General features: G+C 36.8%; 1 protein-coding gene across 1 annotated transcript; it reads left to right on the plus strand.

The window, feature by feature from the left end:
- The first annotated feature begins 5,322 nt into the window (after positions 1–5,322).
- Positions 5,323–42,895, plus strand: Col3a1 (collagen type III alpha 1 chain). Its single transcript, XM_021152668.2, has 51 exons — positions 5,323–5,541; positions 15,170–15,369; positions 15,615–15,665; positions 16,078–16,191; positions 17,389–17,463; positions 19,024–19,077; positions 19,469–19,522; positions 20,230–20,283; positions 21,245–21,298; positions 21,471–21,524; positions 22,106–22,159; positions 22,548–22,592; positions 22,724–22,777; positions 23,451–23,495; positions 23,897–23,950; positions 24,436–24,534; positions 24,912–24,956; positions 25,073–25,171; positions 25,368–25,421; positions 25,530–25,637; positions 26,335–26,388; positions 26,931–27,029; positions 27,361–27,414; positions 27,563–27,661; positions 27,944–27,997; positions 28,108–28,161; positions 28,479–28,532; positions 29,078–29,131; positions 30,007–30,051; positions 30,571–30,669; positions 30,756–30,863; positions 31,096–31,149; positions 31,714–31,767; positions 31,850–31,903; positions 32,504–32,557; positions 33,006–33,113; positions 33,386–33,439; positions 33,757–33,810; positions 33,991–34,152; positions 34,263–34,370; positions 35,234–35,341; positions 36,363–36,416; positions 36,501–36,608; positions 37,074–37,127; positions 37,560–37,667; positions 37,904–37,957; positions 38,059–38,166; positions 38,990–39,284; positions 40,287–40,474; positions 40,808–41,050; positions 41,791–42,895. The coding sequence occupies exons 1-51, from the start codon at positions 5,457–5,459 to the stop codon at positions 41,935–41,937; spliced, it is 4,395 nt and encodes a 1,464-aa protein (XP_021008327.1). The 5' UTR covers positions 5,323–5,456; the 3' UTR covers positions 41,938–42,895.
- Positions 42,896–60,948: the final 18,053 nt, after the last annotated feature.

A 60,948-nucleotide genomic window follows, 5' to 3' on the forward strand; every position in this document is an offset into this window, starting at 1 on the left:
CTTGTTTTCTGATTCCCTAACTAATGCAGTTTCAGGTCCCGCGCGCAATTGGATTGGAGCAGAAGCTGTGTTCCACTCACCAGAAGTCTTAAGATCCTGTAGCAGCGGGTGTTGTGGGTAGCTGGCAAGTGTCAGCCGTACCTGGGCCCTAGCTACCCCGGCGCTTTTCTGACAGGAGAGGCTTGTGGCCCTACTGAGGCCGGATTTCTGCCTCCCCAACCAAAGCAGTCTCAGGTCCCGAGTGATTGGACTGGAGCAGAAGCTGTGTTCCACTCACCAGCAGTCTCAAAATCCTGTGGCGGGGGTCGTGGGTAGCTGGCGGGTGTCAGCCGACCCTGTGCTCTAGCTACCCCGGTGCTGGTCCGGCCGGAAGAGTAGGCCATCTTTTGATACATATGCAGCTAGAGTCAAGAGCTCCGGGGTACTGGTTAGTTCATAATGTTGTACCACCTATAGGGTTGCAGGTCCCTTTAGCTCCTTGGGTACTTTCTCCAGCTCCTCCATTGGGAGCCCTGTGTTTCCATCCACTAGCTGACTGTGAGCATCCACTTCTGTGTTTGAGATATTTTCTTTATTTACATTTCAAATGCTAACCCCAAAAGTCCCCTATACACTCCAGCTGCCCTGCTCCTCAGCCCACCCACTCCCACCTCCTGGCCCTGGAATTCCCCTGTACTGGGGTATATGATCTTTGCAAGACCAAGGGCCTCTCCTCTCAACTAGGCCATCTTCTGCTACATATGCAGCTAAAGACATGAGCTCAGGGGGTACTAGTTAGTTCATATTGTTGTTCCTTCTATAGGGTTGCAGACCCCTTCAGCTCCTTGGGAACCTCCATTTGGGGCCCTGTGTTCCATCGTATAGATGACTGTGAGCATCCACTTCTGTATTTTCCAGGCACTGTCATAGCCTCACAAGAAAGACCTGTATTAGGGTCCTGTCAGCAAAATCTTTCTGGCAGATGCAATAGTGTCTGGGTTTGATGGTTGTATATGGGATGGATCCCCGGGTGGGCAGTCTCTGGATGGTCTTTCCTTCTGTCTCAGCTCAGAAGTTTGTCTCTATAACTCCTTCCATGGTATTTTGTTCCCCATTCTAAGAAAGAGCAAATTATCCACATTTTGCTTTAAGTTAAGTATAAATTACTAGGTTTTTAATTCATTTAATGTTTACTCAAGAGTTGGTGAGTTCTTAACACTTGGTAAATAAAGGGGCTTACTACCAAGCCTGATGACCTGGGTTCTAGCCCTGGATCTCATGAGATTAGGAGAGAAATTTGTCCTCCAACTTACCTGTGTATATAAACTACAACACACGCATGCACACATATACACACACAACCACAGAAATAAAACTAAAATAAAATTTACTTAAATGCAATACTAACAATCATTAACTCAAACATTAATATGATCAAATCAGAAATCCAAATAATGATTTCTTAAACAAAACTGATCACTTACTCTGACTTTATTCCTTTCTTTCCATCTCTTTTAGTGTCTTCAAAGAGAAACACAAAATTACGTGCCAGATTTGTATTCACACAATTTCTACATTACAAAAAAAATATACTTGCCATAATCAGTGACTAATTCAAGTGGAAAACATTTTGAAAACTGTGGAAAGTATGTAATTAATTCCAATTCCAGTGAGTAACTTGGAGAGGCACACATCCTATTTGAACTTTCTTTTCAAAATGAAGTAAATTTCATCAAACTCAAAGTTAGATATTTAGAATCATGGCTATAATAACAATTATTCGAATAATAGAGCACCATAGAGTTACTTAATATTTCCAAACTATTTGACCAATGTCAAAGCAATGTAAAATTTGTGCAAAAGTGAGAATCACAGAGAAGAGACAACTAACATAGAGTTATAGTCACAAAATAAGAGGACAATATTCTGTACCATGGGGACATCACAGTAACCAAACTATTGGTTGTCATGTCCAGAATTATTTATTTGCTGACTTTTGAAACTGTTGTTTAATTTTGGAAACTTTATGATCAGGTATATTCAAGTCTTTCAGTCATGTTTTTTACTTGTTTGTTTGTTTTTAGAGACAGGTTTTCTCTCTATAGCCCCGGCTGTTCTGGACTCATTCTGTAGACCAGGCTGGCCTTGAACTCAGAAATCAGCCTGCCTCTGCCTCCCAAGTGCTGCGATTAAAGGTGTGTGCACCACCTCCCGGCCAAGTCTTTCAGTTATAATATGAGTTTTTTCAAGACTATCTCTGGATTTAATATAAACACATTATTATTAAAATTATTTTTAAATTTCCCTAAGATAGTATCAACCATAAACACTGAATAGACAGTTCCATCTTCTTAGGAAAAGCAAAACCTTACAATTTACTCCATAGTTGTGTAGGTAATTAGCAGTTCATTCTAGCCATTCTGCCAAAGATTCTGCATATTTCATGACTGACATCTCAGGTGCATTTTAAAGGGTCTTATGGTGATTCAAAATTTCCAAACTGACTATAAAATTAAATAATTAAAGTGTACAAGGTCATGAAACTAAAAAGGAGTGACAAGGCACAGGAGGCATTTAGGGGCAGGAGTTTTGGAGTAGAAGTGATATAAATATAGTATGTATATGATCTACATATAGTTTGCCTCACAAAGATAATATATGATTAAAATATTTACTCATTTAATGTCACAAATGAAACTTTAGACAAAAGAGGTGGAAGAAAAGGAGAGAAGAGAAAGTCATGGGCAGAGGAAAAGAGAATGAGACAAAGAGTGGAGGGAGAACAGAGGGTGAGAGACAGAGAAGAAGGGACAGGAACTTGAGTTTCATGTGTTTTGAAGGATGGAAACAATTGATTTTCTTATTGCAATTCGTTGCTGAGAACACTGCTGACATTCCTTAGCGTGCAAAGTTCATCACAGCTGGGCTTACAGCATCTCCCCCAAGCTCAGCTTTCCACTGAAGACTTGAATTCTTGGTTGATAACCTGCCACACCCTTGCTTTGAGTCATCTTTCCAGCCATTCTTGCCCAGAGACAGATTGAGCACTGACTTAGCTGGTGTAGAAACTTTTATTTTTGACATATTTCCAGATGTAAATAAGAAACTAACTTTTTAAATGCATCTTGTTCATATCAGAAAAGTTACAAGTATATAGGAAGAAATTTGTGTAGATCACAACAGTGCTGGCTTTGTCTGATATGGTTTTCCAGGACACATGTTCAGCCATTGTAACAACAGCTCAGATCCACACCCATCTGGACACTGCACTATGAAGCATTTGGATATGAGGAGACCAAAGCTCTAGGACATAGAACACAAAGGCTTGTGAAGCAGAACTTCCAAACACACTCAAAGTAGAGAAGCATGATAAATCATGCAATCTGGAGGATTAGTTCTCCAGGTCTCCCCCAAAGCCTTAAAATGGAACAATGCCTAGATCTGCAAAATATCAGCCATATGTCTGTAGTGAGTATATCAATCAGGAATTTTTTTTCTTATGTAAAAAGTGCTACTTATAAGAAGTTTTAGAAACTTAAAGAATGTAACAGGAATTATGCATAGCATTGATGAAATAGTGCATACAAAATTTTTAATTAGTACAAAGTAGCATTACGGTTTTTCACTCAGAAAAATAATTCTACTGACAATTTTCAATAAATCTTAATGTTTGCATTTTCCACTTAGAGTAAAGAGAGATGTACTTGTATGTATTAGCACTGGTTTTTGTATACTGCAAATATATGAAAAACTTATGTTTCTAACATGGTTTGAACAGACAAAAACATTGAGGTAAAGGATGAAGACTGATAACAGAAAGACACATACATGTCTGTCTTCAACTTCTTCACTTTAACCCGAGCCCAGCCAATCTCAGAAGTTCTATTCCCTGCCTCTTCTGGCAGCTCTTCTCCAATCTGAAATCAGAAGATGCACAGGGGGTGGATTTTGTCCTATTTTATTGCTTCTTGTCACCAAAAGACATCACTTTTCTCCCTTGAAGATCTCAGTGTGGGCTCTCTGTGAGCAGGGACACATGGAGGAAGGCATAGCATTATCCATGCTTATAGCATTGACGTCTATAAAATCAAATTTTAAATAATAGTATTATATATTAGGAAAAAGAAAATTATATATAAAAATAATTCTAAATGAGATGGTTTTCCTAAAGAGGGAAGTTTTGAGCTGGAGCATTAAGAAATAACATTCATGAATTGATATAATGGGGTAAATTTTTAAGTGTGCATGCACAAAAAGGGAATATTTCTATGAGGTTAAGACTAAAGAAATAAATGTACATGGCCATGATTAGGATCAAAATGCCCACAATTGATTTTTAAAGATAAATGAAGGAATATGGAAGTGAAGGATAGGGTATCAAGATATAAGTTGGTCATCATAATAAGGGTAACAAATTCAATTTTTTCTACAGAGATTTATTCAGAGATATAGTGGTATTTATTCCTCAACTAGATCTAGAAATACATAGAAAACTCTTCAGATGAGGTCTTGGAGCAGAAACATAGAAAATACTGATGCAGACATATTTGTAGTAATTATTACATTAGAAATTAGAATTTCTATTCCACACTTTGAACTTTCTCTTTTGTAGTTTCTTACAAGGACAGGACTTGCAAAGTTTGATTTTTTTTCTCTTTAGTAATGCCTGTTCTGATTTCTTTAGTAACACATAAACTGGAAACTTTACAAGGAAGCAGTCAGGGTTGCTAAAGAAATTCGTGAGAAATAGAGCAAGGGGAACAGTAACAGATAAGAGTCTCAATATTTCGTCAAACATAGCTCAAAGACAGTTTTGTGACAATTGCCTCCAGTCTAACATTTGGAATGCAGAGTGGGTGGTGAGTTCGGGGCCTTCAGAGGATTTTCCTTTATAGTCTCTTACAGTTTCCTGTTAAAATTGAGTCAGGATGGACTCTGGCAAAACTCAAAGTATCAGAGTCCTCTAGAAAGATAAAATTTACAAAATGACCATGCCTGAGAATGGGAGTCAAAACACTTTTTCAAATTCAAACAGTTTTTACTGTTTCAGAGGGAAATTTAAAAACACACAAACAATTGTCGTAGACTATCACAAAGCACATTCCTAGGTGTTCCTGTCATGCAAATATGTATTTAAGACTAATGCATGGTATAAACATATGCATAGGCTGATGTACACATGCTCCAGATGTGCTGTTTCTCTGTCTGTGGGTTGTGTCCTCTATACACAGGGAAAAAAATATTAATCATTGCTTTTACTGCTGAGGGGATGGGTTCTGCTCTCATATTTCAGAAAGGGGCTGGAAAGTGAGGGAAGCCAAACTTTTTCCTATTTAAGGCCAGAGCAGAGAGAAGCGAGCGGCTGAGTTTTATGACGGGCCCGGTGCTGAAGGGCAGGGACAACTGATGGTGCTACTCTGAGCTGCTTCTTCCTCTCTCCTCTTTTGCACAAAGAGTCTCATGTCTGATATTTAGACATGATGAGCTTTGTGCAAAGTGGAACCTGGTTTCTTCTCACCCTTCTTCATCCCACTCTTATTTTGGCACAGCAGTCCAACGTAGGTAAGTAGGTACTGATTTGAACAGGCTTTCTGGGTTAATTTTTGCCTTAACTTCTTACAAAGGGTAAGATAGTGGGAAATCAGCCTCCTAAGAATTTCCTGTCTAGCCTCTGACTGTGGAATGTTTTGCTAACCTTAATTTTGTTTTCTATATTTGATTTTTTAAAGTTAATGTACATGTGTAATATTCTCTAGTTGTTTAAGGTAAAAACTGTTCTTAAATTAACTTGATTTCATGTTCACCTTTTTAAAAATGTTTTAAAGTACTCCCCTCCTGCATTGTGAACATCTTGGCATGCTCCCAGGCCATCTGGAATTTATTGGTCTCTTGTAATAATTTCATGTTCTCCTTTGTACACTGCTCTCTTTACAAAGATAGGATATTTAACCATGTTTTCCAAATTAAAAAAAATGCACTAGAAATACCTCTGAAATGAATATCCCTTAAGAAGATAATAGAAGATAAGTAGAATCCCTTATGTATTTCTGTAAAACTATAAATGTGGACTATCTATGGACCTTCCAGAAATGAGCCCAGGCTGCTAAAACATGTCATTGTTTCTGTTTTATTGCATTCCATGATTGCACACATTCGATGTGCTCAGAGTTTGCCAAAAGTTGTTTTATGTTCTGTTTAGCTGGATTTCCACTACTGAAGATAACATGATTTAACAGGAATATTTTTGCTTTCCTCCAAACAAGGTAAAGATACAAGTTTTGCTCAAAAAGGCAGACTTGAAATAGTTTTGGCAGCCAAGTATAGTGATCTTTATTTTCTTGTGCCCCAAATTAAAAGCAATTGCCTCATTATTTACTTAAATACTTTTAAAAATGCATATGTTCCTCATCATCATGAAAAATTGGTGTGCACACTTTCCTCAAAATAATTGTGTTGATGTAAATCTTATCTGTGGCTAAAAGAAGTTGCTAGCAGTTCTTTTCATACATAATCAAACACGTTGGTATTTAAAACTTTTACTTTTAGCAAATGCTTCATGAGTATTCATTTTTCCACTGTGTGCAATGTCTTTACTAGTTTCACAAATTATCTATGCAAGAGTAGGTGAAGGACATACTTTATATTTCTGTATGTTCAGTCCATAGATACACAGAGAAAGAGCTCCCAGATTGCTTGTTTCTTAATTCTGTTCCCCTTAACCCACCCTTCCATCCCCCTCCATCTTTTCCCCCTCCTTATCTCTCCACCCCTTTGGGCTCCTTAGGAACTCCCCTCCCAGTTTTCCTTCCTCACTCATCACCCCACCCCCATCCTAGGCTTATCCACCTCCCTCCCCCCCCACCCCAGTCCTCACCCCTCCCTGTTCTCAGTGAGTCACTCTCTGCTTCCCATCTTTATTTTCATCCTCTCTCCTTCCCAGCTCACCTCACATTTTCTTTTCTTTGGATAGTCAATTCCTTTTTAGCTTTCTTTTTTCACTTTCTCTTCACATCCTGCCCTCCTGGAAGACGTAACAACCCCAAGCCTTCCCTATTAATATGAGACATGATTCAAAGGAATGTTAATTCCTTAGCAGCCCAAACTTTTATTCTGAAATCTAGGCGAAGAATCATAGAATCTTATTTTTTTAAGAAAGAAAGAAAGAAAGAAAGAGAGAGAGAGAGAGAGAGAAAGAAAGAAAGAAAGAAAGAAAGAAAGAAAGAAAGAAAGAAAGAAAGAAAGAAAGAAAGAAAGAAAGAAAGAGGAAGAAAGCTATGTCTTTGGGACATTAACTAAAATATTAACATAGTATCTGTAGTTTCTTAACAGTTATAGTAATATGAGAAATACTATAGGCACAGTAGGTGTGTTTCTTCCCAATCTAACTCCAGTAGGAAAAGAAACATGTTTGGTTCTCACCATCTTAACATCATCCTAAGCTCATTTGTTTCCACCTTTGGGCTATGGTCTTTAAAAATCCAAGAAGGATAAAGAGGATTTAAGATCATATATTTCACATTCCTTGCAGGTTTTTAGTGAAAATCCTACTGAATGATTAACTTTGAGGAGATTTCAGTAAGTAGCAGATATTCAGCACACTGGGAACACTCAGAGAACTCTAAAGGGGTTATCTCCTATGTTCTCCAGAAATCCTAGAAGTCGTACAGAATTGCTGGACATTAACGTCTGGGAGTTTTCTGGAATATGAAACATGTCTCCACAAAGAATTCTTGTCTCTTTACAAATCTGTGCAAGTCTTACTTTATTCATGCCTTTTATTTCAGCTACGGAAAAAACGTGGTCTGTTTTATATTTCCTGTGGTTTTTAAGCATGCTGGATTTTTAAGTGCTAAACCATGCCACCTAGTGGCTAACAAAGACACCATTTCCATAACCAGCGCCAACATGACTCTTGCACCACAGGATCCTCTGTGTGTGAGTGTGTGTGTGTGTGTGTGTGTGTGTGTGTGTGTGTGTGTGTGTGTGTGTGTGAGAGAGAGAGAGAGAGAGAGAGACAGAGACAGAGAGAGAGACAGAGACAGAGAGAGAGATTCAAAAATTATACATTCCTTTTATAAGTAAAATAATTAGATAATGAAATGTTACCAGACATAAGAATACACAAACAAACTGGTAATATATTGTAAGACTTTTTGGAAATGAATGTCAAAATAATAGTTTCCAGCCAGGCATGGTGACACAGACCTTCATTCCCAGCTACTTGGGAGGCTGAGCGTACATGAATACAAGTCCAAAATCTTCCTGAGTTCAAAGTGTCTGAATGGGAGTGAGACTCTTGTCTCAAAATGAAAAGTTTATAGAAGTCTGGAGATGCAGGTCAGTGGTAGAGAGCTTTTCCAGAGCATATGATGCCCTAGCTTCAATCTCCAATACTGTCAAAGAAAAGATAGAAACTTATCTAAATTCATTGCATCATTTTTAAATGTATTTTTTCCTACTCATAGGCTAATATCATCCTCGCTTAATATTTGCATTCTGCTGACTATAGGTCCATAAATAGATGTTAGTAATATTGCTTCCTTAGAACAGGGACACAAGCTAAATGTCTTCTAAGGTTTAAGCTTCTGCATTTTGTTATGTTGATAATTTCACAAAAATTAACTGTGAACCATGAACTGATTTGTGATTTCAAAACTGTAAATGAACTGAGAGAATGAACTCTTGTTTCATATTTTTGAGTTTATTTCTCATTATGTTTAAAAAGGAAAATTATAGCTAAGATTAGCATTTACATTTTCTCTTGTTTGTGTTGTCCGAATTACTAATCACATAGAACCAATGGAATAAAATGTATTATAAAGTCACGGTAGTAACCTTACTTCTAACAGAAGAAAATACACAATTATGTACATATTTAAATATCATCAGTCATGTAACAGACAGTGTGTTTGTAAAGCTTAAAAACAGGAATGGATGGGTTAGTACTGAAACTAAAATTTAATGAAATACTACATGATTTGAGAACAAAAGCATAAACCTTGAACATCTGCATTTTTTTTACTTTTGTAAGTATTTGTAAATAAAAGAGAGATTCCAAGTTCCATACTATTTTAGAAATTTATTTATAAAGTTTTTTTTTAAAAAAAAATGGTAGTCCTTTTTTCTATTCCGTATTCAATTTTTAACAAATTAATCTGGTTTATTAAGCAAAAGGCTCAGAAGCTAATGACTTAACCAGAAATTATCATCCTTTCTGTAAAAATGTACATTGTAAGTAAATAAAGTATTACCAATACAAGATTTTGTTGTTTCTATTCATGACCCCCTTTATTTCCTCAGCATCTCAACAGTACTCAGAATGAAGGGCCTATAACAAACCCTGCATCACATTTAGATCTAGGATGGACCAGTTGAGCATTGTAGAAGAGAGCAAGTCTTCGGAAACCATGCTGTGAGAGAGAAGTGGAGAGGAAAGGCCCATTAATGAATGCAGATTCTTTGGTGACTTGCCTTTGGATTTCTTTTTAAAAAGATTTGTCCAGAACTATAGGAGATGCTAAAAGAAAGCAAGGCCTCTTTAGAAAGGCCTGTTTCATACCTACAGTCTCAGACCAGGCCTGGAGTGGTAACTCAGAAAAGACTGCCAACCACTGAAGCTCTGTGGTGACCATTGAGGATGACAGTCCCTAGTGCCGGGTTCCTATGTGTACTTTGTGACAGGCAATCACTGATAACTCCACCTTGAAGCCATTAAAGTGGATTGCTTGTAAGTCAGAGCTGGGAAGATCAAAGATGAGCTTGCCTTTGCTGGACCTGGCAGACACTAAAGCTTCGGGTACACTGTGACTTTCTGGCAATATGTGTGAGCTAATTCTCATAAAATGTTTCATTCTGTTTCTTAGAGCTAAAAGCTTAGTGTCATTATTTTCCATGCTTAGAAAAAAATCCACATTGTTTTTTTTTTTTTTAATCCAAAAGTTTTAAAGGAGGAAACTTTGCCTGTCAGGAAAGCAGTGGAAACTCTGAGCTAGTTCTGCACAGCAGTCGTTTGTTAGCTGCACTTTGGAGAGTTACATTAACCACTAGAAGTTCTGTCTGTGCCTAACAAAAACATAGCCCAAGTGGATTCCTTTCAGATTAACTAATCAAAGCCTTGCTTTTTCCATGGCTGAGGTCAAGCCCTGCCATTTCAAATGTAATCTCAATGAACAAAACGGAAAGTTCAAATGGAAGAAATACTAAAATTGCCCCAAAGAAGTAAGGTAAAACCACAACTAATCCAAAACGTATTAATAGTTAAATTAGCTTTGATAATGAGCATTGAAAGATGACTTTCTCAGTTAACATAGTTGTGAGACTTTTTTGTTCTTGTGTTTGTTGTTGTAGAGGCCAACAAACGACATTTCTCACAGAAACACTTTATGATGTTGCACAGAATTTATAGTGCCCAAGTAGCATTCAAAGGAGACTTGTGCTCAAGTTAGAAGTTAACAAATGCAAATCAAGCAAAAACTATAGTTTTTGAAAAGTAGTGCCTTAGTCATCCTAAATACATCTATGTATCTGATGCAGAAAGTTTATGTTTGTTTTTTTCAGTCTTAGTGCCTGGCTTCCAAGTCACACATTCATCTTGCTGGTGGTCTGGATCCCATCAGGGTGGCCTTGGAAATACAAACCTTTTTCATAAGGTCAAGAGAAATAAACAGTAGGATTCCACTCCAGATGGTATCTTCCCATTTTAAGATAGAGAAAAAAAAAAGACATTTTAGAGATCACTGTTATTCCTTTAAAAAGGATACAGAGTTTACAAACCATCTGTGACAGGGTACTGAAACAGGTCTTTTTCATTCTATAGAATCCTTGAAAGCAGTAAAAACATAATGAAGTTAGGAATATCAGATTTTAGAAAAACATGCTAGATTCAAATCTGAATTCCTTTAAGTATTTTACCTGGATAGTTACTTAGTTTGTCCCAGGTTCTTTGTGTGCATTGAGGACTGTGATAGCATTCAGCTCAAAACATGCATGAAGGAAATCATAAAATTGATATAAAGCATCAGGAATAGTGATGAACACCTGCATTCCCAGCAGTCTAATGCAGTGATACACAACGGCATTTCCAGCAATTTGATATTAGTGATGCATGCCTGCATTCCTAGCAGTCTGCACCTATGTTCCCAGCAATCTGAAAACTCACAGCAAGGATTGTGGTTTCAAGGCTAACCTAGTGGCATTTATAATTTGAAAGAAAAGAAAAAGATGTCAGCCACTCAAGAGTAGTTCCTAGAACAGAGGCTTGATCTATCATTCGTTTGCCAAGTACTGTCAACTACCATGACACTGTGAAAGGAATTAAAGTATCATGTAATGATAGGAAAGATTACATGAACATCTGCATTCTCAAAGTATAAAACTAAAGTTGCTATACAATAAATTAAATATATTAAATATTTTCATAATTTGGTAGGATCCATTATAGATGTATTTTGATGATTATACATACTTTAATTTTCCATTTATCTATTTTTATTTTGGCAAAATAAATATCAATCAAGTTGTAGGAAAAGTTTAGGGACATAAAAAGCATGTGCCTATACAGAATAAAATAAAGAAACACCTAAGCATCATTCATTTAGTTTTCTTGGTGGAAAGTAGAATAACCAGAATCTCCCTAGCCATGTAAAACAACACTTAAAAATGAACTTCATTTCCATTTTAAAAGACTGTCTCTTCAGCATCTCTGTGCTGTTGCTAGAAAGGTGACTCAGGAGTGCAGAGTGCATCCTGCACTTGCAGAGATCCCAAGGTCAGCTTTGAGCATCTTACTTTATTACCTTGTCCAGAATTGAAAATGCAATTATCTTTTATTTAATATTTCTTACAAAAGTGTTCAGCTTCCTCTTTATCAAAGTTTCTGTGAACACAGCACCCTAATAAGTGAAAGGGACATTGTGAGGTAACTTAGTCCTACATGTCAGGTGTTATCTTATCTTTAAGTGCTGCAAAGCATAGAGCATTCCAGGAAATGTCCTCTTTTCCTGCTTTACAATAACTTCCCAAGTTGGCTCCCTAAGCTGGAGTCATGAGGTACATATATCATAGGCTCAGCTTCTGGTATCCTACATTGGTAACAGTAGATTGCCTTGTATGAGGTGATGAATCAGAAGAAGTTGTGCAACACCCCCTTTTTAGGCAAAGATGATAAGATAAATAGGAAGGGCTAGTTTTCAGATGCAAGATCTACTTGTGACTTTTCAGAATCTGATGTTTCAAGCATGCCATCTTTGTTTCAAGGGGATATGAAGTAACTTTGGGCAACAAATTAGATTCATTACTTCTTATTTTTTTAGACATTCCAAATTTATTTATGTAGAACAACACAACTTTCTAAAGCAAAAGACCATATACAATATCATTTTAAATATTCTGAGCAGATTAAAAGAAAGAACTCACCCCAAAAATTGAGGTCACATTAGGATTAGAATGGTGGTCTCTAGAGGCAAAGGGCAGGATGCAGAATGGGTGTCAATGAGACCTGACCATTAGATAACACCAAAAATATTCTGGTGTAGAATTGCACAGTAGGACAACTACTAGCAATAAAAGTGTGTAGTGTATTTTAAAGGATAGGTGGAAGTATTTTGAAAGGTTTTACCATAAATTACAAATTTTTGTGTAGATAAATATGCTTAATGTGGATTAAACATAATATTGGTTTATATGTGTCAATATAATACATGAAACTCCATTAAGGTGTAGGGTGTTTACAACTTGGTATATTAATTAAAGTGAAGTAAAAATGTTTTTAAAATATAAGAAGTAAAGATGTACTAAGATCCACTGATCATTATGTTGAAATCTCTACACTTTAAAAACCACTCAATAAGATTTCTAAAAAAAAAAAACTTAGAAACAGGAAGCTAAATAACAGTTTTCTATCATGTAACCCTGGGTTAAAATATTCACTTAAGCTTTTAATGAGTCGGCGTCAACATTCCAAACAAATAACAAACACTGTTTTTCTTCTGATGTGAGAATACCTTCAATGAGGTATACACTTGTGAAGAAGAATGGATGAGAAAAACGTTTCATGGTATTTCTAAGGGCATATAAAATATATGATGTTTTTTAAAATATGAGGAATTTAAATCTATTTTAATTATATTTTTAAATAAAATAATAATTTTAATAATTATTATAATGAAATAATAAAATGATTTTAAATTCATTCTAATGTATTTTATTGTATCTTTACTTTTTAAAGTATCCAATAGTTCCTTTTAATAACCTGCACACTTTATTAAATGTGGCAAAATATTCCTCATGCAAAATTAAATTATTGAAAGAATCATTAGCTCAATTTACTAGTATTTTAAGAGTTGAGATCAGGCAGTTTGATGTCCACATGTTCATGCAGAATATCCCAAATTGAAGCTAATCAAATGAGTATGTGTCAGTCTAATACAAAGCATCATTTTTTATTCACATTAAAGGAGGAGGACCCATGAGAAGATTTTAGTGATTTCACTGATAATCTTTTATTTCAGCACTTTAATTTCATTTTTTTCTTAAGTACAAAATATCAGTTCTAGGTAAATATAAATGGGTTAGGACTTAGCTTTTTTCTTCAAAACAGCACCCCAGACAGCATTGCATCAATTACTCTGAGGTATTCAGTTTGGTATTTAGCTTTTACAATCATTGAGATTGAAGTTGTGGTCTTTAAAGCCTTAGGAATATCTGTCCTGTTCTCACAGTCTGTTACAGACATCAGAGGAGGATCTAAGACAACTTTGCTATCTAACACAGTTTGGTTAGTTTGTCTTGGTTTGGTTTGGTTTGGTTTGGTTTGGTTTGGTTTGGTTTGGTTTGGTTTGGTTTGGTTTGGTTTGGTTTGGTTTGACTGCATTATCTTTGTTACCTATGGAAAATGTCAGAACTGTCTTTGATTGGCTGTTAAATCAGTACATTGTTAAGATAAAAAAATAAATCTTAATTCATACAAGAAGCTTGAGTTATTTCATGACATGATTAAAGTAGTATTGACATAAATGAGAATTAGAAGCAACTCTGTTGTCTATACAGACTGGATGTTCTGAAATTTGTCTTAATGGATTTAAGATTTAGATTATTAATGGTTTTAGATTATTCAAATTATCTAAATATGAAGATAGGGAATCAGAAAATTTAAATTACAATTGGGCTTATGAGAAAATAAAGTTTTACTGTCTGAGAAAATGTAAAAGAACTCAGCAAGACATTGTTTATATTCAAAATTATTTGCAGATGTTTGAAAACTTATTATTTATTCATTCATTATTGGCAAACTCTCATAGTAATTTTCAAGCTGCATTTAACCATACTACACAGTTAACATTTCAAGAATTCAGGCCAGGTTTTATTTTGGCATGACTTAAGTTGATTCACTGTAAATGATTGCTGAAATTTCAATTTCTTATATATAATTAACAACCAAGTCTAAAATTTTGGTTGAAGGTATTTCTCTTGCCATAGTAAGCCACAAATACACAAACCATCATTCGTGCTTCCCCTATTATTTTTACTTATTCATTGTCAATATTTGTTTTAAAGTATCACTTTATTTTGGGGCATTTGGAAAACTCTTTTGTTCTTGTATGATATACAACACATTATGTGATATAATACTGACCCACTAATGGCCAACAGAGTGAGCAGTGACATTCAACACAAAATAAGCTTTGTTAGTTCTCCCAGGACAATATGGAAGAGGTTTATACTGCCAAGATTAGCTCAAATTTTCCATGGATTTTTGAAGTGGGTTAATAAAATCCAGAAGGCCCCAGAATTAGTAACAAAAGGCATCCTTCTAGTTGAATGTTCCCATCTGTTATTAGAACATAGAAGAGCAATTGGGTAAAACTGTTCATTTCCAGCTGCATAAGTAATAGACAAGAGTTTGAATGTTATCTACTGGTGTTAAGCTTTTTAATGTAAATGAAATAAAAACAATTGATTTTATGAAAAATTGCACTTTGCCAATTTTATGATAACAAGTAGTTCCTTGGTACATAGAAATTATAGAGGGGAAACATTATCTATTCTTAATGAAAGAAGAGCATTTCTTGTTCCAAACTTTCTTCACTTTAACTCTTTTTGTAAATAGTCATTACTGCACAACCAAAAACAAATGTACATTTTGTCAAAACATTTTTTAAATTGCCATATCTTCTAATTTATCTTCCCACAGATGAATTGGGATGCAGCCACCTTGGTCAGTCCTATGAGTCTAGAGATGTCTGGAAGCCAGAACCATGTCAAATATGTGTCTGTGACTCAGGATCTGTCCTTTGCGATGACATAATCTGTGATGAGGAGCCACTAGACTGCCCCAACCCAGAGATCCCATTTGGAGAATGTTGTGCAATATGTCCACAACCATCTACACCTGTGAGTCTGTAGAATATATAAACTCTTCAAAATCTACATCTTCAAGAACCATATTTAAACATGTAAATAGGATCTATTGCATAGAGGTCTGAAAGAAATGCAAGCCATGTCTGTTGCCATGACAATTGAATGGTGTCACTTTTAACAGAAAGCAGGAGATTGGATATAATCAGATTTAAGAAATAAAGATGTAAATTGTGCTACAGTTTATATATATTAATCTCTATATTCTTTATATGTTATAGGCTCCTGTGCCTCCTGATGGTCATGGACCTCAAGGCCCCAAGGGAGATCCAGTAAGTAACATCTCCCCATGGACAATAGTTGCTAACGACATTTCTAGAAAAGGCTGGTTTTCCTTGTTCCAAATGAATTTTCATCATTCTGAATTTTCTTCTGTCCTACATATATGAAAATGATGCCAAACTCATACTGAAAGTCTATAACTGATCACATATGTAAAGGTTCAGTTTTCCCAAGTTTGAAAGTCTTCAACCCTTTTCAATTTTAAAAAGAAAATGTAGGTCATGATATAAAGGAAAATAATAAACAATTATTCATAAGACTTAGTTTGAAATATACTTATGCCTAAGGACAGATTATTGTACTGATAACTAGTTTGATAAAGAATAGAAAAATTCCTAATGATGATTCTGAACTACTTCATATTTTCTCTGTTTTGTTGTTTTGTTTGCCTTGTTTTGTTAGGGTCCTCCTGGCATTCCTGGGAGAAATGGTGACCCTGGCCTTCCAGGACAACCAGGTCTCCCTGGTCCTCCTGGCTCCCCTGGAATCTGTGAATCATGTCCAACTGGTGGCCAGGTAAGAAATTACAGAATTAAATTCTCTTCTATATAAGTGCCTTCGTTTGTCATTGTTTGGTCTATATTTTTATCTCATAATGGCAACTTCTGTCCTCTAGTTTTCTATATTCATAAAACCCTTAGTGTTTCTATGTGCTAAGAGCCTTAAAAGTATTCAACTGTCACCATATAATACGATTGCTACTATGTCCTTCTAAAGTTTCCCAATTTCTCAACATGTCCACGTTACACTCACTATGTTTGATAAACAGACTATTAGCTCCTAAAACAGTTAGAGTATTTAGGAAGTGCGGTAATTACAAGCAATTCCCTAATCTTATCCAAGCACAAATGGCAAAGACTTACAAGGCTGGGCACTAAACAGCAGCTCCAAAAACTGCCTATTGAATTCGTATAAACAGAGTTGCCTTTAATGCACATCTTTTTCCCTTCTGAGTTAGGGCAACCAATCAGTCTGGGAATAAAATAAATAACTAAGTATATAAACATTGTAAAGTTCTGCTGTATGGGTTTAGATGAACTTATGAATCTATATAAACCAATATGTATGGTTTATAAAAGGTATTTTCCAAAACAATTCAGCAGCAAGGAGCATCCTAGAAATCAAATAGAGCCAAGCTAGCCCTAGAACTCAAAGCAAGCTCTGAGCCTTTCTGATTTGTTTTATTGTTTACAATGATTCATGACTGAAGTTTCAGCTTTTATTAAATCATATGGCATGGCATATATAATATATGTTTACATATATATATGTATATATATATATAATTTTATTGACTTCTTGAAAAATAATTTTAATACTCATGTTTTGTCAGATATTCAAAACTTGGATGTTGTTACTTCAAAGTTATTTTGTCCTCAAATATTCGAGAGTTCTGTGTATAATGCTATAACAATTGTGTAGAAATAATGGTTTCAGTAATAACATTTGAGACCAAATTGAAGAGGACAGTTTTTGTTTAATATCTAAAGTTAAAATCTCCTCCATACATTGCACAAGCAAGCATTTCTGTAGTGTGTCTAATATTTAAAGCCATAAAATGACACAATAAGCAAGATATACATATCATATATGGCATGCAGAAATGTCAGCGAACAGTACATGTTACACACACTAACTACAAATGCTTTGGAAAATAACTATGATCTTTGTATTAATGTGATCTGATCTATGTACTTGACCCTTTTGCTACAGAATTATTCTCCCCAATTCGACTCATATGATGTCAAGTCTGGAGTGGGAGGAATGGGTGGCTATCCGGGACCAGCTGTAAGTACAAATGTTTCTGAGCGTTTTCAAGTATCACACTGCCTTTGTTTCTTCTAGAAACACAATGTTATCATGCAATCGTACAAAAAGATTCATTGACTACCAAGGTTGGAAGAGAAAACAGCAACCTGTTCATGATTTTTCTATCCTAACTCATTCCCTCCCTGTGGCGTTTTATGTCATTCCATATTGCTGTTTCCTCGTGCCCACCTGTACAAGGGCTTTTCCCACCACCATGCTCTGGTCCGTTCTTTTTTCATCTATTGTGTAACTAAATGTAGTTTTGTTAAGGATTGCTTTTACTTTGCATCTTCTCACCCAAGTTGCATCTTTTTTTCATCTTGTTCACTGATTTTTACATTCTAAATGAACTTTAAGTCACGAATGTCCTATACCACAGTCTGTTTTTCATTCGGGTTTTAAATCCAGCATTAGTAATTTTAGAATGCATTGATCTTTTATGTTCCACTACCATAAACAATACCTCAACCTAGACAGTAATGGGCTTTCAAAACTTTCTAAATGACCGAGAATTTTAGTAACAGAAAAGAGCAAAAAGATTGAAAACTGGATTTGAAGTCACCTATGTTGGTGACTTTTGCTTTGGAATAGTTCTCAGGAAGTACAACAATATTGAACCCAATAATTCAGAGAAATATCAGCATAAATGAATACAGTATAGCAATATATTTGTCAAGGTAAAGAAAAAAAACTTTTATCAGTAAATCCAAAGTACCTATAAAAGAGTACTGTATTTGGTATAAAAGAAATTGAAATATATATTTTTCCACAGTTTTTGATATGATTTTTAAAACTATTTGAAAATCAAATGGAGATTATATTATATTTGTAAATATTGGTTATTATTACACTCATGTTATAAATCCTCCCTTAAAAGATTACCAAAACCAAATAAAACTACAATTTATTGACATTTCAGAGAGATAACCTAAAGTTAAGTTAAATTTTTGTTATCAGAATATAAAAATAGTATAAATCTGTTTTTCTAGTTTAGTGTGAATATCTGAATAATGTCTAGATAAATTGTTTTAAGTTGTGAGTGCCCCATGCATAATGATTCATGTTTATATCTAAATCTTCACATCATCACTACTGTGGTATATCATTATAGCTATGAGGTTTGGAGTTGACTGACACAGTTATTTTAGAAACTTATACCATAAGATCTATAGTATGAAGATATTTCCACAATATGCTCATCCAAAAAAATTTATAACCTAGAGAGGTATCTAAGAAATATTATAAAGCTTATCAACACATTTTATACTGACTTTCTTTGAATTCCCTTTCTTAAGTGTTAGTGTTAACATATTTAAGATTAATTGGTAATCTAGACTGTATCTCTAATTTCATCTGAAGTAAAGTTTTCATGCAAAAATCTTTATTGAAAATGTCCCAGAACTAAATATGGTATGTTATCAGATAACAAGATATAAAGTTGTATATGTTTTAATACATACTGGCATTATATATGAATAGACACTACTCTACAATGTGGACATTTATCTACTGGGTTTATCATTCAAATTTACATTCCAGGGTCCCCCAGGCCCTCCAGGACCCCCTGGTTCTTCTGGACATCCTGGATCTCCTGTAAGTCTCATTCCTTTTGGTGCTTTCTTCTTCATGAATATATGAAGCAAGCTAATGCAGTTATGGATATAAATCAGCCATTTCAGTATCCATAATCCCAACCAATAAACAATTCACTCCCCAACAATTATTATCAATTAAACCTTTGGTAAAATTAAAATACATATTACATGTGTATACAACAGACTTTGGAGTCCATCACCACTCAATTTTAGTGAAATAAAATAAAACTAACTTTATTGTGATCCTAAAAACCTCTTAAATCATCATAAAATATAATAAAATTTCTGCCTACATCCACTAACTATGACTTCTTACAATAATCCAGCTGTGATTTACTCATGTGAAGCTCTTGTTACCTAAATATATTTACAGTATTCTTCTATTTTAGGGTTCTCCTGGATACCAAGGTCCCCCTGGTGAACCTGGTCAAGCTGGTCCAGCAGTAAGTAACACTTGAGAATTGCTAAACACATTGAAAATTCATTTCCCACATGAATTCTATCATCAGTTTCTAAGTCATTCATTGGTTCATTTAGAGTGTAGATTGCACATGTGCTTGAATTTTCCATGACAATTTAGCTTTTTTTTTGTGTGTGGAACTTGAGGTGAACTCAAAGATTTTGGAGATTTCTGACTGGTTAACCACCAAAATCATCCACTTCCCAGACATAACAAAATTTCCTATCTAGGAAATACATGTCTAATGTTTCTATAGACTCGTTTATATGAATTCTACCACAATGCCTACATATAAACATACATCTGCATAGTGCAGAGAGAAAGACAAGAATATCCAAGAATAATATGCCATATAGGTATCAAAAAATAAAATAAATGTTATTTTAAGACAATATTTTGAAATATTGCAAAATGTTTTTATATTTTTGTATAGTCAATATCTCAAAATATAGAAATACAAATATACATATTTAGTATGACATAGATACATGATATTTAAATAGTTCACTAAAATTTATTTAACACTAAAACTTAAATATAATGAAGGTATAATATAAATTCAGAATAATTTTCATGGTGAGGACAGAGGGATGTTTCAAAGACACATTTGCTTCCAGAATGCACATATCATACAACAAGAAAATGTAACACAAAATATTGATTATTTCTGTTTCTATTTTCTTATTTCAGGGTCCTCCAGGACCTCCTGGTGCTCTTGGTCCATCTGGTCCTGCTGGAAAGGATGTAAGTACTTATAAGTTAAATAGAAATACAGCAACATTCATGTTGAATGACAGACTGCCTTAAATGCATCCACTATCAAAGAATCTTAGAAATGGAAGCCTCTTTCAAAAAAATTGTACCCAACAAACATTTTAGCTCATATTAGAGGTTGGGAGGATTCCCACAGCATTTTAAAATGGATGTCTGAGCGCAAATTACCTTTCTTAAGAGTTATGTCTAGCCCTGATTAGTACTTTTTATTGCTTCTAGGGTAATTTGATGGAGAGTCACATTCTCTTACTGAAATGTTCATTAGAAATCTTGTTAAATTTATTGAATCTCTGAATCACTGTGTGATGAGATGATTGTTTTTTTTCACTTTTCAGGATATTATCATTGCATTTAAGTAGTAATCTCTGTTTTGTACTCACAAAGGTATACATCATTTGATAAGTTCTATCAGAACCCTCAGATCGACTTTATTTTCATTCCAGGAATGGCAGGATTTTTTTTTCCTTATATTCTGTCACATAGACTCCATATATTAATATAATTTCTCTATAAGCATAAATTTATAAATATTAAATATTCTCCCTTTTTGCTTATTTAACTTCCAATGGTAAATTCCTCTTATTGATTTGGAAAAGATCTGAACATTTCAGGAATGTGAGACATTTGTACTATTTCTTCATAGGTTTATGTCAAGGTAGGAGAAGCCTCCCTCAGTTCTTCTATTGAGAAAACTGGTGTCACACTGAGCAATAAACACTCACTTGTAATCTGAGCACTCTAGAGGTGTGGCTGCAAGTTTCAAGAGTACAGTACCAGCCAGAGTTACCTAGGAAGATTGTGTCTTAAAAAATAAATAATCGAAAAAATATATGATCTCACAACTATACGTTCAGTCCAAACAGATTGCTCCCTACTTATTGCACATTTCCCCATACATAAACCTTTATATATTCTTTATTTCTCTGCCTAGGGAGAGTCAGGAAGACCCGGACGACCTGGAGAGCGTGGACTGCCTGGACCTCCAGTAAGTCTTCATTAAATAAACTACCTAGAACAGTCAAAGTATTTTAATTTTAACTTCAAAAAAAAAAAACAAACAAATAATCAAACTGAAATAAACATCAAAATAAATGCATTTTTATCACTGAATGTTGATTTGAATGTTAATTACCATCTTTCCCATTCATTACTTTTAGGGTATCAAAGGCCCAGCTGGCATGCCTGGATTCCCTGGTATGAAAGGACACAGAGTAAGTGACTCTAATCCTAACCCTGTATTCATGAACTTAGATATAATTTATGAATAGGCAGAGCACTTTTAGTTTTAACAAACTTTAGATAAAGTCAATCCATCCAAAAATCTATCAAACTAAGAACAATATCCATCAAACTAGGGTTTACTCTTCTGTACTTAAGGCAACTCTTTAATCATACTAAATTGAATGTTCTCATTAGTTTCTTTTTTTTGTAGTAATACTTTGCCAAATGTTCAGCAGTTCAAAATTTACATGGATTAAATTATCACTACATTAGCCACATATAATAAAAACAGTAATGAAAATTCAATGTAAAACTTACCAACTATACTGAGTTGTTAACAAATTTAGGCCTTGGGTCCTGTGAAGACTTTATGCCTCAGTGTAGGGGAATACCAGGGACAGGAAGTGGGAGTGGGTGGGTTGGTGAGCAAAGGGGTGGGGAGAGGATAGGGGGGTTTTGGAGGGGAAACCAGGAAAGGGGGTAACATTTGAAATGTAAATAAAAAAAATATCTAATAAAACAAAACAAAAAATAAAAATGAATAAACAATTGTTTTTAAAAATATTTCTAGGGCTTTGATGGACGCAATGGAGAAAAGGGAGAAACAGGTGCTCCTGGACTGAAGGTAAATTGGAGCACACAGCGTTCATGAGTAAACTCCTTTCGAGTCTGGAACTGTTAAGATTTATCTTACGGGACCTAACTTAGTCTTACAACTGTCCTTTTCATCTAGCCATTGCTTAGCTATATGTAAATCTTAAATCTTCCATGAAAGCTAATAACAAAGAATCGGACATAAAAATGTTTGTATATCTCAGTGTGTCTAGTAAATAATATGTTTATCCATCGTGCATTTAAAATGCAGAAACTGAAGTATCTGATAATGAAAATCAAATTCATTCAGCAATTTGATATTACTAAAGTACACATTTTTCTTAGTATTTTCTGTGATACAATATTTGTAGTGTCAAAGTGTCTGTTACACAAAATAGTAACATTTTGCATATCCCTAGGGTGAAAATGGTCTTCCAGGAGACAACGGAGCTCCTGGCCCAATGGTAATTATGTTTCCTCTCATGTAATTATCAGTATTAGTATTAAGCTTCCAATCCTATTGCCTTTCTCCTTTCCAGCTGTTCTCACACATGTCACATTTACAATAAGATCATGCTTTGAATTTTGGTTGCAGGGTCCCAGAGGTGCTCCTGGTGAGCGAGGACGACCAGGCCTTCCTGGAGCTGCAGTGAGTATTGCCATAGTGTACCCAGATGAAAGTAGGGGTGGTCAGCTCTGTCAAGCTTTGGATGTAATGATATGGAAAGGAATGTCTTACAATTGCTCTCTCTGGTCATAATTTTGATGGCTGTTGGGGTATTAGTTTCATAATTCATTAGAGTAACATATTCACATTCAATTCTAAAAGCCCAGAATCTAGTTCTGATACATGCCACTAATGTGGTGCCCCAACATTCTAACACAGAGTCTAAAAATATGTGATGAGTAAGCAAATTTTAATATATTTGAGGCAAAATCAACTCAATTGAGCTTGGATCGTAGTTATAACATTACTTGTAACTAAACTTTCATAATAAAATGTTTGAAACCAAACTTCACTTTCTTTTTTTTGTTTGTTTGTTTTGTTTTTTTGTTTTTGTTTTTCGAAACAGGGTTTCTCTGTATAGCCCTGGCTGTCCTAGAACTCACTTTGTAGACCAGGCTGGCCTCGAACTCAGAAATCTGCCTGCCTCTGCCTCCCGAGTGCTGGGATTAAAAGCGTGCACCACCACACCCAGCTCAAACTTCACTTTCTATATTTGAGAGAAATTCAGTTTAATTGATCTTGAATTGTAGTCTAATGATACTTTTAATTAATCTTTCATAAGTAAGAAAATATTGAGACAAACTTCTCTTTGTAGGGTGCTCGAGGCAATGATGGTGCTCGGGGCAGTGACGGGCAACCTGTGAGTAACTTTGCATCCAATCCTGCTTTGTTCCATAGTGCTTAGAAATTTTGAATTATGTATTATATTATATTATACTATATTATAATATAGAAAATCCATACTGCTTCTTGATTATTTTAACCTTGGAAATGGAAGCAATTTGTAGGTGTCATACTAGATTGACATGTACATGGCATTTGTGTTTAATATCCAACATTGGACATGCCAATTAAAAGAAATGCAAAATAGATAGTGATAGTATCTCTATGATGTAAAGAGTACAACGGCTCAGAGGTAAGTATCCTGTAAGTCACAGGATTAATGAAAAAGTGTCTAGCAATACTCATGTTCAAACTTCAGATGTAACCCCTTTCTTATCTTACACAACTTTGTTATGTGCAAATTGTACATTGTTTTAGGGTCCCCCTGGTCCTCCTGGAACTGCAGGATTCCCTGGATCCCCTGGTGCTAAGGTAAGCGTACAGTTCTTTAGAAGAATATATAAATATAGACAAAAATTCATTCGATTGCTTCTCAGAATTGACCAATAAAAATAATCAAATGTACATTTTCATCTACAGAGAGATTTAGAGCTCCATTCTAGTCTCCAGTCTCTCCTCTCTTACATATGTGTGCATAAATATGTAGTATATAGTGTATATATAGTATATAATATATCATACATATGATGTATAATATATTCTCATTAGTACTGTACCATCCTGATATGTCTTCTGAGTGCATCGACTTTTTCCAAGGTCTTTTCTAGGAAACATCTATAACATGGGCAGACCCATATTTACCGTTGTCCTTTGTTGCTATGATTAATAATCCTTTGTTTTAGCTATAGCGTATAACCATAGTAATATAGCTTTAGGGAAATGACTTTAATCAGAGCTGAAAGCTAAGTTATTAAAAGTGGAAAGGAAAACTGACATGTTGGAATTTGTCTCTTTAGGGTGAAGTTGGACCTGCAGGGTCCCCTGGCTCAAATGGCTCTCCAGGACAAAGAGGGGAGCCTGGACCGCAGGGACATGCTGGTGCTCAAGGGCCTCCTGTAAGTAGCATATAAGAGGGAATTCAAGCTGCTAGACTTAGTCCATCCGTGCAGGTTGCTTACACTAACCACCAAGCAGGAAATAAACAAAACTAAAGTTCTCTTATTCCTGTATTTTTAATAATTTAGAACAAGTATCTATCTGACATAATTCATATATAGCAACAGCACCTATACATATAGGTTCCCCTGGACCACCAGGAACTAATACATATACATATATATGTATAGGTGTATATATATATGTATAGGTGCTGTTGCTAGAGAAATAACATATTCTCTGCAATATATAATACCTATCAGTAAATATATTCTCTAAACAGAGAACTCCAAATCCATGTGCTCTGATAATATGCTCTCTCACCTTGTGTGCCTAGGGCCCTCCTGGGAATAATGGCAGTCCTGGTGGAAAGGGTGAAATGGTAAGTAAGCTGTCCCACCCTCAGCTCTTCCTCACACAGAAGAACTAAATATTAAAGCCAGACAGTAGAAAGGAAGGTCCATGCTTTGCTAATGAGAGTGTTTGTGTTGTTTTTAGGGTCCGGCTGGCATTCCCGGAGCCCCTGGACTAATAGGAGCAAGGGGCCCCCCTGGACCAGCAGGAACTAATGGTATACCCGGAACACGAGGTCCTTCAGTAAGTTCACCTCTCTTTCAATGTCTGGAAGTTTATGTTTAACTCTCACAACAAAATATTGACATTCCTTTTACTCCTTCTCAGTTTAAGTTATCCAGCTCTCCCTCTAGCTATATGACAGTATAACATCTAGCCAATTGTGATTTTGTTAGTCAAATCCTTGTTGTTTTTACATGGAGATTTCGTTTTATTTTAGGGTGAACCCGGCAAGAACGGTGCTAAGGGAGAGCCAGGAGCACGCGGTGAACGGGTCAGTATTAAGCCAACAGGGCTTAGTTACTCAGACAACTGCAGAGTGATGAGAAAGTAATGAGTAAGTTTCTCAACGAAATCTAGGCAAAATTCTTTATATTGTTAGGGTGAAGCTGGTTCCCCAGGAATTCCAGGACCTAAGGGCGAAGATGGCAAAGATGGATCACCTGGAGAACCTGGTGCAAATGGACTTCCAGGAGCCGCAGGAGAAAGGGTAGGTTTCCATTTTTACCAGTTTCACTACTCATTGGGACACAGTAACCTTTGATTTTTTTGTTTGTTTGTTTATTTGTTTGTTTGTTTGTTGAGACAGGGTCTTACTTATAAACTAGGTTGGCTTGACCTTTACTCTGTGGCTAAGGCTGGTCTCAAACTCATGGCAATCCTCCTACCTCAGCTCCCCCTGCTACTTAGATTAGAGGTATGAACCTCCACAGCAGTTTAAGACACGAGGAAAGCCTTAATAGTGAATTGTTTTTACACAATGACTCACTACAGACAGGCCCCAAATTTAGAGATTCTCCTAACTCTGTCTCTCAAGAGATTAAACAAGTGATATAAATTGTGAACCACCTGCCCTTCTGTCCATTGTTTTTCTTGGCATGTTTAGTTTAAACTTAAAATCTGAGTGCTTATTTCTGTTTTGTTTATACATTTTGTTGAATTGTTTTTCCCGTGATTCAGGATATTTCACTGTTTAGGAGTTTTGAGTTTGTTTTTTTTTTGTTTTATTTTCTCAGTGCTAGGAACTGACCCCATGATGTGTTTTGTGGCAATGCTCTACCACTAAATTAATTCCCACATTCTGTTAAAAGATCTTAGTAATACAAGAATAACTATATTGCAACCTATGAAGTATGAAAAAGTTTTAATCTTTTAAACTGAAATATTTAACTGTTGATTGTTTCTAGGGTCCTAGTGGCTTCCGAGGACCTGCAGGGCCAAATGGCATCCCAGGAGAAAAGGTATACTTCAGCTCCTAAATGCCATTATTACAAATCGGTATTTCTATCATATGTTATACCACTAATGGGAGAATAACTATGTGAAGGACATGTAACAGGATAAAAAAACACAAATCATCACCTTGTGACTCTAGCCCCTACTTTGATACTTTCATGGCTATCTGACCAACTAAAGCCACTTCATGCATGTCATGTCCTGAGCGAGAAGTCACTAACCTCAGGGTCACTGCAAGAATTATAGAAATCATCTGCACATATGGAGGAAGCTCCAAAGGAACTTCTAATCATTAAATTTCCTTAATTAAGTGTAAAAAATAGTTACTTCCAATTAATAATGTTGGTTATAAGCATAGAATATTCATCATAGTTGCCCAATTTTTCTTCAAGATGAAAACCAAATTAAAACAGATGATTTTTATAGATCAGAATACAGCAACACAAAACTGTCCTTGAGAGGCCAAAAACTCCAACAGTTATAGATTAAGTATTGTCAATGTCTATGTCAATAAAAAATTTTTACGACTTGTTATCTCACAACTTAGGGTCCTCCCGGAGAGCGTGGTGGCCCAGGTCCTGCGGGACCCAGAGGAGTAGCTGGAGAACCTGGCCGAGATGGAACCCCTGGAGGTCCAGGGATACGGGTAAGGAGACACATTTGTTTGACTAATGCTGTAAACTGGTAAGAAGAAAGACAATACAAATAATGATAGGCTAAAGACAACTTCACCAGATGATACCTTTTAAAAGTCGCAAAGTAACCAAACCAAATTCCTTATTTCAAAAAAAAAAAATGGGTCAAGACAGACTAAGGACAAGAATAAAATTAAATATTTGACTAGGATCAGTTTTTAAGCAGCAAATAGGGAGTACATTTGCAAGGATACATATAAACACGTAAATCTCAAAGTTGTACATGTTAACTATGTTGTACTTTCACATTTAAATCACATGACTGCAATATTTCTCATTTAGGGTATGCCCGGAAGTCCAGGTGGACCAGGCAATGATGGAAAACCAGGACCTCCTGTATGTACAATTATGATGTCTCATTTTACTAACCCAGTAAAAAAAATTAAATGCATACATTGGATAGATTTGAATGTGTGTATATGTATATTATAATCAGATTATTTGTTCATCAAGTCCTGACTATGGTAATTGTTTTTCTTACTAGGGAAGTCAAGGAGAAAGTGGTCGCCCTGGTCCCCCTGGCCCATCTGGTCCCAGAGGTCAGCCTGGTGTCATGGGTTTCCCTGGTCCTAAAGGAAATGATGTAAGTTCTATAATTACTTTCTTCAATAAATATTTGACAGATTAATGGCCTTTGACCTCTATATGAAAATGTGAAATCACCCAATACTTAGCCTATCATTCAAACATGAAAGAATATGTGACAATTGAGCAGCATGTATGAATAGAGACAAATATATAGTTGGCAATGGGTGTATGTATGTGTGTGTGTGGCTTCGCATGTGTAGCAAGGTCAAAAAATGGGGTTTGGACTTTTATTAGTGAATTACTTTTTGAGAATATAAACCCTTGCTTTTTTCTTTAGGGTGCCCCTGGCAAGAATGGAGAACGGGGTGGCCCTGGAGGACCTGGCCTTCCAGTATGTAGCTTTGGTTTATTTCTGGCTTTCTAATCATTTCAGCCATCTTCAGCCTCAATACTTCCTTGTTATATGTATTAATTCTGTTTCCCTGACTGTCATTTTTGTAGGGTCCTGCTGGAAAGAATGGGGAGACTGGACCTCAGGGTCCCCCAGGACCTACTGTAAGTTTTCATATAATTAAGATAGAGGTAGGGTAGAGATATAACAAGGTCAAGAGTTTAGAATGTATGTTACCTCTACCACTGTGCCATATTTCACCAAGCAGTTACTAGCCTTTCTTATTTTATTATCAAGTTAAATGTTGGCATTAATTATATGTTGTATTAATGTGCTTGAATATCTTCTATAGATCAAGATTTCCCTACTCTTAACATTTTTGCCTTTTAAAGTAAGCAATAGGCCTACTGAGAGGTGGACTGAAGACTAACTAGGAATGACAATTTTACAATGGAGTATATAATTGTGCTTCTGAACCTAGGGCCCGGCTGGTGACAAGGGAGATTCTGGACCCCCTGGCCCACAAGGATTACAAGTAAGAGCTTGTTCTTCAAATGTTATTAGTTTTTAATGGACAATTCCCTATTTTCTTTTTGTACCCATTTTTATTACATAAATATATTTCAACATTTTGTGAGCAGGCTACATGTTCATCTGAAACTTAATTTTTAAGTTTTTCTTCCATCCTGAAATAAAGCATTACTAGTAGTTTTCTTCTATTGGTATTCTAGAATGCACATATAAATTTATTAAAAATGAATTGAACTCATAGAGTTCTATATGCACATACTTTTCTCTATTATAATGAAAACTCCACATAGCTAAGTTAATCTATCCTTATCTCTCAGCTCATCTGTATATATATAGAGAGAGAAAACAAAAAATATAGATGAGAGCATAGGTTTCTAATATGTAACTATCATCTATCTGTCACTGGTTAATGAATAAGGCAAACATTTTGTACCTTAAAATTATGAAAATTATGTCATTAACTACCTGGAAAATACATTTGTATATAAAAAGCTTTCACATAGCTGTGTTTGAAGTGATCACACACAATGTAATTCTGTTGATTTGTAGGGCATACCTGGTACCAGTGGTCCTCCAGGAGAAAATGGAAAACCAGGTGAACCAGTAAGTTGAATCTTATTTTAAAGAGGCTATGCCAGTGCCCGGCAAATAGAGGAGTGTGTGCTTATAGTCATCTATTGGATAGAGCATAGGGCCCCTAATAGAGGAGCTAGAGAAAGTACCCAAAGAACTGAAGGTGTCTGCAACACTATAGGTGGAGCAACAATATCAACTAACCAGTACCCCCAGAGCTCATGTCTCTAGCTGCATATGTAGCAAAAGATGGCCTAGTCGGCCATCATTGGGAAGAGAGGCCCCTTGGTTTTGAAAACTTTATATGCCCCAATACAGGGGAACATCAGGGCCATGAAGTGGGAGTGGGTTGGTAGGGGAGCAGGGCAGGGGGAGGGTATAGGGGACTTTTGGGATAGCACTTGAAATGTAAATAAAGAAAATATCTAATAAAAACTTGGAAAAACATAGCAACTAAGTGAAAAATATCAAAATTCATTTATCTATTATTAGCTTTGTATGTTCTAATAGCTAAGTTTGTATTGTGTAGATCAAATGGTACAGTGATTGCTAGCATGCATGAAACACTTGGTGAGGCCTCTAGCAGAGTATAAACCAAATGTTGGCCTGTCTTCTCATTCTCTTTGGGGAGAAATGCAGCATTATCAGAAGTTCAATATCACCCTTGGCTGAATGTGTTTGAGGTGCATGAGACCCTGCCACAGAAATAACAACAAAGCAAACATGAGTTACTTATAATGCCACTTACAAAACGTTTACATTTTATATAAAATAACAGAATTAAGATACATAGCTTCATGATCTAAACAATTGCACAACATAGAGGCATGACAGATGTCAATGTTGTTTATACCTGTGCAGTACATACTGACAAATGCTTACCATACATAATGTTGACCTCCTAGGGTCCAAAGGGTGAAGTTGGTGCACCTGGAACTCCTGGAGGCAAGGTAATTTCTTTACCTTTTTACCATGTTATGGAGTAACTTGATTAGAGAAAAAAATTTAAGTACATTGAACTAAAGGGTTCTTTGCTTAGAAAAATTAGATTTCCAATGTTTAGTACTGCAAGCACTTCTAATGTATTAATTTTGCTCCATTTGAATATTATAACATTATTAAGCACCACAGACTGTGCCATCAAGGGGAAATACAGCTGGTGTATGGCTTCCCTACAGAGAACTGTCCTGGTGGCAGAAGCACAAACTTTATCTCTCTGAATAATAACAGTAATTACTTTAAAGACATGTCTAGTTTAACCAGGAGAAATACACATTTCATTTTGCTATGCTTTTTACAAGATTCCTTTTCTCAAACAATAAATTAAAGTTTTATACTCATAAAATGTGCAAAACTATTAAAATTTCTAACTTCAAAACCTTATTAGACATAATCAAAACTACATAATCTCAGTGCTTTTCTTTTCTGACAATGTGATTCTAATATGGACATTATATTTTCAATGATAGGGTGATTCTGGTGCACCTGGAGAACGTGGGCCTCCTGGAACAGCAGGAAACCCTGGCCTTAGAGGTGGAGCTGGACCCCCTGGCCCTGAGGGAGGAAAGGTAACTGTAGTTTCTGATTCCCGTAAATATTAGAGAATGCACTTCAATTGCTTTCTTGTCATTTGTCATGTATTTCTTCATTGCAGGGCCCTGCTGGTCCCCCTGGCCCTCCTGGTACTTCTGGTTCTCCTGGTCTGCAAGGGATGCCAGGGGAAAGAGGAGGTCCTGGAAGTCCTGGCCCAAAGGGTGAAAAGGTGCTTATAGTTTTATCTTGATTTTATAATAAAACACCCCTTCTAGATTAAAGGAAATTTCCATCACTAGAAACTATTTTCAAAATTGTTGTTATCATTTTAAGTGAATTTTGACATAGAGTCCTATAACAAATATCAATCAAAATATCATCTCTAACCCCAGCAAATCCTGAGAATTGCTATGTTTGGCTGGGGATGTTGTTATCTGATGATGCTTGCTTTTGATTGGCAGGGTGAACCAGGTGGTGCAGGTGCTGACGGAGTTCCAGGAAAGGATGGGCCAAGGGTGAGTATTCACATCAATGAGAAATGAGCCCTGATTATATGCAATATGTTGTAGACCCTTCTTCAGCTTTCACTGTTTCATAAAATGAGACCATATGTTACCACATTCTGAACATTAAAACAATATTCATCACTTCCCTACTTAAATCTTAGCTTCTATCTATCACTCCCTGATAGTTCTACAGTGACTGAAGTATGATAAAAGCAAAGAATAGCTACCATAATGTATCAAGAAATCCAATGTAATTAATATTGTTAAGAAATACAGTTTTAAAAAGATGTTACCATAAGGTATTTTATCACATCCTATTTATCTTCTCTAATTATGGTTTAAAGAAAAAGAATGTATCAATGAAATCACTTAATTCAAGTACCTTCTTCAATCATACACACAGAGTAGTGAACTTACTAAACTCTCATACTTATACACAGCAATGAACAAATCATTTGAGCCAAGAGAGAGCAAAAATATACCCACTTTAGTGGTAAATAAATGTCCCTACACTCTGATTAATACAAGAAATGATGTTTATTTTTTCAAAACTAAAGACGCTTCTTCCTGCAGGGTCCTGCTGGCCCTATTGGTCCCCCTGGCCCAGCTGGTCAGCCTGGAGATAAGGTAACAAAACTACTGGAAACAAAAATCAATCTTTGTTTTAATAGACATAGAACAGTAACAATATCATTTGATCTTTTCTCAGGGTGAAGGTGGTTCCCCCGGACTTCCAGGTATAGCTGGACCTCGAGGTGGACCTGTAAGTATTAAAGGCATTTTCATCATACTCTCAACACAAAACAGTCCATAGCTTTAGCAACTTTGACCCTGGTATTCTGATCTTCATGTTTAAAGCTCTATGTTTAAAATATATGAGATGCAAGAACATATTTTAAAATGTTAAAGTCCTCATGAGATTATTTAAGATACCTTATTTACTGGAAAAACTCTGGGGAAAGTACATAAATTGAAAAACAGTATATATTTCTAAATGAGCATCTCTTAAACTTTACCAAAAGCTTATCCAAATCAAAAATCCTTTGCCCCTAAAAAGACTTGGCAATCAAGATAAAGCTACAGAAAGTGTATTTGTTTAATCAATGTGTTAGTAGATATTTTACCCTTCTGCCAAATTTTAAATACATTATACTTGCAATATTTAAGTGTATTAAATATTTGAACACTTTGATGATATATTCCTTGCAAGTTATATCCCAGTTCAAAGGCAGAAGAAATCAACAGTTGTAGTGCTGTTCCTTTCTTATGTTGATAAGAAGTAAAAAAAAGACTTTTAGCTACAGAGACACATAATGCCTGTGGAGAAGGCCTTCACTGTGACTAATAATATACCTTCCTTCAGGGTGAGCGAGGTGAACATGGCCCTCCAGGACCTGCTGGCTTCCCGGGTGCTCCTGTAAGTATGGACTTCTAAGAATGCATATCACAATGCCTATTTTTATCAAATTACTGAAAACTAGCAAATGCAAATGTTACCCTGGTTCCAGTATTTCTTCAGCCACTTTACCATTCTAAATTACTTTATCCCCTTTTTAAGCAGCTCAAACACCAATCCTTCTTTGTGCAACATCATGATGCTCATTTTCAAATTCAAGGGAAGACCCTTACCCTTTTCCTTCTCCTCCTCCTCCTCCTTCTCCTTATTCTTATCCTTATTCTCCTTCTTTTACCACAGTATTTTGATTGGTTTTGCTTTGGCATATCTTCTAAGAGCCTCCTATCCTTATTTGATGGCAACAACTTCCCAGAAAAAAAAAAGTTCTATGTTTTAAAGAGAAACAATGATAAGTCAAGCATGTTGTGAAGGAACTTGACTCACAGATGGTCACTGTTGCTGTGTTCAGGGACAGAATGGTGAACCAGGTGCTAAAGGAGAAAGAGGTGCCCCTGGAGAGAAAGGTGAAGGAGGCCCTCCAGGACCTGCAGGACCCACTGGCGGTTCTGGACCTGCTGTAAGTCTTATTGTTAAACCATTGTGTAAGACATTTTGGTTTATTACTAAGTTAATATTTCATGTAAGATTTTTGTGTTATGGGAGGAGAATATAATCTTCATATGATTATAGTCCTTAATTCTAATTTTCATTTCTGTAATTTGGATATGATCATAGGTGAGCTAATTTAATCTCTTCAGGGAGCATTACTGGTTTTCCAGTGATTAATGCTTTTCTCAAATGTTTATTTTATTACTTTACTCAATATTCTTTCCTCTCATTTGTATTTAGGGTCCGCCTGGTCCTCAGGGTGTAAAGGGTGAACGCGGTAGTCCTGGTGGTCCTGTAAGTATGAATTCTCTTAGCCATCATTCTATGACTGTTATTGAACATAGTTATTGATTCCAATCTAAGTGAAGACCGGATAATGACATGAAAACAACAGAGAGAATACTATAGTCAGTGTTTAGTTTAGTTTTGTTTTAGGGGGGTGGTTTGGTTTGGTTTGGTTTGGTAGTTGTGTATAAATTTAAAGAGAGTTGGCAAATCCTAAATAACTTCAAGATAGAATTCAATTCCTGGAACATTCCTTATCTTCATATTTATGTGTTTACAGAGTTTTGTTTTAGTCTTGAACTAATTGGTTCATTGACATTTCACAGGGTACTGCTGGCTTTCCCGGTGGGCGTGGTCTTCCTGGTCCTCCTGGCAATAATGTAAGCTCTCTCCAGTTTTTTTTTTTTCAATGTAACTTACAGAAAGACTAGAATAAGAAAACATTTTGATACCTACCAAATTTAGCATCTACCAAATCCCACCTAAAATCTAAAATAAATAAAAGGCAAGGAAAGCAAAAAGACCCCTTTCTGCCATGTTAAAATTTAAATTATTTGCAGGGTAATCCAGGGCCCCCAGGACCCAGTGGTGCTCCTGGCAAGGACGGCCCTCCAGGTCCTGCAGGCAACAGTGGTTCTCCTGGCAACCCTGGAGTAGCTGGACCAAAAGGTGATGCTGGACAGCCTGGAGAGAAGGGGCCACCTGGTGCTCAGGGTCCTCCGGTGAGAGCTATTGCTGTTTTGTTGGTAGACTGCATATTCTGATAACAAACATAATAAGGGAACCAGAATTCTGTAGCAATAAGCTGATTCTTTCGTATCTATTACAACAGGGATCCCCAGGTCCACTTGGAATTGCAGGGCTAACTGGAGCACGAGGTCTTGCTGGACCACCAGGCATGCCAGGTCCAAGGGGTAGCCCTGGACCTCAGGGTATCAAGGTAAGCATAGTCACCTTGCATCTGATGTTTGCTTTACTTCATAGGTATAGAGATTTCTTCACTGTATTAGATATAAAAAGTTTTCTGATCAAGGTATAAATTATCAAAGATCTTACCTTCTTGACACTCTGAGGTTTGCAAAAGCAAAACTTTCATTAAGTCGTCCCAGAACACACTAGCAAAGGACGTAGTAAACAAGCTTTGCACATATACACAAGCAAGCCAACATCACAGGAAAACAATGTTGCTTTCTCAAACATCACTGTTAGGAAACTTGTGAGCATTCTTCAGTTGGTTCACTATAACTACCAAGGGAGAAACTTTTTCATCTCATAAATATATGATACTTTAACTGATGTAAATTACCCATCTCTTGAAGTCAAAATTATTGGTTTGCCTTCACTGATACCAGAACATGATAGTGCTTAGTATCTGGAATGTCCATTCAATAAAGAAGTTAACATAATTCCACTCGCACCATATTTCATAGCATAACAAAATATTTCAGAAAATAGTAGCAGGAAATTTAACAGTAATTAACATATCTAGGAAGTTTCTAATAAATTCTGATTCTAAGGGTCACTGAGATGATAGTTTATCATTATTTTTCTTGCTGTACTCATAAGCTTCTGTTCTTCACAGTCAACTGTGCTCTGATGAAGAGAGCATTTTACTATACAGAATCCCTGAGACACTAGAAAAATCCAAAACCCCTGCTCCCCATTTTTCTCTTATGAAAGGCATAATTTCAAGAAAAGTAAACATCAATAGAAACTGACTAAATCACACTTCACCCTCCAATCTGGTAACACCTCATTAGTTGGAATCACAAAGTGAAATGTATTCTATTTCTTTGTTTGCAGGGTGAAGGTGGAAAACCAGGAGCCAGTGGCCATAATGGGGAACGCGGTCCTCCTGGACCCCAAGGTCTTCCTGGTCAGCCTGGTACAGCTGGTGAACCTGGAAGGGATGTAAGTAGCAGTTCAGATCTAGTGTTAAACCAGCCAGCAAATACTCCAGTTGTTTGGTATATTTTTAAAATTATAGTTATTAAATTGTGTTTGCTAGTGTGTATACCTATGAGCACATAGAACTATGGTGCACATATGGAGGTCAGAGGACAGCTTTCAAGAGTAAGATTTTCCATTTCAGCATTTAGCAACCAGGATATTGAACTCAAATCATCAGGTTTAGTTGGAATAATCTCTAGCCATTGCAACATCTCTCCAGTCTGAAATTCAAGTATTAGTTAAACAAAGGTCCACTAAATCTTAATGTTTACAATTTAAATAAAATGTGTCCATGTAACAGAGTTCTTCTTCCCTCTCTGATAATCAATCTTTTTGTAAGTTAGGCTAATATGTTCTACGACCAAAAACATTTCCCAATATATTCAGTAATAAAGAGAACGTAACCACAAATAATTTAGAAAATGAGTTAATAGGCAAAATTACAAGATTCAATTTTATATAAAAATGTTCATAATTCATTCATGATTATTCTTAATTTTCAATTAACATTCTGTATTAAAATATATTTGAACAGTGTGCTCTGGGATTTTTGAGAGATATATTTAGTATGGAAATATTAAATGAAGTTTAGTTTTAGATTTTCATAACAAATTTAGATTTCCCGCTTCTAAAAACTTATTTATTAGCTGTTCTTAAAAACCATTTTAGGCTTTCTTTTTATTAGTACTCCCCTCATATTTATTCCTGAAACTTTAGGAAAACAGAAATATCCTCCAAAGAATTATGGTTCTTTAAAGAGTTAAACCACATTGGAAATATGTGCTATTTCTTTTCACCAGAAGCAACTTTGGCTTCCACTAGAATAGAGGGGCATCAAGGGCGTGGGAATGTCACAGGGGAGAAAAGTTTACTAAAATATCCTTTGTTCAAAACTGCCATAATGGTATGTGATACTTTGTATACAAACTATAAATTATCTTTAAAAGGGTAAAAGGCTCTCTTTTAACTCTCTTTTAACCAGGGAAACCCTGGATCAGATGGTCAGCCAGGTCGAGATGGATCTCCTGGTGGCAAGGTATAACAAATTCATGTAGAGTAGACATGTGTAATTAAATTCAATGGCCTTCATGCTTAGGTAAGATCCATGAATTTGTTCCAGGGTGATCGTGGTGAAAATGGTTCTCCTGGTGCCCCAGGCGCTCCTGGTCATCCAGGCCCACCTGGTCCTGTTGGTCCATCTGGAAAGAGTGGTGACAGAGGAGAAACTGTGAGTTCTAATACAATGCTGCGCTCGATATATGATATATATGCTCTCAACCCTCAAAAAGAGGCTGAGGTGGGGCAATGGGATGGTTCTCTTGCCATCATGATATATCTGTGCTGATTTCCTTTGGTATTAATTGGGCAGCTTTCTGTTTGCTGTGGGAATGATGTCAGAATTTACAGAACTCTAGCTTCCAATAACAGTATGTGTACTATGATCCCACTGCAATGAAGTTAGCATTTTAAAAAAAACAATTTTCATTTTTGAAAAAAATTCAGAATTGTTTATTTTATTTAATTTGAAAATTAACTTAATTTTTAATTAATCTTTTATACAGTATGTTTCTCCTCCCCCATTCCTCTCACATCTTCCTGTCTTCGCTACACAATTAACTTTTTAAAATGGAGTTGAATCAGTGACAAGATTTGGTTCACACTGCATTTGTTCCATTTCTTGCTTGCATTCTAGGGCCCTGCTGGTCCTTCTGGTGCTCCTGGTCCTGCTGGAGCTCGAGGTGCTCCGGTAAGTATTAGACATTTGTCCTGATGTGTTTTTAAACTCATTTTAGAGTATAAGAAACACCCTGCTGCTTTATGAAATCTCTAGAAAGTAATTAGAATGACAGATATGTAACTATGGAGAAAATATAAACTTTCATTTGATGATACAGAAAAAAATCTGTATCTAAAAGTTCTGTGCAGATAGTGATATGAGAATTACAGTTATCAATCCAAAGTTAAAGCAGAAACAATCTTTGTTATTATGTTTGTGAAGTCTCTTTTGATAGGGATTTCTTCCTAAGATAATATAATTATTACAATAAATCTAATAGAATGCTATAAAATATTCATTAATAAAGTTAATATTCTATAGATTATATTTACTATAAGCTTAATTTTAATCTTTCAATATGTCTGTATAATAATGACCCTAATTAAAAATGTATTTTTAAAGGGTCCCCAAGGTCCACGAGGTGACAAAGGTGAAACTGGTGAACGTGGCTCTAATGGCATCAAAGGACATCGAGGATTCCCTGGCAATCCAGGTCCTCCAGGTTCTCCTGTAAGTGCATCATCTAATGTTAGGAATTCTCCTTTACTGCATACCTAATGAAATAGACTGGAGAGATGAGACATGAACTCAAGGGCATATTTGAAGTAGTAGTTTGACATGAAACAATGAATGATGAATGAAAGAATTAGAAATGCTTGTTTCATTGGGTCCTGCAGAATTTGTGAACAGTTCCTTCCCTAAGCTCTGAAGTCCTTCACTGGCCTCTATCCCTTTTTGCTTTCCAGGGTGCTGCTGGTCACCAGGGTGCAATTGGTAGTCCAGGACCTGCAGGTCCCAGAGTAAGTGTCATAAAAATACATTGAAAGGTGAACATTTCAAAATGTTTACACAGCAGGAATATATTTTTAGCATTATAACACCATCATGTTCATTTCTTAAGGGACCAGTTGGACCACATGGACCTCCTGGAAAAGATGGAACAAGTGGGCATCCAGGTCCTATCGGACCACCAGGGCCTAGAGGCAACAGAGGTGAAAGAGGATCTGAGGTAAAAATGCATATACATACACAATTTAATTTGCTATGATACAATGTGTCACCAACATTTCATTCTTTGTAAACTAGACAGTATAGTCACTTACTTTAGAAAGTGAAAGCTAATTTAATGCATTCTTGATTGCATTAAGATGGTTTATGTCAGAATAACATGGATGTAATATATATATATATATATATATATATATATATATATATATATATGCCTTTCTGAGTGACATATCAATAAAATGACACATACTCTACTAACCAAACAAATTAGGCCATGCTGGTCTCACATCAGAGAACTCACAGATATCATTTTGTTTCTGTAGACGTTTTACTGATTAAATGACCTATAAAACTTCTGTATTGCTACTGATAAAATCATGGCTAATGCCTTCTAACTGTACAGTGTTGGGACAAATGTAACAGCAAACCATTGCATCGACAAATACACATGTAACAAATGAAAAACCAATAAGTCACAAGCATATTTTGAGCCCCAAAGATGAAGTCCCTATTTTATTCCTTTTCATGGCAGTATTGTGCCTTCTGGGCTATTTGCTTACATCTCTACACAGAGGAAATGATAAAGTTTCTGCTCCATACTTACTCCTATGTAATAGAATAACATATTTGTATGTAACAAATCATATTTGTCACACACTGACAATCATGAGACTTCAAAACATTCCAAATATTTTTTAATTAAACTAATTGTCACAACATATGTGGATTGATTGCTTATGATTCATTTTTATACATAAGTGACATGTTTCTTTAGTGGAGGCCAAAGAAAAACATTTCTATGTTCTGTACGTTTACTTATCTAGGGCTCGCCAGGCCACCCTGGACAGCCAGGACCCCCTGGACCCCCTGGTGCCCCTGGTCCCTGCTGTGGTGGTGGTGCTGCTGCCATTGCTGGAGTTGGAGGTGAAAAGTCTGGTGGCTTTTCACCCTATTATGGAGACGATCCAATGGATTTCAAGATCAACACTGAGGAGATCATGTCTTCACTCAAGTCAGTTAATGGACAAATAGAGAGTCTTATAAGCCCGGATGGCTCTCGGAAAAACCCTGCTCGGAACTGCAGAGACCTGAAATTCTGCCACCCTGAACTTAAGAGTGGTACGTTCGAGTCTTCATCTTTCATGCTGTAAACTTACTGAAAAATCAGCCTATATTAGAATTTGACCAAGAAAATTGATCCAATGGAAAATATTTTGAAGCTCTTGTACTATCTTGTACTTGTAATTAACATTGTTAGTTGAGTTGAAAATGCTTGATAGTAAAGAGGAAAAAACAATATTTGAAGGAGCATTTAAGGTATAATGTAAGTAACTGCAAAATATCTCAAATATAAGAAACTTTATCTCAAAAAACCAAAAAAAAAAAAAAAAAAAAAAAGAAAAGAAAAGAAACTTTATGGATGTTTCTATAGAAATTTTAACACAAATATTTCTAAATACCAAACCAGAATGATTTAAGTGAGCAAGTAGCATATATCATCCTATTCCCATGGTTAGATAAGCATAATTTTACTATTTTTATTATTATATTATATATTTAAAGAATTCATTTTAATGAACTAATGATTAAATTTCAAACTTTTTTTCTTAAATCACTCCTGTTTTATCTACTGTAACATGTTTAATTTTAGCTTTCATTACCAAAATATATTTATTATATAAAATGTCTTAATATTTTCAAATTTTAAAATACCATTTCAAAATTAATTCAAGCTTTTAAATATCTTGAGAGAGACCACTGCTTTTACTCAGACTATCTTCTGGGCATTAATTAAAATAAGAAATAAGTACAAATTAAGTTAAAATATGCCATAAATATGGACTATAGTGTTATCTTTAAAATAAAAGATGATATTTAGACAAATAAAATACACCAATCTGTACATCATCAGTCAATGGTAACACTGTATTTTTCTATTTTCATGCTTTTATGGTGCTTACTAGCTTTTTACTTCAGAAATATCAATCAGTTGTGCTACATAGTTCAAATAGATACAGTAGTACTCCATACACTGAACCAAGTAACAAACAAATCTTGTGGTTCAGCCTCCACTTCTAAATTTTATAACTAATTCACATTATCTCTTTGGTGACATTTCAGGAGAATACTGGGTTGATCCTAACCAAGGCTGCAAGATGGATGCTATAAAAGTATTCTGTAACATGGAAACTGGGGAAACATGCATAAATGCCAGCCCCATGACTGTTCCACGTAAGCACTGGTGGACAGATTCTGGTGTAGAGAAGAAACATGTTTGGTTTGGAGAATCTATGAATGGTGGTTTTCAGGTAAGAAAGGATATAACCTTTAAACTGAGCTATGCCTATTACATAACACCTTTTTCCTTTTACTTGTTTATGGTTACTGAGTAGAACACCCCAAACACTTGTGTGATTAAACAATTATTATTCCTATAAAAGACTAAATGATACAAGGTCATTTGCATGTAAACATCTTTCTTTAACTTGCTAGGGCATTTATCTATGCACACAATAAAAGATCATATAATGTACATGAACAAGTTATAATACAATGTCAGTGCTAATGTTGTATGAATGAATCACTTACTCTAGGTTTCAGTCACAAGCTTAGATGTAATATTTTTTTTCTTTTTTTTATAGTTTAGCTATGGCCCTCCTGATCTTCCTGAAGATGTCGTTGATGTGCAGCTGGCATTCCTCAGACTTCTTTCCAGCCGGGCCTCCCAGAACATTACATACCACTGCAAAAACAGTATTGCCTATATGGATCAGGAAAATGGCAATGTAAAGAAGTCTCTGAAGCTGATGGGATCAAATGAAGGCGAATTTAAGGCTGAAGGAAACAGCAAATTCACTTACACAGTTCTAGAGGATGGCTGTACTGTAAGTACCAATGTCTTTTCAGATAGGATGGCAAATAAACTCAGAATTTATTGTTTAATTATCCAAGCTGTTTTGAGAAGCAGAAATAAAACTAGTAGAAGAAATAAAGCTAAAAGCTTCTTGGGTGGGGGAATTATATAATATCCACTTGTTTGTTATAGAAATGTTAAATATTTCAAATGTTAAATGTTAAATAAATTGAATAGACCTTAACTTCTAGATGAACAACCTTTGAAATGAAAATAATTGAAATTTAAACTCATAAAAATAACTTTGATAACTGGGATATTTACTATAAATTACACATACTATTAATTATATAAGGTCTGTCAGATATAACTATTGCTTTAAAATGTAAAGTCCAACTTAAGATCTATTCTTTTTTCTCATAATTCATTAATATTAGCCACTCCTGTTGTGGGTAACTCAACTATTTTCTTGTAAGTTAACTATAGTGCCACAGCAATAACCGGAACCAGGTTTGTGAATGAGCTAGCCTGTGGCCATCTCCCTCTTGGGTTAACTTTTGAGTCTTGCCAGGCTTTGATTAACAATCTTACTTATCAACTGAGAATATTAAAACTTAAATACAGAAGGTTTCATATGTCTAGAAGTTTCCATGTATAGTAACTGCTTTGTGAGATCAGAAGACAGTTTTAGAATGTGATAAGTTAAGGAAAACATGTAGGTAATAATAATGTCATGACTTTTTCTTACACATTTTCTTCTCTTTTGAATAGAAACACACTGGGGAATGGAGCAAGACAGTCTTTGAATATCAAACACGCAAGGCAATGAGACTACCCATCATAGATATCGCACCCTATGACATTGGGGGTCCTGATCAAGAATTTGGTGTGGACATTGGCCCTGTTTGCTTTTTATAAGCCAAACTCTCTGAAACCCCAACAAAACAAAAACCACATCCATGTGTTCCTCTTGTTTTAATCTTATCAACCAGTGCAAGTGACCAACTAAATTCCAGTTATTTATTTCCAAACTTTTGGAAAAAGCATAATTTGACAAAAAAAGAATACAATTTTTTGCTGTTTCAACCACCCAATACAGGTCAAATGCTTTTGTTTTATTTTTTTACCAATTCCAACTTCAAAATGTCTCAATGGTGCTATAATAAATAAACGTCAACACTTTTATGATAACACTGTGTTACATTCTTTGAACTCTAGCCCATCTGCAGAGCAATGGTCATACTCACTCACCAGAATAGAATATCTTTATTTCCAAAACAGGAAAAAACAAAATTAGACATGTCCTCCCTATGCTAACTACCTCAACTGGTCAGAACAGATAGATTCTGAGTCCAGAAGACTACACAATCATGTAAAACTTGACAAAATTTATGAATTTCATTGGTTAGCCATGTAGAATGTTAACTAGAATAAAAAACTAGATTATAGAGCAGGAATTTGAAGGAGTACTTTCAGTTCATAATTGTCTTCATCACAGATATAAATGCTTTTAAAGGTGCTTCTCTTCTGCTGTTGCTGGTGAACTTGCAAGTATTTGGAAGGGCTTTAAAGACACATGTTAAGGTGCTAATGTATTTTCACATTTAGAACTCCAGATCAAAATTGGTGACCTTCATTCAAGCCATAAATGCAAAGTATCTATATTTGTCTTCTGCCAGAAATATTGACTGGCATGCCACAGGATCGTCTCTTCTTTTATTCTATAAAAATAAACAACGAAAAACAAGTTTGGTTTTTTTTTTCTCACAATAACACAGAGAATGTTTTAAACTTTTTCTTTTGTAAGCTTGCATGTAGTTGTTGATCTTTTTTTCCTTCCAATCATATAATAAAATATCATAATGAAGCATTCCTGGTTTTGTCGCTTCTCACAGATTTAACAATGACATGTCTACATGAACTTTAGTCTAATTGTGTAGTTCATTGAAACAATTAAAAAATATGGCATATCATATTTTCAGAATAAAGATATGTGCCCTAATTAATTCTGTATATTTTACATCATAGTTAGTAGAGACCTTGACATTATTTCAAACAAAGGACATCAGAATTGAGGAAACCAATTTCTGGAAATGATCACAGAGAAAACTAGGGTATCCATGAAATGTGAATAAGAAAGAAGATGCTGGGAAAATTATCGGGAAGACTAAGTACCAGCAAAACATAAACACTAGATTCCTTCATCTGAATGTAGAATTTAAAATTTTTTTGGAGAATAATAGATATAGATTATAGGGACTGTGAGGTGATACTGTGACTATTTTTATCTGTAATTAATAATAACATACTCTTAAAGTTATTTTTCATTTTTGGTGCCCAATCCCAAAATGAACCACTAATCATTAATTTTTTGAAACAGGTCTTGTTAAGTTTCATTCCTTGTCAAGTCTCTTGAGCTTATTGTGTAGGTTAACGGCTCCTGCACCATCCTCCTGGGAATTTTGACTATAGTCATGGCTATCATGCTCAACAATGATAGATTTCATTATGAAACTTCCATAGTTTAATATATTTTGCTTATTTCCATTTTCAGTTTGAAATGCTTTGCTGAATAATATAGAGTGGGTAATATTCAAATTATGAAGCCAAATATACAAATCAATTCTGTTGTTTCTTTTGGTAACTAAGACAGTAATAGCAATACACAAAGAGAGTCCAACTGAGCAGTCAGCAAGGCAACATGTAGTGCTAGGAGTGCAGTCCGGGGTAGTGTTTTCTGAGCAGGCACAAGGCCCCAGGTTCAATCCTAGCTATAAAACAGAAAGGAATAGTAAGGAAACCCAATACTTTGGACAATCAATATACTCTTCTAAGAAATATCTTATAATCCTGCCAGTCAAACATTATCCTAGAAACAACCTTGTGTGAACTGCCTTTTGTTTTATCATTCAGATATTTTTAGTTCATGTATTTATGTTACAATGCATTTGTATATATTACTTATACATTAATTATGCATGAATAACAAGTTTAGAAATAAGAAATAAATAAGTTCAAACTGAGAAGATGACTTAAATAAGATTATGAGAATTATTCTTTTAAGTTAGGAAAAGGATATCAACTATAGCATTCTACCTCCTAAGTCTGTAACACAATATATTATGGAGCTTACTACATCATGGGCTATATATAATAATTGTTAAGTTTAATACATAAACTCTGTTTATATAAAAGTTACTGAGTATCTAAATTATATCATCCTGCAATGCACTTGCAATTGAATATAACTTACTTCAGCTTGGAAAACTGGAAGACATTTTCCTTCCCAGAAATTTATCTCACTGAATGGGGTGATCTGAATTTGAAAAATCAGATATACATGCCTATAACTGTAGGCCTAAATATACCTTCACTGCTTTTAAATTATTACTAAAGCAAATACATTAGACATATGCTTTTACATTTTGGAGTTCAAAATCTTAAACTGGATTGATTGAACTATAGAGCACAATCCTTCTCCAGGCTTCAGGGGTTACTCTGGTTCATGTGTCCATGTGATTCTTTCATTTTTAAAACCACACACACAGTACTTGGTTGAGTCCTTCTCACATTGTAGGCCTCTGATTTTGTCCCCTTCTGTTCTTCTCTGCCATGTATAAACACCTTTAGGAGATCTTAGGCCCAGCCAGATGATCCAGGACAATGACTTTTCAAAATGTGGTAGTATTTCTTTTGTTCTTAGAAATCAAAATGGCCACAATGTCAGTTCTCTTCATATCTCACTCCCACTACTGACTGGAGTGTCCAGAGTTATAACTAGAGTCAGGTCTAAGAACACTTCAAGGGTAAAAATTAAAATGTCAGTCGCAGAAAGCTTATAAACAAAGAACAAACAGATTTATTTAATTTATACTGCATAAAATTTGAAAAATATGTGTTCCAGCTCTGAAAAATATGACAGTTTCATGCATTTTGAGTGAAAAAATGACCAGTACATGAACATAGCAGCGGGAAGTTCTAGAAGCATTTCTTAACATGGTTATTTAAGTAAACCCAGATCTCAGATATGCTGGAACCAACCAAATTTCAGAGATCTGAAACTTTCTGACAGGCAAATAATATAATTCTGAAATGTTAGAAGACAGGAATGCTGGCATAGGTAGCATCTGGTAGACCCAATCATTTTCTAACAGATGTCATTGTCTATAATAGTTTTTTTTTTCCTGTTGCTGTGACAAAATACTAGACAAAAGCAACCTAAAGAAGGATTTGGAGGCTGGAAGTTCCAAGAGATACTAATCATAGTTTGTCCATTTCAAGAAGCAGAGAATTTTGAGTGTTTGGGCTCAGCTAGTTTTCTACTTTTTATTCTGTTCCAAGGAACCCAGCCCATGGAATAGTCCTGCTCATTTCAGGATGTGTCTTATCCTCTCAGTTTAGATTATCTAGATAATACTTCACAGCCATTCTCAGAAAGCATAATATTCTGGATAATATGTCATGAAATGTCAAGAATCTTATCTCCTAGGAAATTATTGGTCTTGTCAAATTGTAATCAATGTTCTTGTTTTGATGATGTTATAGAATATCCACTATTATTGAGCCAAGTGGAGATTGTGGCCATTCCTCTCAGGAAGATAAGGAATTTGAATCTAACAGATGCTATTAACAGTTACAGAGTAGTGCTTAGAATGGTTTTATGGAATAATATTGCATGAGGTAGAGTTTATGATTTAGTCTATTGTGATAATCTGGGCCAAGGATGATGGTGACCTCTATCAAAGTGATCACAGTGGATGGGTTGAAAGTAGTTGTGTTTTGAATGCATTTTGATACATAGCCAACAGGAGTTGCTAACAAATCGGGTAAGTGATTTAAGACAAAGAGGAATGTGGTGTAAATCAAGACATTTGGTGTGAATTACTAACAATAAGCGTTGCAAGAAGACACACATCTTTAATCCCAACATGCAACAGGCTCAGACAGGAGAATGCTGTAGAGTTAAAGATAGCATGGGCTACATAGTCAGACCCTGTCTCAAAACTACAATGAATTAATTAAGTAAAAAAGGGTTGCCAAAAATTATTAAAGTACATTAATCAAGGAGTTCATCTTTGCTAATAGAGTGCACTATGATTTAGATATCTATCATTGATACAAGGAAGTAATTGAGGCCATCAATCTATTGAATCTAAAAGGAGAAAATATATACAGGACCTACAAACTATCACAATGATCCAAAGGAAGTAAAGAAAAGTCAAGAACATGGAAGGGACAAGTGACAGTGTAGTGGAATAGATGATAAACAAACAATGCTTGCTCTTCACATTTTGGAACTATGATATATCAAAACTCGGAAAATTCATGAGGCTCCAGCTACAAGTCATATAACAACAAGCAAACAATTGAATTCCATGGAGCAGCCAGCAAGTTGGGCATAGACTTCTAGTCATGCTGTTTTTGTGAGTTTTCTTACATGCTGTAGCAAGCAGTGTGGTGATACTGTTGCCTTTGGGCCATCCTTGCAAATGTAAGTAATCTTAAATGAAGTTTTTGTATGTGATTTTAACACAACCACTGGCTCTTCAAGTGGAATTTCAGTAAAATCTTTCTTTGGTCTGATATATATATATATATATATATATATATATATATATATATATATTCATTTCAGATGTTATCATCCCCTTTCCTGGTTTCCACTCTAGAAACCTGATATTCCATCCTCCCTCCCCCCTGCTTCTCTGAGGGTGCTCACCCTTCTACCCACCCACTTCAACTCCCGGCACTGGCATTCCCCTACACTGGAGCAACAAGCCTTCTCAGGACCAAGGGCATCTCCTCCCATTGAAGTCTGATAAGGCCATCCTCTGCTACTTATGCAACTGGAGCCATGGGTCTCTCCATGTGTACTCTTTGGTTGGTGGTTTAGTTCCTGGGAGCTCAGGGGCGTCTCGTTAGTTGATATTGTTGTTCTTCCTATGGGGTTGCAAACCTCTTCAGCTCCTTTAGTCCTTTCTCTAGCTACTCCATCGGGGACCCCTTGCTCAGGTCCAGTGGTTGGCTGTGAGCATCTCCTCTCTATTTGCCAGGTTCTAGCATAGTCTCGCAGGAGACAGCCTTATCAGGATCCTGCCAGCAAGCACTTCTTGGTATCCACAATAGAGTCTAGGTTTGGTGTCTGTATATGGGATGGATCCCCAGGTGGGTCAGTCTCTGGATGGTCTTTTCTTTAATGCTCCACACTTTCAGTATTTCCTCCCATGAGTATTTTATTTCCCCTTCTAAGAAGGACTGAAGCATCCACACTTTGGTCTTCCTTCTTGAGATTCACACAGTCTGTGAATTGTATCTTGGGTATTTCGAGCTTTCAGGCTAATATCCACTTATTCTCAGTACCTCCTCTGAGATGAATAAATATCTGTTCATGTCTCCACCAAAAAAGTCATATAATACAATCAATGCACAAAGTGGTGTTGACAGGCCCAAAGACATGTTAGGAAAGAGCCATTGCATGGATAACATCATGGGCAACTGAGATTCCTCTACCTGAAGATAGTAAGTGTATGATGGGAGATTGTAATTTTGTTGTTATATGGCAGTTGTATGCTCCATATGATGGTTAGCGAGACACAAATACAAGGATTATCCTTTGGAAAGTAAAATGTCTTCAGGGGAACTCTAAAATCTGTTTTTCTTTTATTTAATTTTATTTTTTTTAACATGGTATTGGGTGGCATTTTTTCCTTGATGAATAAATCTGTCAAACAAATATGAGAATGCACCTCAAGTGACTTATATTGAGTACAATGAAAATAGTTCCTGAGAAGTACATGTATATTTGATTGTATGCAGGCCATGAAGGCTGCTGAATTGCCTGGGTTATAGATAATAAGACCAAAAACTGAGGCTCGGCTGTCTATACCATAAGAACTTTCCACAAAGGGGAGGAATTACAATGGAGAAGAGAACTGCATCCATGTCTGATTTCACAGGAAAAAATAAAAGGATAGCAGGATGAAATGAAGATGTTTGCTTGTTGTTCCTCATAGTTGGCAAGGAAAGAGAAGACCCATGAGATATGTGCTTCCTCTAATTTAAAACCTTGAAACCTAGGCCAATAGTGGGAAGAGATGAATGTAGACAGCCTTTAAGACTCCACTAAGTTCTGCACTTTAATGCAAAAGAAATGGAAATCATAGTTGAAAAGACACACAGAAACCTAACCTATGCCCCCAGGATAAGAAATATCTGATAATTACAAAAGAATCAGCATGCATAGTGCTTGACTTTTAAACAAGGAATAACACAAGTCCTCACAGCCTGGCTCATGGGACTGTGACTCATGGAGGAAGATAGGATCAGTCTGCTTGCTCTTTAAGTGTGTGATATGACTTCACATCCCTCTTTGAAGCAAAGGCTGCATAACCTGAGATGAAACTAGGGAAGTCCGTCTCTGAGGAACTGACTCATAGAAGCCAGCAGGGACACTTGCTTGTCATCTGAGATATTTATGAATATCAGAACCTAGGATACAATAGAGGAAAGACATAGATTATTGAGGAAATAGGTCATGCCAGATGCGACAATGTTTTACAGTCTAGTGAGCTAAATAAAACTAGAGACTTAAAGAAACCTTGATTCAGGTGGACCTCTGGACCAGAATGTGGCTTTAAAGGCTTTTTTGGGCCCCATAATAAGATGTGATCTTTATGAGTAGAAGAGGCTCTGTGTACTAAATGATTTAGCTTATCATGTAAATTTGGTTCATAGGATAATAAAGCATTCAGGAAGAAATAAAAATGGGGAAACCATGTTACTTTCCATGTTAGTAAAGAGCAAACCCTTCAAGATGTGTGTAAGCCAGAGTTCCTAGTATAAGAACTGACAGAAAGTTAAAGTTAAAATCTTAACTTTTCAGAAAGTTAAACTCTCTGCTACTGAAAAGCATTAAAGCCTGAGCAAAGGTTAGATTACAAGAGTATGAAGGAAGCCAATAAACGAGCAGCACAAGCAAAAGAAAATTAAGCTTGAAGTAGCTGTGGGCATTTATCTTCAGAGTATGCTGTGTCCATCACTCCTCTACAAGAAACTATCCTAGGAATAAAGATAGAAATGACTATCACAGACACCTCTCAACAGCCGGGTATGGCCAGTGGAGAGCCACTGGGCTGGGAATAGTAGCCACAGTAGGTTGAAGTATAGTCTAAGTCAGGTCAAGAAACCTACTTTCAAAAAGCTAGTTACACAGCCCAAAACCAGTGCTCTGGAGTAAGAAGACAGATGGCTTATGGAGAATGACCATGGATTATAGATACTTTCCCCCATCCATGTTATTTCAAATAGGGTTTATATCAAGAAAGAACTGATAATGAGATTTTTCTTACTCTTTTGGCCCTTATTAACTTCTTTAAAGTATCTTCCCAGTTTCTTAATCACAAGGCCATTAGGAACATGCTAATGATATACAGTAGTGTGATTTCAGAAATCATTTCACCCCTACAAACAGGTTTATTCACATAAAGCTAATATTGGCCATCTGATAGATTTAGAAAAGCACCTGGAAGAGCAATAAAAGAGCAACAAAATTTTAATACAGTCTTACCATGTTGGTGCAAAAAGGAATGTCAGAGGCCAAACAGTTACAGCTTAAAGTTCCATAGGTAGCTAGTCTCAAGGAAGTGATGATTTACTTGAAACCTCATGTCACCTTTGTTAGTTTTATGATGATAATAGATGTTGAGTCCCTTTTGTTAAAGATACTACTTACATGATTACAGGACATACAAAAATTGAGCTAGGACTAGGTTTGAAGCTCCTCCCCTCTTGGTTGGTTTTGGAGTGATAGAAGGCATGAAAACAAACCCACATAGTAAGACTGTACTAAAATTATTTAGTTGCTGTCTTACTGTTTTTCATAATAGATAGATAGATAGATAGATAGATAGATAGATAGATAGACAGACAGACAGACAGACAGACAGACAGACAGACAGACAGATAGATAGATAGATAGAGATAGAGAGATAGACATAGAGTTAAGAGCCACTGCTGACTAAGAAACAAAACAAATGTAAAAATATAATCAAGACTTAGAGTCTATGTCTAGACTCTTCAGTGAGTCATTAATAAACACAGGGGTCAGTGCAAAGCAAAGTACAAGATTCAGGGAGAATTGTAGAATTTAGCAAAAACATGGTGACTTACATACTCATGCCAGAAGACTGAGCACAATTTGTGATAGAGAAATTCAAAGCAATAGAAAGAAGCAAGGAAGAAACAATCATGTTTAAATTGGATGCCCCCTTCCCCTCCCCCTCCCCCTCTCCCCTTTCCCCTCTCCCCTCTCCCCTTTCCCCTTTGCCTTTATGAGGGTGCTATTCCACCCATGTACTTTCTCCTGCCTCCAGCATTCTCCTATGCTGGTACATCAAACCTCCACAGGACCAAGGGCCTCCCCTCCCATTGACATCAGGCAAGGCCATCCTCTGCTACATATGAGTCTAGAGTCATGTATCTTTCTCTGTAACTCCTTGGTTGGTGGTCTAGTCACTGGGAGCACTGGACGGTCTGGCCAGCTGACATTGTTCTGCCTATGGAACTTCAATCTCCCTCCACTCATCTAGTCCTTCTGCCATCTCTCCCACTGAGGTCCCTGGACTCTCTCTGATGGTTGGTTCCAATCATCCACAACTGCACTGGTCAGTTGCTGGCAGAACACCAGGTTCCTGTCAGCAAGCACCTCTTGACGACATCAACAGTGTTGGGGTTTTTGTCTGTAAGCAGGATGGCTCCCCAGGTAGAATGGTTCCTGGGTAGCCCGTCCTTCTGTCCTCTATTATTTATTCCTGTCTTTCCTTTGCATAGGAACATTTCTGGGTTAAAATTTTTGAGATGCGTGGGTGCCCCCATCCCTTGACTGGGGGCTGTGCTCATCTACTGGACATGGTCTCTACAGGTTCTATTTCCCCTTCAGTGTATGTATTTTGGTTAAAGTCATCCACACTGGTTTCTGGTAGCCTCTTGTTTCCCTGGGGTCTGGGACCTTCCAGTGGCTACTCCCAGTTCCTCATCCCCCACTGCTACATATTTTTATTTGATTTCCTAACCCTCTGTACCTCTCTTGAAACCCCTCCATGACCTGATACTGTCCCCTTATTTCCTCCCCTTCCTCTCTCCAAGATCACCCTTTTCTCTACCTCCCTCAATCACCCTGTTCCCCCCTCAATGCAGGACTGAAGCATCCACACCCTGGTCTTCCTCCTACACTCTATATGGTCTGTGGGTTTTATTGTGAGTATTGTGAGATTTTGGTCTAATATGCACCTATCAGTGAGTACATACCATGTGTGTTCTTTTGTGTCTGGGTTACCTCACTGAGAATGATGCTTTTTAGTTCCATCCATTTGCCTGCGAATTTCATGAAGTCATTTTTAATAGCTGAGTAGTACTCCATTGTGTACCACATTTTCTGTATCCATTCTTCTGTTGAGAGACATCTGGGTTGTTATATACCCAAATGTCGTTCTGACATATAATACCACATGTTCAGTTAGAGGAAGAAATAAAGAATGGGTGAGTCCAGAGCTATGAGGTATTATTGGCAATTTAAATACTCTCATAACATGATGGATATGGTTTTTATAAGAATAGTTAGAGGTAAAGCTAGAACTATTGTGTAGAGCAGAAAGATTAGAATAACAAGATGGGGCATTTAACTTAACCTACTCCACAACATAGGATCATACAAAGGTTTCATTTTGTTTTATGGCATGTTGCTAAAGATTGAACCCAGGGTCATGCATACAAGTGTTCTGGAAATGAGCCACCTCTACAGACACTCGGGAAAGAATCTTTGGGGTTTTAACATAATTATTATTAAGTTTTTGGAAATTTCTCATCATGCACCATAATATCACACTTCTCCCAGTTCTTCCACATCTGCCTTCCACCACTGTAGCTCCCCCGAAAAGAAAACAAAAAAATAAAAATAAAAATTAGAAAAAAGACCCAAAAAATAAATAAACAAGCACATAAATAAATAAATACATAAATAAATAAATAAATAAAACCACTGCCTTCCACCCACTCAAAAAAATCTGTTCCTCTACCAACTTCAGTCCTCTGTGCATATACCATCCCATTCCTCCTTCTCCTTTTTGGCTTTGGAAGTTTTATCTCACACTGGCCAGCACATAGTGGGGTGAATTTTCCCAAATTGATGCCTCCATGACCACCTCTCCTGCATGGCCCCCAAGAGATTTTGCCTATGGAAAAATATCACTTAGGCAAAAAAGCACAAACTCACGGACATTAGAGGAACCATGATCTCCTTTCTGGCAATGAAAGACACCTTATCAGACTCTTTCCTATTGTTTATAACAGTAACACCAATTGGCTAGGTTATAAGGAAAATATTTTTGTTTTGGCTAATAGTTTTGACTCTAGGAAGAATGTACACAGCAGGTGATTTCCTCCAACTAGCAACATACTGAGCTGGGATGTTTACAAATAAGAACCATTGAACAGCTACACTCTAAACATAACCACTAACACATTTGTGAATTAATCATATAAATTATTCCTTTTTCGAGAATGGAAGTCTGGTACTTTATTAATGATACCAACTTGCCCCCAATCTTAAGCTCTTGAGGTGTTATTCATATCAATCAATTTAAACACATTTATTAAAGATATTTTTAGAACTATGTTTTATATGAAAAAATGTAAAGAGCAAATCTATTTCAATATAGTTTTACATGCCTACATGGTAAAAAAAAAAAAACAGTAAGATTGTACTTAGTTTACATTAAATAATGAGTGCCAGACTCTAACAGTTTTTTTGTTTTGTTTTGAACAACCAGTCATGCACCGAAAACATTGTTTCAGAGTATACCTTCTCATTCATTCTCTGGGTTTTGCATTTTCTGTTCTGTGATATTTCCAAATTTTGTTGAGGCTGATAGAAATATTATATTTATTGCTGAGTATTCAAAAATTACTTATTCTTAGCTATTTAAATAATTTTAAGCCTTTGAAGTTACTTCTTTACATTTCAAATAGAAGCCTCTCTGACAAAAACTGATATCAGCAATAATATATAGTTATAAACATTAACATTTACAATGCTTCATAACCTATGGTTCATAATCCTCAAAGGAATCCCATGTCAAATATCCTGCATACCAGATATTTACATTATGGTTCATAGCATAATTCATAGCAAAATTATAGTTATGAAGTTGCAACAAAATAATTTTATGGTTGGAGGACACCACAACATGAGGAGTTGTGTTAAAGTGTCATTAACATTAGAAAGGTTGAAAACCACTGACTTGAAAGGAATTTGACCTAACCTCATCTTTTAGTATCACACACTGGAGATTCAGAATGAGTTTCAAAGGGAACAAAGCATAAAAACAGCAATATTTATGATGGAAGAAAGACAAAGGACAATTTACAGGAAAAGATGAGACAACCCTCAGAGCAAGGAATACAGCACATTCCTTCAAGGACTTATTCTGGGAAAGAGTCAAAAAAGCATGGAGACATATGCTGTGAAATAGGATGAACGAGAGAATAGGCAACTGAAGTCGTGTCTACAACAGTAATGTGGGCGAGGTCTTCTTAAAGAAAACATTAAGTGCAAAGTTGCTCTACTCTAGGCTTTCTCACAGCCTCCTACGTGGCACTTAGACACAAAAGTGATTCATTTGGAAGGGTAGCTGGACATGATGAAATGTGTGACTGATTGGAGAATAGTAGGTCAAGGGGTAGCTAAGAACATGTGGAAAGTATCCTTGTACAGATGGCCGATGAAATCAGTTGTCTCCAAAACAATGACCTCAGAGAACAGAACATACAGTTATGGGGCAAGATACTTATGAAAGGATAATATGGACAAAGTTGGATTGAGACTGCAGAGTTTGTTTAACTTAAAAATTGGAAGATTTAATTTTAAAAACTGACAGAGGCTTTAGGGACAAAAAGGAAATGAAACAGGAGGCAGATACCATTGCTGTTATGATAAAACAAATAAGTCTGGTTTTCAAATGTTCTCTTGAATTTTCTTTCACTAGAGCCAGAAAGTCTCTCTGAAGGCAAGACCATAGCTATTCTTCAGAGCCTTCCAGAGTCAACATCACACAAAGAAACCTGTAAGAGGACTCACAGTGCTCTGGACCTCAGGATTCTCTTGACCCTTAGAGCTTCAATTCTAAATACAGATGTTTCCAATTCACATTACATTTTTTCCACATTAAACTAACAATTGTAGTCATTCTGTATCTCCAACTGCCTTTCATTATAAGTGAGAAAATTATTCACATTACCACCCACAGTCCTGTCTTCATCTACTTGAGTCTCCATTTATTTTTTTAAATGTTTATTGGTTATTTTGTTCATATTTCAAATGTTACCCCCTTCCCAGTTTCCCCTCCACAGGCTCCCATCTTCTTCCCCCCTCCTCCTTGCCTCTATGAGGGTGCTCCCCACTCCCCTCACCCACCCAGTCCTGCCTCAGCGCCCTAGCATTCCCCTACCCTGGGTAATTGAGCCTCCAAAGAACCAAGGGGCTCTCCTCCCAGTGATGCTTGCTAAGGCAATCCTCTGGTACATATCTAGCTGGAGTCATAGGTCCTCCCATGTGTACTCTTTGGTTGGTGGTTTAGTCCCTGGGGGCTTTGCAGGGATTGGTTGGTTGATATTGTTGATCTTCCTATAGGGTCACAAACCACTTCAGCTCCTACAGTCCTTGCCCTAACTTCTCCATTGGGGTTCTGCACTGCATACATATATGTTTGACTGCATACATCCACATCTGTGTTGGTCAGTCTCTGGCAGAGCCTCTCTGGGGATAGCTATACCAGTCTCCTGTCAGTAAGCACTTATTGGCATCAGCAGTAGTATCTGTGTTTGGTGCCAGCAGATGGGATGGATCCCTAGGTGGGGCAGTCTCTGGATGGCCTTTCCTTTAGGTTCTATTTCACTCCCTGGATTTCCTTTTGACAGAAGGAATTCATATTAATATTTTTGAGGTAGGTAGGTGGCCCCCTTCCTCAACTGGGAGCTGTGCCTATCCACTAGATATGGTCTCTACAGGTTCTCTCTCCACTTTGTTGGGTATTTCAGCTAATGTCTTCCTGTTGGGTCCTGGGAACCTCTTGGGTCCCTGGCATCAAAGACTTTCTAGTGGCTAACCAGAGTTTCCCCACTGCTACACACCTACTTTGAAATTCCCAACCCTCTGTACTTCTATATTTCCTCCCATACCTGAACTGCTCCCTCACTTATTAGTGAGTACTGTGAGCATAGTGAAGCAGGTGTCCTTGTTATATGTTGGAGCATCTTCTGGGTATATGCCTAGGAGTGGTATATCTGGGTCCTTAGTAGAACTATTTCCACTTTTCTGAGGAATGTCCAGACTGATTTCCAGAGTGCTTGTACCAGCTTGCAATCTCACCAGCAATGAAGAAGTGTTCCTCTTTCACCATATCCTGATCTGTTACCTGAGTTTTTGATCTTAGGCATTCTGACTGGTATATTGTGGAATCTCAGTGTAAGCCGCCTGCGGCCACACTAACTGGGTTTCTGAGTGGGGGGCAGGAGCTGTATGTAAGGAAACGGCAAGAGAAATTATGGAGGCCAAGACATGTTTCAAGTCCCCCAAGTTTACTAAGAGTCTGTGCTTATAAAAGGGGGAGGCCCATCTTCCGCCAATCCATTCTTGATGCCTGTTGCCAGCATGTAGGTGATCTGCTGGATGCTGTCTCTGGAATATCTCAAGGGCCTCTCAGCAGGTAGCAGTGTCTTGGAGAAGAGCAGCAGCAGGTGACAGAACAATAGAGCCATCTAAATCGAAAGGCTCCACCCCAGGTGGTCTCATACTCAGTGGCAGCAAGGTCAAAGCCAGCTTACTCAAGGCTGGGGGAGGCTACATCTCAGGTTTGTTTTGATTTATATTTCCCTGATGACTAAGGATGTTGAACATTTCTTTTTGTGCTTCTCGGCCATTCAAAATTCCTCAGTTGAGAATTTTCTGTTTAGTTCTGTGTCCCCATTTTTAATGAATGAATTGATTAATTTAATTAATTTCAAACTCCAGATTTTATTCACCTCCTGGTCCACCTCTGACTGTTCCACATTCCATACCTCCTCTCTGCCCCCTGTCTACATGAGGATGTCCCACTCCCACCCCCCACCCCACCAGACCTTTAAACTCCCTTGGACATCTAGTCTCTTGAGGTGCATCTTCTCTGACTAAACACAGACCTGGAAGTCTTCTGCTATTTATGTGTTGGAGAACTCATATCAGCTGGTTTATGTTACCTGGTTGGTGTTCCAGTATTTGAGAGATCTCCAAGGTACAGGTTAATTGAGACTGCTGGTCCTCCTGCAGGGTCACCCTCCTCCTCAGCTTCTTCCAGCTTTTCCCTAATTCAACCACAGGGTCAGGAGCTTCTGTCCATTGGTTGGGTGCAAATATCTGCATCTGACTCTTTCGCTGCTTGTTGGGTCTTTCAGCAGGCAATCCTGATAGGTCCCTTTTTGTGAGTGTTCCATAGCCTCCAAAATATTGTCAGGTCTTGGGGCCTCCCCTTGAGCTGGATCCCACTTTGGGCCTGTTGCTGGACCTTCTTTTGCTCAGGCTCCTCTCCATTTCCATTCCTGCAGTTCTTTCAGACAGGAACAATTATAGGTCAGAGTTTCGACTGTGGGATGACAAATGCATTCCTCACTTGATGTCCTGTCTGGAGGTGGGCTCTACAAGTTCCCTCTCCCCACTGTAGGTCATTTCATCTAAAGACCCTCACATTGAGTCCTGAGAGGCTCTCACCTCCCAGGTCTCTAGTATATTCTGGAGGATCCTCCCCCAAACCTTCTACCTCCCGAGGTTGCATGTTTTCATTCTTTCTGTTGACCCTCAAGGATTTCAGTCCTTTCTCCCCATCCAATAACCTCTCATGTTCCCCTCTCCTCTCCACATCCCCCATCTCCTCTCCCTCCTAGCTCACTCCCTCCCTCTCCCCTTTTGGTTGCTTTCTTCTCGCTCCCAAGTGGGACTGAGTCATTCTCCTTGGGCCCTTCAGCTTGTTGAACTTTTTGAGTTCTGTGGGCTGTATCTTGGGTATTTGGCACTTTTGTGTGTGTGTGTGTGTGTGTGTGTGTGTGTGTGTGTGTGTGGCTAATATCAACTTCTTAGTGAGTACATACCATGCATGTCTTTTTTGGGTCTGAGTTACCTCACTCAGGATGATATTTTCTAGTTCCATCCGTTTGCCTGCAAAACTCAGGATGTCCTCATTCTTTATTATTATTATTATTATTGGATATTATCTCAAATGTTATCTCCTTTCCCGCCACCCCCGTGCACCCCCTCCCATTATCCCTCCCCAGCTTCTATAAGGGTATTCCTCTACCCCCACCTCCCCTCCCTCTGTTTCCATATACTGGGGCATCTATTGAGCCTTCATAGGACCAAGGACCTCTCCTATTTATACATGACAAGGCCATCTTCTGCAATGTATGCAGCTGGAACCATGTGTACTCCTTTGTTGATGGCTTAGTCCCTAGGAGGTCTTGGGGGACTGGTTGATTAATACTGTTGTTATTCCTGTGGAGTTGCAAACCCCTTCAACTCCTTCAGTCCTTACTGCTAGGGACCAGGCTTTTGCCTTGGGACAGCGCCCAGGTTTGGGGGGCCTGTAGCGCTTGTCACTACTGGAGTAGATGTAGCATCTTACTCTAACTCCTCTACTGGGACTCCAGGTTCAGTTAAATCGTTGGCTGTGAGCATCTGTTTCTGTATTTGTAAGGCTCTGACAGGGCCTCTCAGGAGAGAGCCATATCAGGCTCCTTTCAGAATGCACTTCAAGGTGTCAGCAATGGTGTCTGGGTTTCGTAACTTTATATGGAATGAATCCCCAGGTGGGGCAGTCTCTAGATGGCCTTTCCTTCAGTCTCTGCTCTATACTTTACCTCCATATTTTGATCTTAGAGCGTGAACCATTGGAGTTCTTTTTAGGAAATTTCCCCTTTGCCAATGAGTTCAAGGCTCTTTGTAACTTTCTCTTCTATTAGATTCACGGTATCTGGTATTATGTTGAAGTCCTTGATCCACGTGGACTTGAGCTTTGTGCAAGGTGTCAAATATGTGTCTATTTTTATTTTTCTACATACCAGTGACCAGTTACATGAGCACTACCCCTGACCTCACGCTTAACTACAGAACAATAGTAATAAAAATTGCATGGTATTGGTATAGAGATAGACACCTTAATCAGTGCAATAGAACTGAAGGCCCAGAATTAAAACCATACACTTACAGGCACTTGATCTTTGACAAAGAAGCCAAACATGTACAATGGGAAAAGGAAAGCATCTTCAATAAATAGTGCTGGTCTGTACTCCATTTTTTTATTTTTTTATGTTTTTTTATTAGATATTTTCTTCATTTACATTTCAAATCCTATCCCAAAAATCCCCTATACCCTCCCCACACACTGCTCCCCTACCCACTCACTCCCACTTCTTGGCCCTGGTGTTCCCCTATACTGGGGCATATAATGTTTGCTAGACCAAGGGGCCTCTCTTCCCAGTGATGGATGACTAGGCCGTTTTCTGTTACATATGCAGCTAGAGACATGAGCTCTGGGGTACTAATTAGTTCATATTGTTGTTCCACCTATAGGGTTGCAGACCCCTACAGCTCGTTGGATACTTTATCTAGCTCCTCAACTGGGGGCCCTGTGTTCCATCCTAGAGATGACTGTGAGCATCCACTTCTGTGTTAGCTAGGCCCCGGCATAGTCTCACAGGAGACAGCTATATCAGGGTCCTTTCAGCAAAATCTTGCTGGCATATGCAATAGTGTCTGCGTTTGGTGGCTGATTACGGAATGGACCTCCAGGTGGGGCAGTCTCTGGATGGTCCATCCTTTTGTCTTAGCTCCAAACTTTGTCTCTGCAATTCCTTCCATGGATATTTTATTCCCTGTTCTAGGGAGGAATGAAGTATCCACGTGCTGGCCTTCCTTCTTGATTTTCTTGTGTTTTGGAAATTGTATCTTGGGTATTCTAGGTTTCTGGGCTAATATCCACTTATCAGTGAGTGCATATCAAGTGACTTCTTTTGTGATTGGGTTACCTCACTCAGGATGATATCCTCCAGATATATTCATTGGCCTAAGAATTTCATAAATTCATTGCTTTTAATAGCTCAGTAGTACTCCATTGTAAATGTACCACATTTTCTGTATTCATTCTTCCATTGAGGGACATCTGGGTTCTTTCCAGCTTCTAGCTATTATAAATAGGGCTGCTATGAACATAGTGGAGCATATGTCCTTATTACCAGTTGGAACATCTTCTGGATATATGCCCAGGAGAGGTATTGCCGGATCCTCCGGTAGTACTATGTCCAGTTTTCTGAGGAACAGCCAGACTGATTTCCAGAATGATTTTACCAGTTTGCAATCCCACCAGCATTGGAGGAGTGTTCCTCTTTCTCCACATCCAGGCCAGCATCTGCTGTCACCTGAATTTTTGATCTTAGCCATTCTGACTGGTGTGAGGTGGAATCTCAGGGTTGTTTTGATCTGCATTTCCCTGATGATTAAGCATGTTGAACATTTTTTTCAGGTGTTTCTCACCCATTCGGTATTCCTCAGTTCAGAATTCTTTGTTTATCTCTGTACCCCATTTTAATGGGGTTATTTGATTTTCTGGAGTCCAACTTCTTGAAGTCTTTGTATATATTGAATATTAGTCCCCTATCAGATTTAGGATTGGTAAAGATCCTTTCCCAATTTGTTGGTGGCCTTTTTGTCTTATTGTCAGTGTCTTTTGTCTTACGGAAGCTTTGCAATTTTATGAGGTCCCATTAACTGCTTCCATTTCCTTAGGAGTTATGGAACTGTTTAGATGAGAGCCTAATTTTGCTTTAGTACCTGATATCTGTCTAGAAAATCATCCATTTCATCTAGATCTTCCAGTTTTATTTGAGTATATAGGCTTTGCTAGGAGGATCTGACAATTTTTTAAAATTTCTTCAGTTTCTGTTGTTTTACCTCCCTTTTCATTTCTGAGTTTGCTAATTTGGATACTGTCTCTGTGCCCTTTGATTAATCTAGGTAAGGGTTTATCTATCTTGATAATTTTCTCAAAGAATAAGGTCCTGGTTTTGTTAAATCTTTGTATAGATCTCTCTGTTTTTACTTGGTTGATTTTAGGGGAGAGTTTCATTATTGCCTGACATCTACTTCTCTTAGGTGTGTTTGCTTCCTTGTGTTCTAGAGCTTTCAGATGTGCTGTTAAGCTACTAGTATGTGCTTTCTCCGATTTCTTTATGGAAGCTCTAAGAGCTATGAGTTTTCCTCCTAGCTCTGTTTTCATTGCGTTCCATAAGTTTGGATATATTGTGCCTTCATTTTCATTAAATTCTAAAAAAGTCTTTAATTTCTTTCTTTATTTCTTTCTGACCATGTTGTCATTGAGTAGATAGTTGTTCAACTACCATGTGTATGTATGCTTCCTGTTGTTTTGTTGTTTAAGACCAGCCTTAGACCATGGTGATCTGATAGGATGCATGGGGTTATTTCAGTTTTATTGATTGAGATTTGTTTTGTGGTCAATTATATGGTCAATTTCTGAGAAAGTACTGTTAGGTGCTGAGAAGAAGGTATATTCTTTTGTTTTAGGGTAAAATGTACTATAGATATCTGTTAAGTCCATTTGTTTCATAACTTCTGTTAGTTTCACTAACAGTGTCTCTGCTTAGTTTCTGTTTCCATGATCTGTTCATTGGTAAGAATGGGGTGTTAAAGTCTCCTACTATTATTATTTGAGGTTCAATGGGTGCTTTGAGCTTCAATAATGTTTCTTTTACAAATGTGAATGCCCTTACATTTGGGGCATAAATGTTCAGAATTGAGAGTTCCTGTTAGCAGATTTTTCCCTTCAATGAGTATGT

The sequence above is a fragment of the Mus caroli genome, unplaced genomic scaffold (assembly GCF_978045245.1).
Source record: "Mus caroli unplaced genomic scaffold, Mus_caroli_1 scaffold_1, whole genome shotgun sequence".
NCBI lineage: Eukaryota > Metazoa > Chordata > Mammalia > Rodentia > Muridae > Mus > Mus caroli.

Excerpts from the sequence above, each read along its gene's own strand:
- Col3a1 (XM_021152668.2), top strand. The coding sequence starts at position 5,457 with ATGATGAGCTTTGTGCAAAGTGGAACCTGGTTTCTTCTCACCCTTCTT. Across the intron at positions 16,192-17,388 it reads CATGTCCAACTGGTGGCCAG|AATTATTCTCCCCAATTCGA; the intron begins GTAAGAAATTAC and ends CTTTTGCTACAG. Across the intron at positions 17,464-19,023 it reads GTGGCTATCCGGGACCAGCT|GGTCCCCCAGGCCCTCCAGG; the intron begins GTAAGTACAAAT and ends TTTACATTCCAG.